This window comes from Lipophrys pholis (genome assembly GCF_963383615.2).
Source record: "Lipophrys pholis genome assembly, chromosome: 19".
NCBI classification, from domain to species: domain Eukaryota; kingdom Metazoa; phylum Chordata; class Actinopteri; order Blenniiformes; family Blenniidae; genus Lipophrys; species Lipophrys pholis.
In genome coordinates this window covers 26008035-26079795 of record NC_137647.1, presented here as the reverse complement: position 1 = coordinate 26079795, position 71761 = coordinate 26008035, and the positions used below count along the sequence as shown (strand labels likewise).

Here is a 71761-nt window from a genome sequence, read left to right as displayed (position 1 = left end):
CCTTCTGGCTCTGCACTCAGTGGCTTTAAATCCTCCTGGCAAGATGGCCGCCATTCTGTGTCAGCAGCTGATTGTGAACGTGAGCAAATCACTTGTGGGGTTCCTCAGGGCTCCATCCTGGGGCCCTTTAGTGAACATCTCCAGCTCCCACTGGCTCAGATCATGGAACATTACAACATCTCTTCTCAGAATGACCAGACCACACTCAGCTCTATATCTCAGTGTCAGTGAATGACCACGCCCCCTGATACCGGCGGAGGAAATGAAGGAGTGATGAGTCAGCACGTTTTACAACTCAACCCAGAGAAAACTCAGCTCATTGTTTTTGTCCCCAAAGAAGAAAGGTTAAAGGTCAGTGCTCATCTTGACTCCAGGTCACTCAGGACATCAGATCAGGCAGAAATCTGGGTGGAGTTCTGGACTCCACCCTGAAATTCTACAGCCACATTAAGACAAGAACCACATGAGCTTCCTACCGTCTGAACAATGTGGAAGAATCAAAGGATTTCTGAGAAACTTCTTCTGCTTTCATCTTCACTGGGTTGATTATTGTAACGGAGTGTTGACAGGCCTCAGGACACAATCTGTCAGACAACTACAGCTCATCAGAACGCTGAGGGTGGAGCTCATTACACCACCACACTGAGGGTGGAGCTCATTACACCAACACACTGAGGGTGGAGCTCATTACACCACCACACTGAAGGTGGAGCTCATCCAGAACGCTGAGGGCAGAGTCCTCACCAACACACTGAGGGTGGAGCTCATTACACCACCACACTGAGGGTGGAGCTCATTACACCAACACACTGAGGGTGGAGCTCATCCAGAACGCTGAGGGTGGAGCTCATTACACCACCACACTGAGGGTGGAGCTCATTACACCAACACACTGAGGGTGGAGCTCATTACACCACCACACTGAAGGTGGAGCTCATCCAGAACGCTGAGGGCAGAGTCCTCACCAACACACTGAGGGTGGAGCTCATTATACCACCACACTGAGGGTGGAGCTCATCCAGAACGCTGAGGGTAGAGCTCATTACACCACCACACTGAGGGTGGAGCACATTACACCACCACACTGAGGGTGGAGCACATTCCCCCAACACAAAGAGGGTGGAGCACATTACACCAACACACTGAGGGTGGAGCACATTACACCAACATAAAGAGGGTGGCGCTCATTACACCACCACACTGAGGGTGGAGCTCATTACACCACCACACTGAGGGTGGAGCACATTCCCCCAACACAAAGAGGGTGGAGCACATTACACCAACACACCGAGGGTGGAGCACATTACACCAACACAAAGAGGGTGGAGCTCATTACACCACCACACTGAGGGTGGAGCACATTCCCCCAATACACTGAGGGTGGAGCTCATTACACCACCACACTGAGGGTGGAGCACATTACACCAACACAAAGAGGGTGGAGCTCATTACACCACCACACTGAGGGTGGAGCACATTCCCCCAACACACTGAGGGTGGAGCTCATTACACCACCACACTGAGGGTGGAGCACATTCCCCCAACACACTGAGGGTGGAGCTCATTACACCACCACACTGAGGGGGGAACACATTACACCACCACACTGAGGGTGGAGCTCATTCCCCCAACACACTGAGGGTGGAGCACATTACACCAACACAAAGAGGGTGGAGCTCATTACACCACCACACTGAGGGTGGAGCACATTACACCAACACAAAGAGGGTGGAGCACATTACACCACCATACTGAGGGTGGAGCTCAACTCACTGTCCCTACAGTCAGAAGAAACAAGGTGGAGCAGCTTTTAGTTCCTACCTCCTCACCTGTGGAACAAAGTTCCTGAACACCTGAAGCCTGCTGACACACTCACTTCTTTTAAATCAGGACGTCAAACATTCCTAGATGTACAGGATGTAGAATCAACAATAGACTCTACTTACTTAGTAAACTAATCTGAATAATCTCTTACCTATTTATTATACTTTTCTTGATTATTTGTTTTAATGCATTTCTTTAATTTCTTCTGAAGCTTTAATATATTTCTTTATTCTGTATTTCTTTAATTTCTTTGTAAAGCTCTGTGAATTGCCTTGCCTTGCCTTGCCTTGCCTTGCCTTCACAGTCTGGCTGTATTTCCTTGCAGAGATCGTTGTGAGCCAAAACAACAATGTGGCCATCGTGTACGAGAAGAAGGGCAAAGAGTGGGAGAAGATCCACGAGCTGAGCGAGCACAGCGGGAGAATCACAGGTACCCAGAGAGCTGAAGCACTTTAATAACAGGAAGAGGCTGTGAGTCGTCAACATGCTGAGGGGGTGTTGGTGACCTTCTGAATAAAGATTTCATAAAACAGCCTCTCAGAGGTCTCCTTTGTTGTTTCTCTTTTGTTGAACATGAACTAGGAATTATTTTAAACATTTATTTAACCCTTCCAACAAAACAACTACTAAATAATGGTTTGTGCTAAACTGCAGATTTGATCATTTTCATGACCACAAATACACTTTATATGAGGACTTGAGATAAGTACTTATGGTATTAATGATGTGGCTCATGGTTTTTTTATGCTTTTATGGTGTTTTGAAGTTTTTTTTTATGCTTTTACATTAACTACTCAGTGTACTGCTTTTGTATTGCCCCGAGAGGATGAATAAAGTTATTTGACTTGACCTTCAGTGACTTTTGTCATTCCACTGGAAGCTCAATGAAATCAGGTCAAACACACCTGCAGGATCGAAGGAGAAGTTGAATTCAATTCAACCGGTGAAGGCCCACGCTCGGATTTCTATGGCTCTGATTCTCTTTGTCCTGGAATTCTGTATTTAGTTTGGACACACAACATTTTTTGAATCAATAACAACGTGCAGATCCCACCTTTATCTCAGCCTTTACTCTTTCCTCTTCAATTCCAAATGAAGACGTTTGTCCACATATTGCAGTCTGGAAACAGTTTTGTATGAATGTTTTACTCAGAAATATACAAACTATTATGTTTTAATGTTTGAAATAATGTGATCAGGGACTGTTGGACCTCATCTGAGCCTCATTAAAAGACACAAGAATTTCACCATCCAACAGGGGGAAGTGGTGATTAAGTATGTTGTCCATGGATAGATGGTGTCGGTGTTAAACACCAACCATGAAGAATGAGCTGCTCCACCTCCTGACTCACCTGCAGCCCAGGACAAATTGTCTGAAGGGGATTTATGGTCAGGTCCAAGTTCCTAACATGCATGATGTCTGCAGGCATTGACTGGGCTCCAGAGTCCAACCGCATTGTGACGTGTGCGTCAGACCGCAACGCCTACGTGTGGACCCTGAAGGACAACGTGTGGAAGCCCACCCTGGTCCTGGTGCGCATCAACCGTGCAGCGACCTGTGTGAAGTGGTCTCCACTGGAGAACAAGTTCGCACTGGGAAGTGGAGCTCGAATCATCTCGGTGTGCTACTTCGAGAAAGAGAACGACTGGTGAGACGCTCACGAAGCCATAACAAGTCATAAATCACCAATCAAAAGTCAGAAGTGACATGCTGGGCCTGCACGGTGTCAGATAAACCTGCAAGATGTGATAATGTGGTGATATAATGCACTTGTGATATGAACTGCAATGAGTGAAGGATTAGGATTCATAATAAGAGTACTCTTTCTCTTCTTGGACTCACTTTTGCAGAGTCTATGGAAACATAATTTATTGCAAGTATTTAACAATATGTATTTTAAAATTGTTAATATTTGAACTATGCCATACTGTCCTACCACATCGGCCCTGTTAGATTTGCTGCGGTCACTAAATATCCCAGTATATCAACTGTTTGTTTTTCAATCATCGTGAGTAATACTGCATCAAATCTGCGCTTGTATTTTGGACGAATGATTTTGTGATCCAAACAGACCAACATCTCCCAGTAAAGAGTGAGACTGTTCAGTAAAGCCCGGCAGAATGAAGCTTCATTGTTTATTTCTTTTAGGTGGCTCAGTAAGCACATCAAGAAGTCTGTTCGCTCCACAGTTCTGAGTCTGGACTGGCATCCCAACAACATCCTGCTGGCAGCCGGGTCTGCAGATCTGCACTGCAGGTGAGAATAGACCAGAACATCTATCAGAACATCTATTAGAACATCTATCAGAACATCTATCAGAACATCTATTAGAACATCTATCAGTACATCTATTAGAACATCTATCAGAACATCTATCAGAACATCTATTAGAACATCTATCAGTACATCTATCAGTACACCTATTAGAACATCTATCAGTACATCTATCAGTACATCTATTAGAACATCTATCAGTACATCTATCAGTACATCTATCAGTACATCTATCAGTACACCTATTAGAACATCTATCAGAACATCTATCAGTACACCTATTAGAACATCTATCAGAACATCTATCAGTACATCTATCAGTACATCTATCAGTACATCTATCAGTACACCTATTAGAACATCTATCAGTACATCTATCAGTACATCTATTAGAACATCTATCAGTACATCTATCAGTACATCTATCAGTACATCTATCAGTACACCTATTAGAACATCTATCAGAACATCTATCAGTACATCTATCAGTACACCCATCAATACATCTATCAGAACATCTATTAGAACATCTATCAGTACATCTATCGGTACATCTATCAGTACACCCATCAATACATCTATCAATACATCTATCAGTACATCTATCAGTACACCTATTAGAACATCTATCAGAACATCTATCAGAACATCTATTAGAACATCTATCAGAACATCTATTAGAACATCTATCAGTACATCTATCAGTACATCTATCAGTACACCCATCAATACATCTATCAGTACATCTATCAGTACATCTATCAGTACATCTATCAGAACATCTATCCGTACATCTATCAGTGCACCCATCAGTACACCCATCAGTACACCCATCAGTACACCCATCAGTACACCCATCAGATCATCTATCAGTACGTCTCGCAGTACATCTATCAGTACACCCATCAATACATCTATCAGTACACCCATCAGTACATCTATCAGTAAATCTATCAGTACATCTATCAGTACACCCATCAATACATCTATCAGTACACCCATCAGTACATCTATCAGTAAATCTATCAGTACATCTATCAGTACGTCTATGAATACATCTATCAGTACATCTATCAGTACGTCTATGAATACATCTATCAGTACACCCATTGGTACATCTATCAGTACATCTATCAGTACACCCATCAGTACATCTATCAGTACATCTACCAGTACACCCATCAATACATCTATCAGTACATCTATCAGTATACCCATCAGTACACCCATCAATACATCTATCAATACGTCTCTCAGTACATCTATCAGTACACCCATCAATACATCTATCAGTACGTCTCTCAGTATATCTATCAGTACACCCATCAATACATCTATCAGTACATCTATCAGTACATCTATCAGTACGTCTCTCAGTACATCTATCAGTACACCCATCAATACATCTATCAGTACATCTATCAGTACATCTATCAGTACATCTATCAGTACACCCATCAGTACATCTATCAGTGCATCTATCAGTACGTCTATCAGTACATCTATCAATGCATCTATCAGTACGTCTATCTGTACATCTATCAGTACGTCTATCAGTACATCTATCAGTACACCCATCAATCCATCTATCAGTATACCCATCAGTACACCCATCAATACATCTATAAGTACGTCTCTCAGTACATCTATCAGTACACCCATCAATACATCTATAAGTACGTCTCTCAGTACATCTATCAGTACACCCATCAATACATCTATCAATACGTCTCTCAGTACATCTATCAGTACACCAATCAATACACCTATCAGTACAATTATCAGTATGTCTCTCAGTACATCCATCAGTACACCCATCAATACATCTATCAGTACATCTGTCAGTACATCTGTCAGTACATCTTTACAGTACGTCTCTCAGTACACCTATCAGTACATCTGTCAGTACACCTATCAGTACATCTATCAGTACATCTATCTACAACTACTTTAACAAACTTTGGATCATGGGAACTTTGGGTTGAGACAAAAACATGTTACCAATTCCAGGAAGAAAAGAAAAAGCCGATCCGTCTCCTACACACACATTTTGTTAACTGATAGTAAAGAACCCCACTGAGAACCTTTTACCAGAACAAACTCCTGCAGGGCAGAAAGACCAAGGCAAACTGACTGGGTCCAGAGTGACAGAGTGAGAGTACAACGCCCTGCCCCACCCCACCCCGCCATGCCCCACCCCACCCGGCCACGCCACGCCCCGCCCCGCCGCGCCACGCCCCACCCCGCCTCGCCACGCCACGCCACGCCCCGCCCCGCCGCGCCACGCCCCACCCCGCCTCGCCACGCCACGCCACGCCCCACCCCGCCGCGCCACGCCCCACCCCGCCTCGCCACGCCACGCCACGCCACGCCACGCCACGCCACGCCACGCCACGCCACGCCACGCCACGCCACGCCACGCCACGCCACGCCCCACCCCACCCCGCCTCGCCGCGCCACGCCCCACCCCGCCACGCCGCTATTGTGCACCAATGGTGTAAATGTTGTTTTCAATGAGCTCAGAGAAGCTGTGGAGGTGAAAAACCTGATGCAAACCAGTACTTGACACAGGTACACACCTTTGTGTCTCTAAGGGTTTTCTCAGCCTACATTAAGGACATTGAAGAGAAGCCTGGATCCACCGCCTGGGGCGCCAAGATGCCTTTTGGTGAGCTGATGCTGGACCATAAGGAGTGTGGAGGGTGGGTGCACGATGTCTCCTTCTCCCCCAGCGGAGACCAGCTGGCCTGGGTAGCTCACAACAGCACCATCTCTGTGGTTGATGCTACACAAGGGAAAGAGTGAGTACTGCAACCTAGACACTCAAAACAGGAATCTGCAGCCACATATGACTCTACAGCCCCTCTGTAGTGGCTCTACAGCCCCTCTGTAGTGACTCTACAGCCGCTCTGTAGTGATCTACAGCCCCTCTGTAGTGACTCTAAAGCTCTGTAGTGGCTCTACAGCCCCTCTGTAGTGACTCTACAGCTCTGTAGTGACTCTACAGCCGCTCTGTAGTGAGTCGATGAAGCTTTCACTAAACTACATGGAAACAAACACATACAGTATCTTAGTTCATAACTCTAGTTTACGAATCAACTATGGAATCACAGGAGTGCCAAAATTAAAAGGAAATAAATGTGGAAATATAAAGAGAATCAATAAAACAAAAAATATACAAAGGTTCTTTCTTTTTCCATCTCGTCTTTGCTTATTCCATTTTGTCAATGCTTGTCCTGTTTTGTCTTTGTCTTTTCCATTTGCTTTTTGTCTTGTATTTACTGGACGAGTCAAACCGTCTGGAAAAGACAAAAGCAATACAAAGCAAATCAGTAAGAGCTGTGGGGGGTCTTTCTGTTCAGGGGGACTAGTCCATACCTGATCACACCTTTATTGATTCTCTTTATAGTTCCACATTTATTTCCTTTTAATCTTGGCACTCATCTGATTCCATAATAAACCACTTGAAAAAAAACAGCTAATAAAAGAAATGGCAAATTCTGTAAGAATGCTAAAAAAGTGATTTTAAAAAAGCTGAAAATTAAAACTGCGCTGTCTGTGATGATGAAGAGCTAAACTAATAAAAACTTTTAAACTACTAAAGTAGCTCACATAGCTGAAACTGTGAACATTTCTGAAATAGCTGAAACAACCGAGCTGATCATTAAGTTTACTGTAAAAACTAAACCAGTCCACAAAAGTTAAAGTTGTAATCCATTTCTAAAAGTCTCAATTGAATGCAACAGTTTGGTAAATATAGCTAAAAATCCATACAGAAGATTATAAGCTGTGTTATCTGTATTTTAAGGCTGACACAGATTAACACTGAGGGGCAGTGGTGAGCACTCTCGCCTCACGGTTAGAAGCTCGGGGTTCTAACCTGGCCTTGGACCTGGGTTTCCTCAGGTGCTCTGGTTTCCTGCCACAGTCCAAAAAACACTGTGACTCCCTGATCAAGACCCTCAGCCCCCGAGCTGCCTACCATTGGGTCAGTTGAGTCAAGAAAAGAAATCTCCCCTCTGCAGAGGACTAATAAATAAATAATTAAAACACTTGTGCTTTATTGAAAAGGTGAAGTGAGCGGCGCACACAACAGCCATAGAATTGAGTGAGTTGGGGTCCCGCCTTTGAACCATTGAATCTCAGCATAATCTTTCTTATCATTACAACGATAACGATGACACTCCTGTGTTTGTGTTGAAGGGGACCTGGCTGACCCCTGACCTCTCAGTTAGTAGGACACGTCGTTCTAATGGTTAAAACGATTGTCCTGTGTTTGTGTGTTGAGGGTAACCCAGCTCACCACGGACCACCTGCCTCTGCTCAGCGTCCTCTACGTCAGCCACACCGACATCGTGGCTGCGGTAACTGTCGCCTTCTTCATTCTCCTCGAGCGCCAGGTCAAAGATTCTGACCTGTTTCTGTCTCGTGTCCATGCCAGGGACATGACTGCTGCCCCTACCAGTACACCTACAAGGGTCGGGGCTGCTTGGAGTTTGTGAAGAAGCTGGACATCCCCAAGCAGACCGCCAAGGGCAGCATGTCGGCCATGCAACACTTCCGCAACCTGGACAAGAGGGCCACAGAGGAGGAGGACAACGAGCTGGACACTCGTCACCAGAACAGCATCACGTGAGGACTCACATCTTCTCTTTCTCATTTCTTCTCATTGAAGCTGTGCAGAGAGGTCCTTCTCTTCCTCCCACCTCCTCCTCCAGCATTTAGAAGCATTTTCTACATCCTTTCCCAGATAGAATCCTTGGCTGAGTGCTGGAGACAGAATCTCAGAGACTGAACCTGAGTACTACCAAGTGATGAACCAAGCTGGATGTTCTCTTATGGAGATAACTTCAGGATTAACTCTGGTTTTCTCTTATCTAGATAACTTCAGGATTAACTCTGGTTTTCTCTTCTCCAGATAACTTCAGGATTAACTCTGGTTTTCTGTACTACGACTCTCGCTCACTTCTCACCAGGATAAATCACCTGGTGACTGACACTGAAAGTCTAACCTGCCCCGGAGCAGGTTATGTTCTAGATAAGAGGTCAGAGCTCCGCCTCCTGACCAATCAGATCTCTTGGGAAATGCCCCGCCCATTCTTAAATGATGGTGATTGGTGGGCAGGTTCAGCTCTGAGCTGCAGCAGAGAGGAGAAGATAAATTAATCTAGAACAATCTTTCTGACATAATAAAATAAATCCTGGTCTCTGAGGCTCTGAAGGAGGTTCTTGTTCTGGACTTGTTCCAGGTCTGTTTATCTGGAATAATGAGGTTCATGATCACACCTGACAGAACTGCAGAACCATGAATTTATATAACGCAGAACTACTCGTGTCGTCACAGTGATGAATTAATATTCCAACACAAACACAAGAGAAACTCAGCGTCAAACCAACGGGATGGAAACTATAAACTGAAAGAAGATCAGTGAGGAAGTTCAGCCCGACACGTTTCTGCTGGAATAAAGTGAAACTGAGTGATCAGCAGACGTGCTGTCTGTTTATATGGCTGATAAATTAATCTGCTCTAATCTCACCAAGTCAGCATTAACAAGTCAGGAAGGTTCTGGTTCTGGCTGCAGCAGCAGTGTTGCTTTGAGCTGCTGGATGGGTTTGAATTCTTCATAATCTCAGAGATTAACTGCTCCTTCAGTAATCTGCAGGGTTTCTCTGTGTGTGATTGGTCAGATGCTGCTAACTCCGCCCCTTTCACGTGAACGTGCACACGTAGGTCTGGGTTGAACCAGAGAGTTGATAACCTGCTTGGTAGTAACGGTGATCAGGATCACTCACATCTGGATAAGTTAACCAGGAAACAGAGACCCTGGATATGTTGATCAGGTTCGTAGTCCAGGCCTCAGGTCTTCAGTCTGCAGATGGTCCGAGGACTGAACTGCTCCTAGTTGTTTATGGAGCAGAAGTTTACAGTTTGACCCATTCTGATCATTGAAATGTGACTTCTCAGTTCTGACAGTCTGTGGCTGTGCTCATGGTCATCAGAGGAACTCCACACAGAAAAGGCTGTGTGAACCCACCATCTGGTCACTATGAGGCAGGAGCACTGACCACTGCACCACTCAATTACCACACACTGAACACGGCTCTCTGTCAGCGGAGCTCCAATTCACTTGATACAGTCAATATTGCCACAAGTCTCCTTTTCTTGTTGAAGTAGTTGAGAAAGCTGTAAGTTGTTGTTGTGCTGTTTTCTACAGGCAGCTGTGTGTCGTGTCTGGGGACAAAGTTAAGGTGGCCAAGTACAGCAGTGTGGGTCTGGATGGAGCCATGGTCATTTGGGACTTAAAGGTACGAATGAAAATAAAAAAATATATAAATATCTTCTTCCTTTTTCCAAGAATGTCATGATGTGGTATAAAGGAAAATATATTGTAATGATCAGCTCCTGGTCCTGTTCTTCTGGAGCAACAGGATTCTTTCTAACATGGGTTTGCTTTGTTTTCCAGCACTGAATCTCCAGTTTGCTCCTTCTGGAGGTTTCAGGAGACCTCATGAATTCCTGTAACCGGAACGTGACGAGCACATGTACTCTGCACGCTACAGATCATTCAAATAAACAATGAACTGATGAACTGAGACATGTCGTTCTCATTTTTACATTTTGTGTTCAATCCAGTGACCTTTTCACACTCTTGGGTTTTTTTCCAAGACTTTATTTATAGATTTTTCATTTTACAGGTATACACATATACAACCATTCCCAATCACCCACCCTCCCTCCCATGTCACACAAACACAACAGCACAGAGAAAAGAAAAGTAAAATGCAAAACAGTGAATATACATTACAGATAATTAAAAATAACAAACAAATAAATAAAAGTAACTCCTTTAATCATGTAGACAATAACGTTAGCTTCAGTATAGACTCAGATTTTTAACGTAGTCAAAGACAGGAGACCAGATCACCCAAACTTCTCAGGACAGTGTCTCTGCTGTGTCTCAGCTTCTCCAGCTGCAGCACACAGAGCGTTTCCTTTCTCCACTTGTTAACTGATGGCGGTTTATCTGATTCCCACTGAAGAAGAACGGCTCTCCTGGATATTAAAGTTGCAGAAGTAAGAGCTTTCCCTTGTAATGTGGAAACTGTGGTGCACCTTGAGGGAGGTTCTCTCATTCAGAGTGGAAGGGATGTGTCGGTGACGTGGGGGGGGGGGGGGGTGGTGATGCGGTAGGATTAAAGGAGGAAGTGCGGTGATGTCACGGGGGGAAATGTTTGACAGGTCTACTGTCCTGCTGTGTGAAGCAATAAAGAAGAACGACTCGACACCTCTGTCCGCCTCCTCTTTCACGGCTTCCACATTGGTGACCCTGACATTTGGACATGTCTATCGAGGACGCACAAGCCGGCGGGGCCGCGATGTCTGCCGCTACCATCAAATTACCTGAATTTTGGCAACATGACCCGGAGCAGTGGTTTCAGCATGTCGAAGCCCAGTTCCAGCTCCGAGGCATCACGGCGGACGACACGAAATACTAACATGTCGTCACGGCATTAGATTCATCCACCACCGCCCGAGTGATGGGGCTGCTGCGGGAACCGCCGGCACAAAGCAGATTCACCGCTCTCAAGAATCAGCTCCTCTGTCGGTTCCAGCTGTCGGCCGCGGAACGAGTGGAGCGCCTGCTGTCACTCAGCGGTTTGGGGGACAGTAAACCCACGGAGCTGATGGACAATATGCTGGCGCTGCTGGGATCAGGTGACTCTTCGTTCCTCTCCACCAGCTGTTTCTGCATCAACCCCCGCCGAGGTGCGCACGGCTCTGGCCACTTCGCCTCTGGTGCAGGCTCAGGACTATCGTAGTTTGGCGGAGGAAGCCGATCGGATTCTGCTCGCAGCACGCCCGTACGGAGTACATGCCGGGTGGCCAGCGGAGCCTCAACACCAGCCACAGGAGGACACACCAGTGGCCATCGCAACGGCGAGAGACCGGCGCAAAGAGGACAGCCAGCGGTGTTTCTTCCACCGGCGTTTCGGGAGCATAGCCCAGCGCTGCACGCCGCCCTGCTCCTTCTCTGTGCAGGGAAACACCAGACCCGGCGCTCCATAGCAGCTGTGGGCGCTGGGGACACTCATGACACACATTTCCTGTGCACTCATGGACTATTAGTGGACATGGCAAACCACCGACTTGTGGACGCCGTCTCGTTCTCCTCTTACTCCTGCACGTTGGGGGGGGGGGGGGGGGGGGGGGGGGGGGATGTTATCCCACTCCAATATCTTGGCCACGGGAGATGTGTACCAGCGGCTGCTGGCTGAGACTCCTGAACTGACAGTCCCTACCTTCTCAGCCTCCATAGTTAAACACGGTGTGGAACATTAAATGTCCACGACTGGCCCGCCGGTTTTTGCACGTCCTCGCCTCCTGGATGCTGCTAAGCTGGCGATTGCTAAGGAGGAGTTTGCCACTATGGAACGGCTTGGGATTGTGCGGCGCTCTGACAGCCCGTGGGCCTCACCTTTGCATATGGTCCCTAAAGCGGATGGCAGTTGGAGGCCTTGTGGGGACTTTCGGCTCCTCAACTATATCACATGGTTCTCTGTCCACCTGGCAGGGAAAGTAATTTTTTCCAAGGTGGATTTGATGAGAGGCTACCACCAGGTACCTGTCCATCCTCAGCACGTGCCCAAGACTGCCGTCATCACACCATTTGGACTTTTGAGTTCCTCAGGATGCCATTCGGGCTTAAAGGTGCAGCACAAACGTTCCAGCGGTTGGTGGACTCTGTGTTAAGGGGGCTGCCCTTCCTGTTTGTCTATCTGGATGACATCCTGGTGACCAGCGCCTGAGGAGCACCTGCTACACCTGTGACAGCTCTTCGAGAGACTTCATGAGCACGGGTTGATCGTGAACCCGGGTAAATGTCAGTTTGGGCTGTCAGAGATTAACTTTCTAGGCCACCATGTCTCTTCAGGTGGAGTGGACCCCCTCACCAGTTAAGGTGGAAGCGATTGCTGCTTTTCTGCATCCTCAAACCGTCAAGGCGCTGTAGGAATTTCTCGGAATGATGAACTTTTACAACTGCTTCATCGCTCACACAGCCCACTTGATGCGCCCCGTGTATGAAGCACTGAGGGGCAGAAAATCGAAGCAGGATGTGGACGGATCCGCAGAAAGACTCCTGGCATTTGAGAAGGCCAAGGTTGCACTCTCCAACGGCTCCGGTGGCACTCACCACCGATGCCTCGGACTACACAGTGGGGGCAGTATGTGAACAGTGGGTGGAGCCTGGCAGCCTCTGGCGTTCTTCAGCAGGCAGCAGCGTGACAATGAGAGGAAGTACAGCACGTTTGACAGAGAACTCTTGGCTCTTTTCCTCACCATACGTCACTTTAGGTTTTTGCTGGAGGGCCGGGAGTTCACCGTTTTCGTGGACCACAAACCCCTCACCTTCGCTATGGCCAAGACCTGAGAGCCGTGGTCTGCAAGGCCACAGCGCCACCTCTCTGCCATTTCAGAGTTTACCACAGACATTCGGCATGTAGCTGGGAAAAACAACGCAGTGGCCGACTGCCTCTCCCGGGCAGGAGTAAACTCTGTGCAGCTGAGTGTGGACTCCCCTGCTATGGCCACTGACCAGCAGGCAGATGCTGAAATCCAGTCATTCAGGACAGCCGCGACGGGGCTACGGCTAGAGGATGTGGTCTTCCATGACAGTGGGACCACGCTCCTCTGTGACGTCGCCACTGGACAGCCTCGCCCCACGGTACCTGCCGGCTGGCGACGCCAGGTTTTTGAGGCAATACACACTCTTTCACATCCAGGGGTGAGGGCATCAGTCAAACTAGTGGGGGCAAGGTTCGTCTGGTCAGGGCTTAGAAAGGACGTCAGGAGCTGGGCAGCCTCCTGTGTGGCATGTCAGCGGGCCAAAGTACATCGCCACACCAAGTTGGAGCCATTTTGGATTCCTGAGAGAAGGTTCGACTTTGTGCATCTGGACTTGGTGGGTCCGCTCCCTTCCTCCCAAGGCTTTACTCACCTCCTCACCATGGTGGACAGGACAACTAGGTGGACAGAGGTCGTCCCTGTCTCATCAACCACGTCAGCTGAGGTGGCACGTGCCTTTATTTCCACATGGGTGGCCCGGTTCGGCACGCCATTGGACGTCACATCGGACAGAGGCTCCCAGTTCACCTCGGAGCTGTGGACAGAGGTGGCGAAGAGCCTGGGGGTGCAGCTACACCGGCGATGGCTTTCAAGCCGCAAGCGAATGGACTGTGTGAGCGTTTTCATCGCACGATGAAGGCCGCTCTACGAGCCACTCTCATGGACAGCGACTGGATCGATCGGCTGGCGTAGGTCATGTTGGGCGACCTGCAGTCGTCGTCTGCAGAGCTGGTGTCTGGTCAGCCTCTGAGGGTCCCCAGAGAGTTCCTGCCAGAACCATCAGAACCCTGGTTGGTTACAGCCAGGAAGAACGTTTCCATCATCATGGCCAAATCGAAAAGGAACGGCAACAGACAACAACCCTGTTTCGTTCCCCGGTAATATCCGTGCACGTGGACAGGCTGTCCTCCATTCCTTTCACCGCCACGCTCAGCGACGACCCTAACCCAACGCTGACGTAAGAGCCTCCTTGTATTCCCTCAGCTCGGTCCTGGCTGCATTAATATCGGCCATCTCGCTTTCCAAAACACTTCGGACCTCATTGTCTATCAAGTCCCTCTGCAGGGAGGACAGAAGCTCGAGTTTGATTGAGGAAGCAGTCGCGGCGAGTCCACCTCACCTGGGCAGTCTTGGCTGGTGGAGGCCGCAGGCTGACTCGGAGTCGTCGGCCTCCTTTGCAAAAGAGTTGTTTGCTCACCTCTGGATTGTTTTCCAGCCATGTCTGCTTTTTATATCGAGTTAGCAACTTCAAACAAGCCTGGACAGGAACTTTCTTAGTCAAACTATAAACCTATAATACACTTTTTATATATTAAGCCATTCTCATATGACTCAAATGCAACTTCTACATCACCCAAATGTTTACAACGTGCAAAAATCCCCATAAGCTCAGGTTTAAATGTTCCTTTTTCAAGTTGTAAATTGAGTTTACACCATGAACTTACATGAGAAAAGGTTCAATCAGTAGACTGTACAAGTGGGCCATAAATAAATGACCTGAGATTAATCCAGGACCAGGATTAGAGACCCCTACATGCAACACAGCCTCAGCCATAAAAGGTTTAGGGCTGCAACACTCCCAGATGAATAGCAGCATAACTTCAACTACATTAAAGACAACATGGATAAAAATCTGTTTTATTGAACATTCTCCTCTGCAGTCACTTCTCTGACCTTAGAACTGATGAATACCTGGTGGTCTCTGATCTTAAAGTATTTATTTATTTAAAAAGATAGATGTAAAGTGAAAGTTTGAACCCTCAGGTGTTGTTAAAAGATTTCTTTGCACTTAGAGACTTTAAAGTCAGTTTAAAAAACATCAATGCATAAAGATTATCCATTCAAATCTCTTGCAAACATGGTGTTGAAATTATTTCACCATTTTCAGTTGAAAAGATTTTCTGAACATGATTGTGACGAGACGTCACACTGCATGGATCTGGAGCTTCCCCGGGAAGGCGAGATCATGTTTTTCTCAACATCTAGAGACTGAGGATTAGAGTTATACATGGAATACTACAATAATAACAGCTATCATTTCCTATATCTGAGTATTTCCTTCAATTTATCGTTGCCCTACATTTGAGAGGGACGTGACTGAAGACAACAGGCGCCGCCATGCCTCCATCTCCTGCTGGATGTCACGTGATGTCGAATACAGGAAGTAAGTCTTCTTAGTTTTTTAGAAATATTTGAATTAATTAATCAATTGAGTAATTTGGAAAACATTCCAAACAGACAAAGGAGCAACACAAGCACACAGTCATTAATATAAAGTCGCCCCCCCCCCCCAGGGGGATGTCATCAGTCCTGTACAAACCGGACGGTATCATGATAAATGGAATTTTTAACAGAGCAGGGAAACAATCTGGTCCGTCTCCATCAGTGTTGCCAAAGTTACTGTACCTTAAAAAAGCAATATGATTACTGATTACTAGTTAGTCCTCCATAAAAAAAACTTAGTTACTTTACTGATTACATGTATTTAAAAATAACTAAGTTAGATTACAAGTTACTTTTTAGTTACTTTCAGCAGCTGGCGACAACCCTGGAGGAGGTTGTTCAAACAGGTAGAGGTGGTCCTGGTCTGCAGCACCAGGAGCCGTCGGCCACGCCCCCTGCCTCACAGTACCTGCTGAAAAACACAGAAAGACACTGGACCACAACATAAATACTGTATTTTCTGGACTATATGTTGTGGAATGATGGAGAGAAGGCTTTCTGCGGGTGAACTTCCCTTATTAACAACACGAACTGTCCAGCATCAGCCACGACATGCGCTCACATCATGTGTAGGTTCTCCCTGACGCCGGAAAGCAGCTGACACTGCCGGAAAGCGTCACTGTTGTGAACTGCGACAAAGGTAGATGTGTGTTTTCATATAAACCATAGACTGTATGACATAAGTCGCTCCTGAATATATGTCGCACCAGTCAAAAAATGCATCATGAAGAGGAAAAAACATAAACCACTTGACTAAAAGTCGCATTGTTTTGAAAATTTATTTCACAAAATCCTAGAGCAGGAAGAAACATTTAATGTGGAAAAACAGGTTATTCAGTCTGGTCTATTCACAATATATCATATAGAGAGAGGAACGCCGCGGGGGAGTGTGTCGCGCTACATTATTTACTATCATGGTAAATTATATATTTAAATATATTGATTCAAGTATAGGAAAATCATTATTTGCAGATGATGGAGCTTTATGGGTAAGAGGGCATAATATTAAATATTTACAGAAAAAGCTACAAGGGCAATTGAGAAAGTGGAGCAGTGGGCAGAGAGCTGGGGGGGGGGGGGGAGGCAGATTTACTGTGGGTAAAACTCAAGCAATGTGTTTTTATGGAAGACATAAGGACATAACATTGAAACTGTAAGGTCAAGAAGTTGACCAGGTTAGAGTGGGGAGGTTTCTGGGCATGTGGTTGGATGAGAAACTAACATGGAAACATCAGATCGATAAAATGACAGAAAAATATAAAAAAGAAATAATCTATTGAGATGATTTCAGGAAGAGACCGGGGAGCATCGAGAGCATCCATCCATCCATCTTCTCCGTTTCCGGGTGGTGTCAGTCTGAGCACCATCACCCAGATCACATTGCACCATTAAGAACCGTCCTGCAGGTGGAGAGCCCACAGGAAGGTGGAGAGCCTACAGGAAGGTGGAGAGCCCACAGGAAGGTGGAGAGCCCACAGGAAGGTGGCGCCCGGCGTGGGACACGAACCCTCTACCTAGAGATTGTAAGTCTCATGCTCTACCTACTGAGCTAGCCGGGTCGCATCGAGAGCAGCACTCTTTAATATCTACCAGGCTATGATGAGAGCAACAAATCCAAAATATATCAAGAGACTGTTGGGAGTATGAACACGTAGATGTAAACAGCTTTGGCTGTATTGGGAATGTGATCGCGGAGCAGGCGGGTTCAGGACAGATTAGCTTTAGTAATACAGTCACACTATCAAATATCCCTCTCTGGTTATTTAAAATGCCAGTGGAAGATTTTAAAATCAAAAATCAGATTAGGAGACTAGAGAAACAGGATCAAGTGGGGTATATAACTCCAAAATATTTAGATAAATACATAAATGAGACACTGGTTTTTACAGATGGGACAAAAGACCCTGAAATAGTTCGGTGTGGAGCAGCAGTATATATTCCTGGAAGGGAAATGAACATTAGGAAAAGATGTACAGACCATCTATCAGTGGAGTTAATAGCAACGGTAAGGGAATTGGAATATATAACAGAGTATGAAATAAGTAAGGCAGTGGTAGCACCAGAGGCAGCCAACATGCAAACAGGACTTGGTTTTTAAAATACACAGTTTAATATATGAAATGCAGAAAACAGATGGAATGTGAGGTTGTCTGGTTCCAGCTCATGTTGGAATTGAGGGAAATGAGAATGTAGACCTATTGACTGAACAATCTCTTAAATCACAAATAATAGAACTTCCAGTTCAGTTGAGCAAAGCTGAGGGGAGAACAGTGATTAAGAAACCTAATAAAAAGGTGGCAAGAGTACTGGGAATCTCAGGAATCAGGTAGAGATCTCTTTGGAATACAGGAATAGGTTGGGGAGGGTAGAAGGACAGGAAGACACCGGAAGGAAGAGACGGTAATGACACGATTAAGGATTGGGCATCCTGGATTAAACGGGACACTTAAGATAGAAAAACATAAAGATGGTAAATGTAAACAGTGTGGGATGTTTGAGTCGGTACAGCGTGTCATGATGGAATAGAAGAAGTATGAGGAGGAGAGAAGAGCATTAAAGGAAGCCGCTGAGAAAACAAAGGGTGTATTTAATTTAATTAATATACTTAGAGCAGAAGATAAGGAGATAGTGAGGAATATATTTAGGTTTCTGCAGAGAACAGAATTAATAGGAAGGATTTAGGATGAACTCGAGACTGTAACTGCCTGAGCTCGTTCAAACTCCAGCCCAGTAGGTGGCGGTAATGCTCCTTTGAAGAGGTAGCAAACTGCCATAAAACAGAGGAAGAAGAAGAAGAAAAACAAAAAGAAGAAAAAAACAAAAAGAAGAAGAAAAGGAAGAAGAAGAAGAAGAAGAAGAAGAAGAAGAAGAAGAAGAAGAAGAAGAAGAAGAAGAAGAAGAAGAAGAAGAAGAAGAAGAAGAAGAAGAAGAAGAAGAAGAAGAAGAAGAAGAAGAAGAAGAAGAAGAAGAAGAAGAAGAAGAAGAAGAAGAAGAAGAAGAAGAAGAAGAAGAAGAAGAAGAACCCAGCTTTCTCCAGCCTACCAATCAAAACCTTGATACAAACGTGGGTCGTCGATTAGCCAATCAGGAGAGGCGGAGGTGTGACGTAGCGCTGTCAGCTGTTCTTGTTTTGCTGCTTGCCTGCACCGCTTCCCCGAATCCAGATCACCGACCTCCCGCTCCGGTTCCCTGATCACCGACCGCCGGTTCCTGTTCCCGCATCACCGACCGCCGGCTCCGGGCTCTGCGCCTCCAGGGGCGGGGAAAGCCACGGTTCCTGTCTCGGTGTCTCGCCTCCTATATTTCTGCCACATTGGAGCCGTCTATCGCCGACATCGCGCGACGAGGTGCAGCCGATCCCAGGCCTCCAATCCAGGGCGGAGGGAGGAAAGGAGGTCGCCGGGACTCGGGATGGAGAGCGAGGAGGGAGCGGAGGGGCCGCCGGGGCTCCGGCTGGGCTGCGCCTCCTTCAACCAGGACTCCACGTAAGCAGGCGGGCGGATGAGTCCGGTAAAGAGGGACAAAGTAGTGCGGCTGTCCTGGAACTGATGCGTTTACACCTTAGTATTAAAAACAGCTGAGGACGGGCGTCCAACATGCGGGCCGCGGGCCACCCCGGCCCGCCAGAGGGCTCAGACAGGCCGGCACGTTACAGTCATTTGTGAAGTTTCTTTCAAATGTTCACAAGATGGTCAATCCTGACAACCGAGCACAAGTTTATGACCCAGTTAGTCCTGATCGTCTATTCAGGAGGACAAACACGTTAGTTTCTAAACTGTAACGCTGTGGAAGTGGAGCAGGGAATGAGGATTTTATATTCATTTGATGAAACGAGTCTGAAACTAATGAAGCTTCACCAGCACAATAATATGTTCTTCTTCCAAAAAGTTCAATCCAGATTTCTTTTAGTCTCATAATTAGTTTAATCTGTTCAGATTGTCATACAAAAGGCCTTTTTAAGGATATTTATGATTTTAATCCGTCCCCATTACAACTCCAGCAGAATAAGCCATGAAAGTGTGTTTTAATGAAAGTATTGAGAGTTTCCAATGTTCCCCCCCGGATCTTCCTGCTGCTCAGCCCTTACAGAGCCCACCAGTGTCCCACCAGTGTCCCACCAGTGTCCCACCAGTATCCCACCAGTGTCCCACCAGTATCCCACCAGTGTCCCACCAGTATCCCACCAGTATCCCACCAGTGTCCCACCAGTGTCCCACAGAGCGTCTCTGCCTGACACTTTGAGAAAAACCCCTTTGAACTGCTTGTAATAACTCCCCAGGTGATGTTGTGTTCATGTTGTCAGCGCTGTTGTAGCTTTGAATCCTTTCAGATGAAGTCACCAAAGTTAAAAACCATAATTATAACACAGTAACTTGAAGTAATGGGTGGAAACCCACTGCTGATGACACTGAGTGTGTCCATTGTTGTAGTTGAAGCACAGGAACACCACCACTTGCCTTTATATGTCTAATGAGGGTTTAACATGTAATCATCCACTAACTGAACATTCTGACTAAAAAGAAGAGTTGAGTGTTTTGTTCTGAGAGAAGAAGGAAGTCAGTGATGATGATGAGGAGGAGGGGAGGGAGGGGTCACTGGTGTTCATGAACAGGAACAATGGGAGGCGGGGTTGCATGTCTGTGAGGACCTTTAACACCTGACCAGTGGTTCTGAAACATTTGATTCAGATCTGTCAGCTTGGAGGAGACGAACAAATGTAATGAATATGGATGGAAGGCCTCATGCATAGCATATCAGTCATAATGAGCCTGAAGACGTTTAATTGAACTGTTGTCTTTGTCCTGGTATACATGCAGTGGATCAGTGTTGAAGTTCTGATTCCAGGTGGTTTGAACTTGTTCAGTGTCAGTTTGGGTCCCTCACCGACTCATTTACAGTGTGACAGACTGCAAACATAGTCCGATGTAAGCCAGAGGTGGTTCCAGGATCAGTCTGATGGTTTTAGTTTGAGCTCCTGTTGGACCGCTCTCGCTCCAGGACCTCTTGACCCGGTGTAGATCACCTGGTCTGGTTCCTCCGGCTGCTCTGTAGATATGAAGTGATCAGTGCAGAGGTGTAGCTGCTGATCCACCGTGCAAAAATATCAAATCATTCTTTTGGTGTCGGGCCACATGAGAAGAAAAAGAAAGCTACTGAAGTCTTCTGGCTCTCATGTTTCCTGTCACGTATTAAAGGGATAGTGTTCTAATTCAGGGGAATCCTCCGTAATGTTTGCTGGAGGCCAAGTAAAGACGGTGGATGGTGCAGGTGCCTGTGGGCCACAGCTTACTCTCTGATCCAGGAGGTTCAGATATCACTTCTCATGAAACTGTTCAAAACCTCAGAGCTCAAAAACTAAAGATTACTTTAACAGACCAATCCTTCCCAGGTAGTAACAGTTGTACTGTCTGTGTGAGTTTTGTGATCATCACACAACTGAAATAGTGTCAATGAGCACACAGTGAATGATTCAGCAAGTTTTAATGGAAAAGAGTAAACTTCCTATTTCATGATCAGGTTGCTCACTGATATCTGATTATGTTTCATATCAAAAGTCAAACATTTTAAGAAAGTTCTTGTATTCCAGCAAAGCATGTTAAACACTCGGGAAACACTGCACTGTCACCTCCAAGTATTCATGAGCCTTATTAATGAATTCATCATGGAACACAGTTCAGACGACACGTCTGTGGAGTTTCTGTTTTTCAGCGAGTCTCTCAGTCATGAGAGAAGCTCAATTCTTTCTACATGCTTGATTTCATAATATTAATCTGCTGCTAACGTGCTCCAGCCACGGTGGGACCGCCACGCTTCATTTGGTAAAACATTTTGTTTGTTACTTGCCAGAAACAGCTGAAGAATGGGACTCCAGCATGGGATTGGTTGTTCTCTCTTAGGGCTTTTCCACCAAAAAGAACCAGGTTCTAGTTCAGGGCCGGTGCCAGAGCCGGTTCTTAAATGAGCACCACCAAAGAACCGGTTCTTTTTCCACCGTTAGCGGAGCCAGTAGAGCTACGTCACTGCGTCACTCCAAAACGTGAAACGTCACTGATTTCACCAATGTGGCGCTGACAGCCTCGTCCAGGAACCAGGAGACGGACTGTACCAGTGGTTTAGTCCGGGTCGCTTCATCTAGTCTGACCAGAACCTCTGATGAACCAAAGAGCCAGAAGACATTACGTCTCTTCGTCTCTCTATTGGTGTTTTTTCACGTCCGTCTTGCTTTAGTCCAGAGCTCCAGAGTGGACATAGAGGGGAAATAAATAACGCATGTATGAGTTTGGGGCTTATTTTTCAACATGTGGGCTTTACATAGTGAATTTCTGCTCCTTTCACTCTATTTCTGGGAGTGTCTGAATCAAAAGCTTCAACATGAAGAATGGAGGTTTACAATGATAGAACGAAGCTCTAAAAACTGTTTCCATGGTAACCTCCGTAAACACACTGATTAAACTTCTTTCACATGAAGCCGTTAAAAGGCTCATTTTATACCTATAACATCCAGCTTTCATTTACAGTAGTTTGTAGTTTGTTTTTTAGTTGCTGATGAACCAAAAGTATTTATTATAAAGTAGTTCTGTGGGTTAGAAAATAATATTGGAGCGTCTCGGAGCGGAGCGGCCTCATACGGCCTTGCTCAGCGGCTGCAGCGCCTCAGCCGGCGGTCAGAAGGTGAAATAAGACCTGGACGTGACGTTAGTTCTAATAATGTCACCACGAAAAGTGTGAAAAATAAACCACAATGGAAAACTGCTTCCAAATTATATCCGACGTAGCTGACTGACAGCGGAGGAGCGCGGCAGCGTCTCGAGAGCCGCGGTTCCGCGAACGCGAATTAAATAATCCCGTTCCCTCATATTATTAACTTCAGGAAGCGACTTATTATATCATTCCCACGCGTATTTAAAATGTTTTTCTCTATAACCACTCTGGGGCTCCGTGTTCGCTGGAGTTTTCAGAAAGCCGGTTCAGCCTCGCTTCTGCCTTTTAGGTAGCGATACCTCCAGAGATACCTCCAGAGATACCTCCAGAGATAACTCCAGAGATAGCTCCAGAGATACCTCCAGAGATAGCTCCAGAGATACCTCCAGAGATACCTCCAGAGATAGCTCCAGAGATAGCTCCAGAGATACCTCCAGAGATAGCTCCAGAGATACCTCCAGAGATAGCTCCAGAGATACCTCCAGAGATACCTCCAGAGATACCTCCAGAGATAGCTCCAGAGATACCTCCAGAGATACCTCCAGAGATAACTCCAGAGATAACTCCAGAGATACCTCCAGAGATACCCCCAGAGATAGCTCCAGAGATACCTCCAGAGATACCTCCAGAGATAACTCCAGAGATACCTCCAGAGATACCTCCAGAGATACCTCCAGAGATACCCCCAGAGATACCTCCAGAGATAACTCCAGAGATAACTCCAGAGATAACTCCAGAGATAACTCCAGAGATAACTCCAGAGATACCTCCAGAGATACCTCCAGAGATAACTCCAGAGATAACTCCGCCCCCAGCTGATGACGCGTCGGGTCCCAGTCTAGCTCCTCTCTGGCTCAGCAACGAAGTGGGGCCAGCGTAGCAGCAGTTTAGCCCCTGGTAGGCCGGGGCTTTGAAAGAACTGGTGCTGAGTCTGGCCCTGGCTCCGAACTAGCACCTGGTTCTTTCCGGTGGAAAAGCCCCTTGTATGAACTCTCAGTCCTCAGTCAGCTTGTGGAGTCGCAGCACAGCAGCACTGGTGTAGTTCTGACTGTTTAGAGAGTACTCAGGTTTAGAGAGTACTCAGGTTTAGAGAGTACTCAGGTTGTTGTACTCAGTGTGATGCTTTGTGCAATGTTCTGCTGAGAAGTCTTTGGTCCTGCTCTTCATGTGGATTTTAGTTTGACACGTAGCTCTTACCTGAGCATTACTCCAGCACCTGCTCATGGAACCTGAACCGTCTGAGTTCACTGAGTTCACCAAAACACACAAAGTCAGAGTGGAAAAATGTTTCAAGGAGAGTTTGAGGTGATGACTTTGCCTCCAAATTTCCCAGATTTAAATGAAATCATACATCTGTAGAATGTGTGGGAGAAACATCTACAATCCATAGATTCTCCTCCGCAGAACCTCCAGAACTTGGCTTTAGAGACATGAAGCAGGCGGTCAGAACCTTCTTAGTTGTCCACCAACATTAGTTACTTACTAGGGCCTCTCTCCACTAGAGGGCGCTACATGGACAGGAGAGGGAGAGCCTTGGTCCCAGGTGCTCCAGCTTGAAGATATGGACAGCCACTGTGACACACACACACACACACACACACACACACACACACACACACACACACACACACACACACACACACACACACACACACACACACACAATAAATAGAAAGCATCCTGAAAGCTTTGAGTGTTTCAACTGTGTGTGTGTGTGTGTGTGTGTGTGTGTGTGTGTGTGTGTGTGTGTGTGTGTGTGTGTGTGTGTGTGTGTGTGTGTGTGTGTGTGTGTGTGTGTGTGTGTGTGTGTGTGTGTGTGTGTGTGTGTGTGTGTGTGTGTGTGTGTGTGTGTGTTTTGCAGGTCTCTGGCTTTGGGAACCAGGAGTGGCTACAAGCTGTTCTCTCTGACGTTGGTGGATAAACTGGACTGCATCCATGACAGTGGTCAGTCTTGCACCGTCAACATCTTCCCTCAATTATTCAGTTACTCACAGGATGAGAGTAAAACACACTCTCTAAATCAGTACACTACACTGTGAGACATGAGACACTGGCAGCTTCTGGTCAGTTGTAGTTTCTAGTTCAGGGGCCACACACACACACACACACACACACACACACACACACACACACACACACACACACACACACACACACACACACACACACACACACACACACACACACACACACACACACACACACTAGTTTAGTCTCATGATAAATAATGCTGGCTCGTTATCAAAGTTATTAATTGCAATTAATTCTATTTTCAGGTTCATCACACAAAATTTAATAATCACTAATTATTAAATTTTTTTTTTAACAAAACAAACAATACAATTATTACCAACAACTATTTTTATACTATTCCTTTATGGCTCAACAGATTGGAAATCCCATTGAAAAACTAAAAGAATCCAAATATGAAAGTGCTGTAATAGGAGAACAAGTTACCTGAGAGTCCTTCAGAAGGTCTTATTGGGTTAGTTCCTGGTCTAATGACTCTTTCTTTTTTCTTTTTTTTTTTAAACTTAATTTTTATTGAAATTTTTTCAGTTTTCACAGTTCCAGTGTCGGGGCAAAACAAATATACAAAATCTATCCATCTTTCATCAACCAAAGTCTCTATTGTCCAGTGGTGGCGGTGTCCTCCTCTGTCCTCCTGAAGTCAGTCCATTTGTCCCACTTTTCTTCATAATGAGACTCCTGTAATCTGAGTTTGTGAGTGAGTCTCTCCATTACTAATAATCCCTCAACACGTAACCACCGCTCCCGGGTCGGCGGCTCCACCTTGTACCACAATCTGGTCATCACTTTCTTGCTTGCTGTTAGTACTACCTTAAACAGATATACGTCTTCTCTTTGTATCACATTATGAGTTATGTTTCCCAAATACGGTCTCATGCCTCTTTCACAGTTAATCTGACCCTCTTGTCCAAAGTTCTAAACTGATCTGAGTGTGTAAAGCAAAGTCTGAGCTGGTAACATGCAGTTAACATCAGTATTGATCAGTAGCTGTGTAATCCTCCTTCACACCGCTTATCCTGTTCAGGGTTGCTGGAGCCAATCCCAGCTGGCTATGGGCGAGGGCCGGACACACCCGTCCCCACACTCTGTGGTCCGCAAGCCGACTTCCAAACATTAATGACCTGAAGTTTTAAGAACCAGTTATCAATTAAAAAGCTTTTGTTACTGAGTTACTTCAGGGTGAAAAATATCAAATATGCACATGTTTGAAGTTCGAGTCTGTGATGGAGCGGCTCCATCACGCGCGCTGACGTGGCGCATTTCATCGCGGCGCACCCGCCGCGTAATGCGCGCACACACACCCACACCCGGACACACACACCCGGACACCCACTCACTTACCTACTCTGCAATAACCTGCACTCACATACAAGCCAGTTTCCCTCTTTTGTCAGTATCGTGACCAAGGGTGCACACTTGTAGCGGTACGATTTCTCTCGCATACATTCTCACACACACATACACCTTCACTCACCTCCCAGTGTAGCGGAGGGCAGCTGGCAGTGGCGCGCCTGCAGGGTGACTGGCGAACCCGGGTCATACCACCAGCCAGCTTAAAAGGTGTGGGCCCGGAAGGTTTCGCAGTCACGTGAACACTATTATTATTTATTTCCTTTAAAACGTTATTGCCGGGGTTACTGAGGGGTTATTGTAAGCATGCATAAATCCTGTCAGTAAGGGGTAATTTATAGTTAATTATTGCTTAGATAAATTATAGAAAATATATTTACTTATGTAGTAGGATTTGGGTTTCAGAAAAAATAAGAACTTTTGTCCGCAAAAGGTTACGCCCAGTGGGAGGGGCTAATCGGATAAAACGGGCCGCGCTGGGCCTGATGGGGAGTTGGACTCTTGTTAGAGAGGTGGTGACAAGTACTGACCTGAGGAGCATTATTCTTATATCCTGGAGTTGAGGATTAACTCTTATGTATATAGACCTGTACTGATTTGTATATAGAGTTTTCTTTGCTTTGTTTATTTTCCTAGTTGGGTATTTTTCCATTTGTTTTGCACTTTGTAAATAATATGATCACTGTTTTGGCGAGGCCTGAACAATAAATTAGAAAAACAACACAGCTGACGACTACGCCATCGTTTTTCCCATTTTTGGGAAGGTTGTTGGGTGGACCCCGCGACATATGGTGTCAGAAGTGGGATGGCTAGTCGTAAGAAGCTCACTCGCCTTCCAAAACAGCGTACAGGACTGCGCTCCCAGCGAACACAGGCTGAGGCGGCAGCCGAGGAGGAAGAGCAGGCATGGGAAACAGAACCGACATCTTCCGCAGAGGAGGAAAAGGTGCAACCCTGTTTTGCTGCCGGCTCGTCAGGGACATCATCAGGAGGAGAGCTTAGCGCCATGATGAGGGACTTCCTGATGGCACAGGAGCGGAGAGAGGTGGTCCTGCTGGAGGAGCTTCGAGGTTTGAGGCTTTCTCTGCAGCCTGAAGCACATCCTCATCTACCAGCTCTGGGTCCGGGAGCTGCAGCCATAACACCCAGCACCATGACTGCCAGCAGCCCTAGACTGGTTTTACCAACCCCCGCACCACGCACACGAGATAGGCAGGGGTCAGTGTCACCGATGTCGCAGGTGATGGACCCCAACCTCAGACCAGACCCACCAAGACACTATTCACAACCAAAAATCCCTCCATATCAAACAGGGGAGGACATCGAGAACTATTTATTACGCTTTGAGCGCATTGCAAAGACCTGGAAGTGGCCGGAGGATGAGTGGGCTTGCAGACTCGTTCCACTGCTGTCTGGTAAGGCGTTGGAGGCCTACACCGCGATGGATGAGGAAAGAGCCCACCATTACCCCGACCTGAGGGAGGCACTGTTGTCAAAGTTTGACATCTCCCCTGAGACATACCGGCAGAGGTTCAGGTCGACCATCATACCACCTGGGGAGACTCCGACGGAAACCTACCACCGCATGAGGGGACTCTACCGACGCTGGATTCGACCTGAGCAGCACAGCAAAGAGGAGATCGGTGAGGCCATCATCCTGGAGCAGCTGCTTCGCGTCCTGCCTGGAGAGATGAGAACCTGGGTGAAAGAACATGAACCACAGGAGGGGCAGACGGCGGCTAAACTGGCTCTGCAGTACCTCAACGCTCGGAGTGGAGGACCGACTGCACGCTCGACCAGCGCACCCCACCGACCAGCCCTACGACCAGACCTGTTCCAACCGGCAAGGAGAGAGAGTCGCCCGTATGCATCAGGTACCACCAGCACCACCACCAACCAACAACCAGCCGGTAAGGACTTCGTTTGTTATTACTGTCAGCAGACTGGACACAAAGCTTCCGTGTGCCCCATCCGGAAAGCTAAGGTCTCTGGCGCGTGCTATGCACCACGGCCTGAGTTGGCCCCGGAGGAGGACAAAACTGTTGTACAGCGCTATAAGACTGTTATTATTAATGGACAGCAAGTCACTGCTCTGTTGGACACGGGTAGCTACCTGTCTTTGATAAAAAAGAGTATGGTACCCCTGAGCAGTGTGGACTATGGCAGACAGGAGGAAATACTGTGTGTTCATGGGGATAAGCATCCCTACCCTAAGGCAGATGTCACTGTTATTATCAATGATCAACCGTATATGGTGACTGTTGGGGTGGTGGAGCACTTGCCTGTGGATGCTATTTTGGGGTGGGACTTTCCAGTACTCCTAGAGCTACTGAATGAACATGAACTGCTTGAAGAAAAAGACTGTGGGGATGAGAGTGAATGTAATGTGACTATGTCTTGTCCTGTGATCACCCGAGCTCAAGCCAAAGCTGGTGTCCAACCACTCCCAGACTTTGACTATAGTCTGTGTGAGGGTGGCACCAAGGGGCCAAAAAAATCACGTCGCCAACGCCGCTTTGAAAAGCAGCAGAAGACGACCGAGCCAGAAAAAACCAATGTTTTGTGGGCTGTACCTGAGAATGTTTCTGTGCTTCAAAGAGGGGATGACACTTTGAAACCATTGTTTGCTAAAGTAGAGGAGGGGACTAGTGAAACTTTGGTGGGCCGCCAGAAGTTCGTTGTTGAGCAGGAGGTGTTGTATGCAATAGAGGGGGATCAGAAACGCCTGGTAGTGCCAGCCAGTTGCAGACCACTGATAATGCACCTTGCACACACACTCCCTTGGTCTGGACACCTTGGCCGTCACAAAACCTTTCTCCGCATTAGTTCACGGTTTTATTGGCCATCCATGTATACTGATGTACAGAAATATTGCACAACATGCCCAACATGCCAGATGACATGTGCTACCCGAAAATCAGCCCGAGCATTCCTGCAACCACTACCTATCATATCCACTCCCTTTCGCAGAATTGCCATGGACATTGTAGGCCCGTTGGTGAAGAGCAGCAGTGGTCACCAGTACATCCTGGTGGTATGTGACTATGCCACCCGGTTTCCGGAAGCTTTCCCACTGCGTACCATCACTACTGCCAATGTTCTGCGTGCATTGGTACAACTCTTTTCCAGGGTGGGGATACCAGAGGAGATCCTGACTGACCAGGGAACGAACTTTACCTCAAGGCTAATGCAACAATTCAACAAACAACTGGGCATCTCTGCAATCAAGACTACCCCATACCACCCACAGACGGATGGGCTAGTGGAGCGGTTCAACCAGACGCTCAAAAGGATGCTCCAGAAATTTGTGGATGACACCGGCAAGGACTGGGACCGCTGGCTGCCGTTCCTGCTCTTCGCCTACAGAGAAGTTCCCCAGGCGTCGACAGGTTTCTCACCTTTTGAGTTGTTGTATGGCTGGGATGTCCAGGGGCCGTTGGATCTGATCCGGAAGAGCTGGGAGGGACCACCCACCGAGCCAAGTGACCGAGGCGTGGTACAGTTTGTTCTGGAGATGAGAGAACGGCTGTCTCAATACCAGGAAGAGGCAGAGATGAACCTGCGGGAGGCCCAGAAGACCCAGAAGACCTGGTATGACCAGCAGGCACGACACCGGGAGTTCCAACCGGGCCAAAAGGTCCTGTTGCTCCTCCCATCTTCCAGCAACAAGCTCCTGGCGAAATGGCAAGGGCCATACGTGGTCAGCCGTAGAATGGGCCCAGTCACCTATGAGCTTCATTGCCCAGAGAAGAAAAAAACCAAACAGACGTACCATATCAACCTGCTGAAGGAGTGGAAGGAGCGTCTGTATCAGCCTCCGGTCCAATCGCTGTTGGTGAGGAAGGTGGAGCCAGAGGAGGAAATGGAGGAGGACCTGGAGGGCGTGGAGGACCTAACCAGGACTACCAGTCCAGTGCTAGCACATCTTGAGCCAGAACAGGCAGCCCAGCTTCGACAGATTTTTCAGGGGGTTTCCTCCCTCTTTGCATCCAGCCCAGGACAGACCACCTTGGTTGAGCATGCCGTTCACCTGAAGGAGGGACAGCCCATTCGCCAACGCTGTTACCGGGTTCCACAACATCTGGTTGGAAGGCTGCAGCAGGAGGTGAAAGAGATGCTGAAGCTGGGAGTGATTGAGCCTTCAAACTCAGAGTGGTGCAGTCCGGTGGTTATAGTATTTAAGAAGGATGGTTCGCTCCGGATCTGCATTGACTTCCGAAAACTCAACTCCATCTCAGCGTTTGACGCTTACCCGATGCCAAGGATTGATGACCTGCTGGAGAGGATTGGAGCTGCCAGATACATCACCACCTTGGATCTGTGTAAAGGATACTGGCAGGTGCCGCTGGAGAAGACGTGCAGGCCATATACAGCCTTCCGGACACCAGCGGGTCTGTTCCAGTTTACAGTCATGCCATTTGGTCTTCATGGAGCACCCGCCACGTTCCAGCGGCTGATGGATAAAGTCCTTCAAGGTTTGGACCACTGCAGTGCAGCATACCTGGATGACGTTGTCATTTTCAGCCACTCGTGGGAAGAGCATGTCCAACATCTGTCCTTGGTGCTGCGAGAGATCCAGAAGGCTGGGTTGACACTCAACCCTTCCAAGTGTGAGTGGGCCCAGCAGGAGACACGCTACCTGGGTTACCAGCTGGGACGAGGAGAGGTGAGACCGCAAGTGGATAAGGTGGAAGCTATCCGCAACTGCCCTCGACCTCACACCAAGAAGGAGGTACGGTCCTTTTTGGGTTTGGTTGGCTGGTACCGACGCTTTGGGCCCCAGTTTGCCACGGTTGCAGCTCCACTGACTGCCCTGACCTGCAAGGACCAGAAGAACCCTGTGACATGGACTGCAGAATGCGAGGCAGCCTTCTGCACTCTAAAGGACAGGTTATGTTCTTCACCTGTACTTAAGAGCCCCGATTTCACCCAACGGTTTTTGGTTCAAGTGGATGCCTCAGCAGTCGGCCTTGGAGCGGTTTTGGCCCAAGGGGACCCAGGGGAGGAGCATCCAATCTTGTATCTTAGTCGCAAACTCCAGCCACGGGAGACCAGGTATTCCACAGTGGAGAAGGAGGGCCTGGCCATTAAGTGGGCGCTGGAGAGCTTGCGCTACTACCTACTGGGACGGGAGTTTGATCTAGAAACCGATCACCGAGCACTCACCTGGATTGACTCCATGAAGGACAACAATGCCCGCCTGACCCGATGGTACCTCTCACTACAGCCATTCCGGTTCACAATCCGGCACCGGGCAGGCCAGGCAAATGTGGTGGCAGATTACCTATCTAGGTTGCCGCACATCGTCAACCTCCGGGAGGAGGGGGATGATGTGATGGAGCGGCTCCATCACGCGCGCTGACGTGGCGCATTTCATCGCGGCGCACCCGCCGCGTAATGCGCGCACACACACCCACACCCGGACACCCACTCACTTACCTACTCTGCAATAACCTGCACTCACATACAAGCCAGTTTCCCTCTTTTGTCAGTATCGTGACCAAGGGTGCACACTTGTAGCGGTACGATTTCTCTCGCATACATTCTCACACACACATACACCTTCACTCACCTCCCAGTGTAGCGGAGGGCAGCTGGCAGTGGCGCGCCTGCAGGGTGACTGGCGAACCCGGGTCATACCACCAGCCAGCTTAAAAGGTGTGGGCCCGGAAGGTTTCGCAGTCACGTGAACACTATTATTATTTATTTCCTTTAAAACGTTATTGCCGGGGTTACTGAGGGGTTATTGTAAGCATGCATAAATCCTGTCAGTAAGGGGTAATTTATAGTTAATTATTGCTTAGATAAATTATAGAAAATATATTTACTTATGTAGTAGGATTTGGGTTTCAGAAAAAATAAGAACTTTTGTCCGCAAAAGGTTACGCCCAGTGGGAGGGGCTAATCGGATAAAACGGGCCGCGCTGGGCCTGATGGGGAGTTGGACTCTTGTTAGAGAGGTGGTGACAAGTACTGACCTGAGGAGCATTATTCTTATATCCTGGAGTTGAGGATTAACTCTTATGTATATAGACCTGTACTGATTTGTATATAGAGTTTTCTTTGCTTTGTTTATTTTCCTAGTTGGGTATTTTTCCATTTGTTTTGCACTTTGTAAATAATATGATCACTGTTTTGGCGAGGCCTGAACAATAAATTAGAAAAACAACACAGCTGACGACTACGCCATCGTTTTTCCCATTTTTGGGAAGGTTGTTGGGTGGACCCCGCGACAGAGTCATATACTAAATGATCTTTATTAAATAAAGCAGTAAAGGAGCCCCCCTGGTAGTGAGAATGAATTTCTTTCGACCCTAAACAACAATCAGACCTTTCAGTGATCCAGTTTGTGAGCATGATTTAGATTTAAAATGGAATCGGGAGGAACGTGGAGCAGGTTGGTGCTGAATCAGAGTATTACCTCCTCCTAAAGACTGAACTAACGACGGAATAAACCCAAAACATGTTCGACATTAAAAAGTAAAGATTCAACAAAGCTTTGGATTTTATATATATATATATATATTTTATAATGTTATACTTGACAAAAGCTGTAGTTTCTGTGGAGCAGGCAGGAAAAGGAGGGTTTTGGTGTCACCGGTGTCTGCGTCTCCTCAGCAGATACTCCGGATGTCTTCATCGTGGAGCGTCTCTTCTCCAGCAGTCTGGTGGTGGTGGTGAGCACCGCCAGGCCACAGCGCATGAACATCTATCACTTCAAGAAGGGGACGGAGATCTGCAACTACAGCTACCCCAACAACATCCTCTCTGTGAAGCTCAGCAGACAGGTGAGGGCAGCAGACGGGGGAGGGCAGCAGACGGGGGAGGGAATCAGACGGGGGAGGGCAGCAGACGGGTGAGGGCAGCAGACGGGGGAGGGCAGCAGACGGGTGAGGGCAGCAGACGGGTGAGGGCAGCAGACGGGTGAGGGCTGCAGACGGGTGAGGGCTGCAGACGGGTGAGGGCAGCAGACGGGGGAGGGCAGCAGACGGGGGAGGGCAGCAGACGGGTGAGGGCAGCAGACGGGTGAGGGCAGCAGACGGGGGAGGGAATCAGACGGGGGAGGGCAGCAGACGGGTGAGGGCAGCAGACGGGGGAGGGCAGCAGACGGGGGAGGGAATCAGACGGGGGAGGGCAGCAGACGGGGGAGGGCAGCAGACGGGTGAGGGCTGCAGACGGGTGAGGGCTGCAGACGGGGGAGGGCAGCAGACGGGTGAGGGCTGCAGACGGGGGAGGGCAGCAGACGGGTGAGGGCAGCAGACGGGGGAGGGCAGCAGACGGGTGAGGGCAGCAGACGGGGGAGGGCAGCAGACGGGGGAGGGAATCAGACGGGGGAGGGCAGCAGACGGGGGAGGGCAGCAGACGGGTGAGGGCTGCAGACGGGGGAGGGCAGCAGACGGGGGAGGGCAGCAGACGGGGGAGGGCAGCAGACGGGGGAGGGCAGCAGACGGGTGAGGGCAGCAGACGGGGGAGGGCTGCAGACGGGTGAGGGCAGCAGACGGGTGAGGGCTGCAGACGGGTGAGGGCTGCAGACGGGGGAGGGCAGCAGACGGGGGAGGGCAGCAGACGGGTGAGGGCAGCAGACGGGGGAGGGAATCAGACGGGGGAGGGCAGCAGACGGGTGAGAGCAGCAGACGGGTGAGGGCAGCAGACGGGGGAGGGCAGCTGACGGGTGAGGGCAGCAGACGGGTGAGGGCAGCAGACGGGTGAGGGCTGCAGACGGGTGAGGGCAGCAGACGGGGGAGGGCAGCAGACGGGGGAGGGCAGCAGACGGGTGAGGGCAGCAGACGGGTGAGGGCAGCAGACGGGGGAGGGAATCAGACGGGTGAGAGCAGCAGACGGGTGAGGGCAGCAGACGGGGGAGGGCAGCAGACGGGTGAGGGCAGCAGACGGGTGAAGTGGCCTTTACAAAGTGTGAAACTCAGAAGGAGACTGCCTGTGGACCACCTCATGGAGAGTTCTGCTGAACACCATTAAAGTTGTTATTATTACCAGAACCCACACGAGGAAATGGAACCATTCAGAGCCGCTTTTACATGATTTAGCTTTTGTAATGAAACACAGCTGGAGGGACAAAGTGGACGAGACTCAGGATATTCTGCTCATGTCTCGGTACCAGGTACCTCAGAGCTTCTGCTCATGTCTCGGTACCAGGTACCTTAGAGCTTCTGCTCATGTCTCGGTACCAGGTACCTTGTGTTAATAATGTTCTAACAGACTGTAGACCTCCTGCTCTGACTCCACAGGCTGCTGATAGAAATATGACCGCTTAGTGTGTTCCTTCATAGTGTGTTCCTTCATAGTGTGTTCCTTCATAGCGGGTTCCTTCATACTGTGTTCCTTCATAGCGTGTTCCTTCATAGCGGGTTCCTTCATATCGTGTTCCTTCATAGCGTGTTCCTTCATAGTGTGTTCCTTCATAGCGTGTTCCTTCATAGCGTGTTCCTTCATACTGTGTTCCTTCATACTGTGTTCCTTCATAGCGTGTTCCTTCATAGCGGGTTCCTTCATATCGTGTTCCTTCATAGCGTGTTCCTTCATAGTGTGTTCCTTCATAGCGTGTTCCTTCATAGTGTGTTCCTTCATACTGTGTTCCTTCATACTGTGTTCCTTCATAGCGTGTTCCTTCATAGCGGGTTCCTTCATATCGTGTTCCTTCATAGCGTGTTCCTTCATAGTGTGTTCCTTCATAGCGTGTTCCTTCATAGCGTGTTCCTTCATACTGTGTTCCTTCATACTGTGTTCCTTCATAGCGTGTTCCTTCATAGCGGGTTCCTTCATATCGTGTTCCTTCATAGCGTGTTCCTTCATAGCGTGTTCCTTCATAGCGTGTTCCTTCATAGTGTGTTCCTTCATACTGTGTTCCTTCATACTGTGTTCCTTCATAGCGTGTTCCTTCATAGCGTGTTCCTTCATAGCGTGTTCCTTCATAGCGTGTTCCTTCATACTGTGTTCCTTCATAGCGTGTTCCTTCATAGCGTGTTCCTTCATAGTGTGTTCCTTCATAGCGTGTTCCTTCATAGCGTGTTCCTTCATACTGTGTTCCTTCATAGCGTGTTCCTTCATAGCGTGTTCCTTCATACTGTGTTCCTTCATAGCGTGTTCCTTCATAGCGTGTTCCTTCATACTGTGTTCCTTCATAGCGTGTTCCTTCATAGCGTGTTCCTTCATAGCGTGTTCCTTCATAGCGTGTTCCTTCATACTGTGTTCCTTCATAGCGTGTTCCTTCATAGCGTGTTCCTTCATAGCGTGTTCCTTCATAGCGTGTTCCTTCATAGTGTGTTCCTTCATAGTGTGTTCCTTCATAGCGTGTTCCTTCATAGCGTGTTCCTTCATAGTGTGTTCCTTCATAGCGTGTTCCTTCATAGCGTGTTCCTTCATAGTGTGTTCCTTCATAGCGTGTTCCTTCATAGTGTGTTCCTTCATAGCGTGTTCCTTCATACTGTGTTCCTTCATACTGTGTTCCTTCATAGCGTGTTCCTTCATAGCGTGTTCCTTCATACTGTGTTCCTTCATAGTGTGTTCCTTCATAGCGTGTTCCTTCATACTGTGTTCCTTCATAGCGTGTTCCTTCATAGCGTGTTCCTTCATAGCGTGTTCCTTCATACTGTGTTCCTTCATAGCGTGTTCCTTCATAGCGTGTTCCTTCATACTGTGTTCCTTCATAGCGTGTTCCTTCATAGCGTGTTCCTTCATACTGTGTTCCTTCATAGCGTGTTCCTTCATACTGTGTTAATTCATAGCGTGTTCCTTCATAGTGTGTTCCTTCATAGTGTGTTCCTTCATAGTGTGTTCCTTCATAGTGTGTTCCTTCATAGCGTGTTCCTTCATAGCGTGTTCCTTCATACTGTGTTCCTTCATAGCGTGTTCCTTCATAGCGTGTTCCTTCATACTGTGTTCCTTCATACTGTGTTCCTTCATACTGTGTTCCTTCATAGCGTGTTCCTTCATACTGTGTTCCTTCATACTGTGTTCCTTCATAGCGTGTTCCTTCATACTGTGTTCCTTCATAGCGTGTTCCTTCATAGCGTGTTCCTTCATAGCGGGTTCCTTCATACTGTGTTCCTTCATAGCGTGTTCCTTCATAGCGTGTTCCTTCATACTGTGTTCCTTCATAGCGTGTTCCTTCATAGCGTGTTCCTTCATAGCGTGTTCCTTCATACTGTGTTCCTTCATAGTGTGTTCCTTCATAGCGGGTTCCTTCATAGTGTGTTCCTTCATAGTGTGTTCCTTCATAGTGTGTTCCTTCATAGCGTGTTCCTTCATACTGTGTTCCTTCATAGCGTGTTCCTTCATAGCGTGTTCCTTCATAGCGTGTTCCTTCATAGCGTGTTCCTTCATACTGTGTTCCTTCATAGTGTGTTCCTTCATAGCGGGTTCCTTCATACTGTGTTCCTTCATAGCGTGTTCCTTCATAGCGTGTTCCTTCATACTGTGTTCCTTCATAGCGTGTTCCTTCATAGCGTGTTCCTTCATAGCGTGTTCCTTCATACTGTGTTCCTTCATAGTGTGTTCCTTCATAGCGGGTTCCTTCATAGTGTGTTCCTTCATAGTGTGTTCCTTCATAGCGTGTTCCTTCATAGCGTGTTCCTTCATAGTGTGTTCCTTCATAGCGTGTTCCTTCATAGCGTGTTCCTTCATAGTGTGTTCCTTCATAGTGTGTTCCTTCATAGCGTGTTCCTTCATACTGTGTTCCTTCATACTGTGTTCCTTCATAGCGTGTTCCTTCATACTGTGTTCCTTCATAGCGTGTTCCTTCATAGCGTGTTCCTTCATACTGTGTTCCTTCATAGCGTGTTCCTTCATACTGTGTTCCTTCATACTGTGTTCCTTCATAGTGTGTTCCTTCATAGCGTGTTCCTTCATAGCGTGTTCCTTCATAGTGTGTTCCTTCATAGTGTGTTCCTTCATAGTGTGTTCCTTCATACTGTGTTCCTTCATAGCGTGTTCCTTCATAGCGTGTTCCTTCATAGCGTGTTCCTTCATAGCGTGTTCCTTCATACTGTGTTCCTTCATAGCGTGTTCCTTCATACTGTGTTCCTTCATAGTGTGTTCCTTCATAGCGTGTTCCTTCATAGTGTGTTCCTTCATAGCGTGTTCCTTCATAGCGTGTTCCTTCATACTGTGTTCCTTCATAGCGTGTTCCTTCATACTGTGTTCCTTCATACTGTGTTCCTTCATACTGTGTTCCTTCATAGTGTGTTCCTTCATAGTGTGTTCCTTCATACTGTGTTCCTTCATAGCGTGTTCCTTCATACTGTGTTCCTTCATAGCGTGTTCCTTCATACTGTGTTCCTTCATACTGTGTTCCTTCATAGTGTGTTCCTTCATACTGTGTTCCTTCATAGCGTGTTCCTTCATAGCGGGTTCCTTCATAGCGTGTTCCTTCATAGCGTGTTCCTTCATAGCGTGTTCCTTCATAGCGTGTTCCTTCATACTGTGTTCCTTCATACTGTGTTCCTTCATAGTGTGTTCCTTCATACTGTGTTCCTTCATAGCGTGTTCCTTCATAGTGGGTTCCTTCATAGCGTGTTCCTTCATACTGTGTTCCTTCATAGCGTGTTCCTTCATACTGTGTTCCTTCATAGCGTGTTCCTTCATAGCGGGTTCCTTCATAGCGTGTTCCTTCATAGCGTGTTCCTTCATACTGTGTTCCTTCATAGTGTGTTCCTTCATAGCGGGTTCCTTCATACTGTGTTCCTTCATAGCGTGTTCCTTCATAGCGTGTTCCTTCATACTGTGTTCCTTCATAGCGTGTTCCTTCATAGCGTGTTCCTTCATAGCGTGTTCCTTCATAGCGTGTTCCTTCATAGCGGGTTCCTTCATACTGTGTTCCTTCATAGCGTGTTCCTTCATAGCGTGTTCCTTCATACTGTGTTCCTTCATAGCGTGTTCCTTCATAGTGTGTTCCTTCATACTGTGTTCCTTCATAGTGTGTTCCTTCATAGCGTGTTCCTTCATAGCGTGTTCCTTCATACTGTGTTCCTTCATAGCGTGTTCCTTCATAGCGTGTTCCTTCATAGCGTGTTCCTTCATAGCGGGTTCCTTCATAGCGTGTTCCTTCATAGCGTGTTCCTTCATAGCGTGTTCCTTCATAGTGTGTTCCTTCATAGCGTGTTCCTTCATAGCGTGTTCCTTCATAGCGGGTTCCTTCATAGTGTGTTCCTTCTAGCAGTATGTTCCCACAGGTTCCACAGCCCTGTTTCACAGAGCAGTTTAAAGAGACTGTGAGTTCAGAACATCTTCAGGGAGTTTGAGTGAAGCTCCTCCAGCTCACCATGATGCAGAGGAAGACTTGTTTATGTTCAGCTCACCAAACATCACCATCATTATCTAGTCACACTTACACCCTCATGAGGGACTCCATCAGGTCGGAACCCACTGATTAGAGGAAATATTTGTTTGCAGCTTGTTGTAACTTGAACCTATATCAGGGGCTGTTACATTACTACATAAATCTGTACGTGTACATCAGTGTTAGTTATCAGTTAATAAGATCTCCTAGCAGTATAAACCTAAAGCAGCTTAACTAAACTGGCCTTACAGTTAGTAAAGTTTATTAAATAGAAAAGTCTTAAACTTAACCTTATAAGTAGAGAATGTGTTTGTATTATTATTATTATTATTATTATTATTATTATTATTATCATTATTATTATTTGGACATTTGAGCTGTTTTAACTGTCACTTTAATAGTTTTTTCCCTGTTTAGCTCAACTTTGAGCTGGTTTACACATATTATTCGTTCTTTCATCACTTTGTGTGTTTCTCACTAATTTGTCTTCATTCGTTCAGTCCACACACACACCAGCACCACTGGCTCTAAAGGGAAAGTGGTTCTTTCACATCAGATGAAACTTGTTCACTAGTTTTCTTTGAGCCATTCCTTCCCTTGGATTTGTTCAGGCTCGGCTTCCTGCCGTCAGAATATCACCGTTGACTCTGTGCAGTAAAATCTCATTCAAAGAAAAATGTTTACTTGACCGTTATGTAGTGAAAGCTTCATGAAGGGCTGAAGAGCCATGTGGCTCCAGAGCGGCAGGTTAGACCTCTGAGCCGGGCGACCCTGAGTGAGTTACCATAATAAAAGACTGACTTTCTTTTCCAGTGAACTCCCGTTTCCCTCACTGCTTTTTGAAACCGACTCCACATGTTGTTTGTGTTTGTGCTGCTTGCAGAGACTGGTGGTGTGTCTTGAAGAGGCCATTTATATTCACAACATCAAAGATATGAAGCTGCTGAAAACTTTGCTCAACACTCCGTCAAACCCAGCAGGTAAGCTGCTCTGGCTCCACACCGCTTTCCTGGACTTTTATTATCTCTCATGTTGTTTATTTATTTGGAAGCGACGGTGCATATTAATGGACATATTGTTGTCTGATAGGTGGGCAGCGTCCACAGTAAACACAGTTAAAAGAGATATTACCAAACATTTTAAAGATTGAAGTTGATCATTACTTTTACTTGTAGGTCTGTGTGCTCTCTCCATCAATCATTCCAACTCCTACCTGGCGTACCCTGGCAGTGCCACCATTGGGGAGATCATTGTGTACGATGCCAATGGTTTGGTAAGAAACATGCAGTCACTATAAACACCTGAAAAGTCCAATTCTCATTTACTTGCTAAACTCACTGTATATTTCCAAAACCACATTCCAAACAGGTTAGTTTAAGCACTTCTAAAATCCATGCAGGACTTTCTTTGTGGCAGTCCTGGCAGTGGTTTGGAAACTGCAGTGGGCGGTCCTTCACTTGTGTGATTGATGGTGATTTCCATCATAGATCGTTTGCAACTGACCTCAGATTTCCCATGATCCTCTCCGATTCGCTTGGGTCCGCCATCTTCTATGTCTACAGCTGTATAAGAACATATCTTCAATATCGGATTCATGAGATTTTTCCTTTATCAAGGATTGAACCTTCCAGATGAAGCTAAGATAGAGGGGTGCGGTGGAGTGGACCCCTGCAGCAATTTGTTAAAATTTGAGGACGATGTCGGCACGATGTCCGTGTGAATTAGTCCACAGCCTCTCGCCTCACAGCCACAAGGTCCCAGTAAAAAAAAAAAAGGGTCCTAGTGCAAATCCCATCAGGAGCCTTCCTGTGTGGAGTTCTCATGTTCTCTCTCTGTATGCTGGTTCTCCTCCGGTACTCCGGTTTACTACGATAGTCAATACAACCTGTACCCTGACTCCCAGAACTACACCCCAGGCCTCCATCACCTTCCAGAGCACTGCACTGTGTGGCTGCTGAAGACGGTCCATTTGGTGAAGAAATGTCCTGTTGGAGGACTAATGAGGGACTAAATGAACTCTGCCGTCAATCTGTCCCGTGTGTGAATGTCTGCTCCAACGAGCCGACAGCATAGACATATGCTAGTAGATCTTCACTATATGTGTAGAGCCTCCAATCTACACCTTATAGTGAATGATCTACTAGAGTATGTCTACTATGTAGACATACACAATCTAGTATAGGTCTACTACTGTATGTCTATGTATTAGATCATTCTGTGTTGAAAGTCCTCTCAAAAAAGCACCAACACAATATGAAACGTAACATTGTTGTGAGCAGAATCGTTAGAAGAGCCGACAACTACGCACATAACTCCCACTTTGCACCTTCCTCAACAGTTACCGGCGTGTTGTCATAAAAGATGGCGGACACTAGCGAATCACAGAGGATCATGGGAAATTTGTGATGAGGAACCGGATGATATCAGGGAGAGTCTCAACTATTAAACTACTGATCTGGAGGAGAAAACTAGAATATGGATACGGGAGTGGTACGCGGGTCGTACCACTACGGGCCGTACCACTACGGGCCGTACCACCACGGGCCGTACCACCACGGGCCGTACCACCACGGGCCGTACCACCACGGGTCGTACCACCACGGGTCGTACCACCACGGGTCGTACCACTATGGGTCGTACCACTACGGGTCGTACCACTACGCGGCCGCCATGTTTGTTTACAACTGGATGAGCAGGGGGGGGGGGGGGAGATGAGCAGTAACAGGCTCTGTAGCCTCCATCAGTCTCTGCAGGAGGGATTTGCACCGTGAAAGAATCTTTCCACTTTGGGAGCCGGATTAAAAACTTTGTGGATACAGTGGATCAGAACACTGGTGTCGTGGAAACGGACCCCCCAGAAGTGAAGAAAGTTTTGCGGATACACTTTAATTCGTTGTCGTGGAAACGGGGCCTATATGTGTGGCAAAGTGCCCTTCAACAAAAATACTTATGATCTGAGTAAATTCCTTTTATGTTCACAGTGATAAAGATGTTTGTGAGGGTTTACAGTCTGGTTGTTTCATAACACTTGGTTAAGTTTAGGGTGAGATCCTGGTTTCATTTAAAACAGCTCCAGGAGAAGGAGACTCCTGGGTTAGGAAGAAGTTTGGAGTTGGTAGGGTGGTGGCAATGAAGCAGGAGAGAGTCTGGATGAGATGGAGCAAACAGTGGGGTGCCAAGCCTCCACCACTTTGGAATCCAGGCTGTCTGCCAAGACAATACCACTTCTGGTGGGGGAGGGGGGATCACCAGAAGGTTTCCTCCAGCTTAGAGCTTCTGCTGCTGCTGAAAATCCTGGAGTGAGGGACTGCTCACGTCATGATGGAGGCTTGACGACACCATCAGCAGTGGGACTGACCACTGCAGATCATCGCCCTCATCAGGACTGTGGAGAAGCTCCCAGCTGCTACCAGGACGGCTTCATCTGGCTTCTGGCAACAGAACATCTCTGGGAAGTAAAAGCCATCTGGGGACAATGTTTCCACAGCAACACTTTTCATCTCAGCAAACTCCACAGGTTGTTCTGTTCTCTGAGAGGACCACATCGACCACAAGACAGACAAATATGTGGAGCTTCTGGAGGAGTACTGGCACATCAGATGTTGAGTACAACCTCAGTGGGATGCAGAGACTCCGCAGGGCCTGAATCCTGACAGGCATCACAGGATCCACAAGGCATGGTCACCTGGATAAGAGACTCAGACCATTTGAAACTCTGGAGGTCTCCAGGTTGCGTCTCCAGTTTATGGGCAGAGAGGTCGTCGTTCATCCTGCATTGATCAGTCCTCCATTCCGACAGAGCAGCTTCAAGCTCTTCAATCATCTATAGAGGAACAGAAGCTTCCAGAACCTGGAGGATCCGGTGGACAGCAGTGACCATGATGTTCTTTATCTCTTAGTCTTCCACTCTTATTAGTTGGACCTTGAAGCCTTTTGGACAGTGTCCAAGACGGAACGCTAACTCAGGTCTTCGCATATGTTGAAATCCACACATCCACACATTTGTATTAGTTTTTTCTTTTCAGCCATTCCTACAGTTTACATTTTAGCATTTGAAACTATTTTTTACAACATTTAGTTATTCAAGCCATTTTAGCAAGATTTTTTTACCATTTCAGGAGTTTTATTTATTCATTTATATTTTTATTTTAAGCAGTTTTGACCAGTTATGCCATTTTAACCATTTCTGTTATTTGAACTTCTATTTTATTTTATTTATTTATTTGTCAGTTTAAGCCTTTTCAGCTGTTTCATCCTTTAAGCCTATTATAAGAAATTTAATCTGTTGTTTTAAAGAGATGGAAAAGACTCTTAAAATGAAGTATGGTGTGCAAATGATTAAAACTAACATAAAAGAAGTGAATTTAATTCAAGCTTCCTGGAGGCTTCCAGAAGGATAGATCCCATGTGGCTCCACAGCTGGAGGCTGCAGATGTTTAGTACCAGGATGATGAGCAGGTATGCTGGATTAGGGCCATCTGGTCCCACCCAGGGACGTGAAGTTGAACCCACTCAGTAACTTTCTGTGTTTGGTTTCAGAACACAGTGACCATGATCCCGGCTCACGACAGTCCTCTGGCAGCTCTCGCCTTCAACACATCAGCCACCAAACTGGCCAGCGCCTCAGAGAGGGTGAGGAAGACCACCACACTGACACTCATGCACTTCATCATCTGTTTTCAGAAACACTGAAAGAGTTGATGAACACAGATTAAAGAAGAATCATGTGTTAGACTCTCAAACAGACATGCTGATTTAAGTCTCTGGATGGCAGTGTGCTAATCCGTGACTGAAGTCATGATTGTTTTGCTGAAGGATCTTTAAACTTTTCACCTCCACAAATTTGGACTTGCCAGCGCTGTCTCATCACACATGTCTGTAGCACTCAGTTTATACTCGTATGATCAGAAAGGATTTTGATGATGCTATCCAATATACTGAAGTGTGGCTCATGCCCCTATAAACAAGCTCACTCTTGGTCCCTGCAGGGCACCGTCATCCGAGTCTTCTCCGTTCTCGAGGGCCAACGTCTGTTTGAATTCCGCAGAGGCATGAAGAGGTCTCACTCTGTTCTACCTTTCACACTTTGTACACATTCTGGCACATTTCACACTTTTTCTGTAGTTTTGATTCTGTCTAAAGAAAGTTTTACCTCTCACCTCATGAACCTTTCATACATACTGTGTGTGTGTGTGTGTGTGTGTGTGTGTGTGTGTGTGTGTGTGTGTGTGTGTGTGTGTGTGTGTGTGTGTGTGTGTGTGTGTGTGTGTGTGTGTGTGTGTGTGTGTGTGTGTGTGTGTGTGTGTGTGTGTGTGTGTGTGTGTGTGTGTGTGTGTGTGTGTGTGTGTGTGTGTGTGTGTGTGTGTGTGTGTGTGTGTTGCAGGTATGTCAGTATAAGCTCGTTATCCTTCAGCCCTGATGGTCAGTTCCTCTGTGCATCCAGCAACACAGAGACTGTTCATATCTTCAAGCTGGAGCAACTGGGACCAAGGTACACACACACACACACACACACACACACACACACACACACACACACACACACACACACACACACACACACACACTTCTCCTTTGATTTAGTGGAAACAGGGAAGAGTTGAAGAGATCAAAACATCAGCATATTTATTATTTTTACAAAAGCCTGAAAACATTTAAATATTTATCAAAAGAATCAATGCAATTTCAACATTCTGTTAATTTTAAGGATAATTTCAGATGTAAAATTCACTAAAATGTCAAAACAACCCATATCCTTTTTAAAATAAATTCTGTTGCATTTGAAAAGGCAGCACATGATTTCCAGTGTTTCTTGTCTTCAGGTTAATGCTGGTAAATGTTTGTATGACCTGCAGACCTCAGCATGCATGTGTTGACAGATTCAGCCTCACAGTGCGACTCTTGCTTAGCAGTAAGGGAGCTAAAGAGCTCAGGTCAGTGTTGTCCTATGTCTCTGACTCTCAGTGAACCTGTAAATAAACACAGCACCACCTTCTAATGGAAATGACGGTAATGTGTTTGAACCCCGACACCCATGAGTTGCCTCCTCGTTGACTCACTGGTGGATGTTCCATGAAAGTCTGACTCTTTGGCCTGAACTGTGCAGTGGAGAGGACGAGGCTGCGACCTGGACGGCCTACGTGGGGAAGATGTTCACAGCAGCCAGCAGCTACCTCCCTGCTCAGGTGTCCGGCATGATGAGCCAGGACCGGGCCTTCGCCACCGTCCACCTGTTCTCGTCGGGCCAGAAGAACGTCTGCACGCTGGCCATGTGAGGCTTCAGACTGTTGTGTCCACCGCATGGCTGCGTCACACTGTCTTTACTCTTTAAAGCAGTCCTCATGTCCCAAGTTCTCCACCTCTAGCTTCTTTCTTCTTTGGTTGTTTTCCATTATCAAAGACTGATGCTGTGATCAGACTGGAAACATGAAATGTTGGTATTTGCTGCCACAGCTGGAAGCCTTAACAGCTGCTGCGCCCGGATGAGTTCATTAATCTAAACTCCACTGTGTGGGCACCTTGGTGGCTGAGCAACAAGGAAGGAATACAGTGACGTTGTACCGGAGCAACAAAGACAAAACTGGGTTTTTAACTCTTTATGTGAATTGATTTTAGAGTCACTTTCCTTTTTGATGAGAGCAGATTAACTTACAGATGTTTTCACTTTATAACTCTTCTTTGTAATTAGTGTTGTTTTTGCCATCAAGCCCCTCTATGTTTGTATTTCATTTTAAGAACATGTACATGCTAATATTTACTTATTATTTTACTTTTTCTACATATTAGATGATACTCTGTGTAAAGTAACACTGTAAGGAATTTCCCCTGGAATTAATTAAGTATTTTCTGTTATATTTCTTTTTGCTTCAGTGCAAAGAAGTATTATAATAGACATTTCAATTTGAAGAAAAATGTTTTTAATTGGACAGAAGTTTAATCATGGAGCTGTTTTCTTGATAAATGTCCTAAATTCACGTTGTCCCTTTGTGGCACATCTTCTAAACTGAGTGTTTTTTCTCTCTGCCGACACTGAAAGTGAATTTGTTGTTCAGAATCCAGAAGCTGTTGCGGCTGCTGGTGGCCACAGCTGACGGACAGTTCTTCATCTATAATGTGGATCCACAGGAGGGAGGCGAGTGCACGCTGGCTCACAAACACAGGTGAGTCTTCAGGAAGTCCCTCGTACAGCTGGATCAGAACCATACGAAATTCATTTTCAGCAGCATCAACACACAACAGTGTGAGTCCCTAGTGGACGTTGACCACAGCCCCCCCACGAGCCCAGTTCTTAGCTGGAGGTCATTGGCCTCAGCTTTTACTTTGAACTCCCCTGGAGGAGTTAAACAGCCTCATGGTAATGAAGGAGGGAAGGTTTCCTCAGCCTGTCAGTGGAACGGAACAGCCACAGGATGCAGTGGGTTGTCCTAGACATGGTGCTGGACAGTGGATGCAGTGGGTTGTCCTAGACATGGTGCTGGACAGTGGATGCAGTGGGTTGTCCTAGACATGGTGCTGGACAGTGGATGCAGTGGGCTGTCCTAGACATGGTGCTGGACAGTGGATGCAGTGGGTTGTCCTGGACATGGTGCTGGACAGTGGATGCAGTGGGTTGTCCTGGACATGGTGCTGGACAGTGGATGCAGTGGGTTGTCCTGGACATGGTGCTGGACAGTGGATGCAGTGGGTTGTCCTGGACATGGTGCTGGACAGTGGATGCAGTGGGTTGTCCATGATTGACAGGTGCCTGTCCAGACTGTCCAGTTCTGTGCCACCACAGAGCCTTCCTCACTATTCTGTCCAGACGTGTGGCGTCCTTCATGAAGCTGCCCTCCCAGCACATGCGGTGTAGAAGAGGAGCTCGCCACCACAGAGTGATTGAACATCTGCAGCAGCTTTTTACAGATGTTGAAGGATGCCAGTCTTCTGAGGAAGGACAACCAGCTGTGTTCTCCTGCACAGGGCATCTGTGTTTGCAGTCCAGTCCAGTCTGTCATCCAACTGTCCTCCCAGGTATTTGTAAGTCTTAACAATGTCCACTCTGTCCCCTTTAATGGTGACAGACACTGGTTGTTGCCTCGATCTCCTGAAGTCCACCATCATTTCTTTGGTCTTGGTGGTGTTGAGGCATAGGTGGTTGGACTCACTCCATATAACGAAGTCCTCCATCAGTTTCCTTCTCAGTTTGTGTCCCAGTAGCGGGTGCTGGATGGTGTTGAAGGCGCTGAAGAAGTCCAAGAATGTGATTCTCACGGCACCACTGCCCGTCGAGGTGGGAGAGGGATCAATGCAACATGTAGACGATGGCGTCCTCCGCTCCCACCGTCTCCTGGTATGCAAACTGCAGAGGGTCAGCGGCATGACGGACCTGTGGTCTCAGATGGTGGAGCAGCAGTCGCTCCATTGTCTTCATCACGTGTGACGTCAGGGCCACCGGTCTGTAGTGGTTCAGCTCTTCAGGTGGTGGTTTCTTTGGAACTGGGACGATGCAGGAGGTTTTCCACAGCTGGGGGTCCTCCCCTGCTCCAGGCTCCGGTTGAAGATGTGCTGTAGAGGGTCTCCCAGCTCCGTCTCACAGGCCTTCAGCAGTCGTGGGGACGCCTTGCTGGGCGGAGCCTCCTCAGCTCTCCACACACCCGGGCTGCTGTGATCTTGGGTGGAGGAGCGCTTCTTTCTGTGCAGGCGTCGGTAGAGGTGGGGTGGGGTTGTAGTCATCTGGTGTGTTTTTCAGGAGGTTTCTCTCCACCCCTCCTTCAATGATGACTCGTCTCCTTGACCTGCATCCGCTGACACTTTTCATCCCGTCCACACCTTTTTCATGCGGTTGTTTTTCAACTTCTGCTCCACCTTCTTACTGCACTGCTCCTTTGCCTCCCTGAGCCGGACCCTGAGCTCCTCCTGCAGCCCACCTTGAGCTCCTGTGGATCATCATCACTAAAGGCCTTCATCTGGCTCAGAAGACCCTGGATGTCAGTTGTGATCCAGGTCTTGTTGGCAAAGCAGCATGCAGTTCTTACTGGAACCACAGTGTCCATGCAGAAGGTGGTGCAGTGGTGCAGTGTGATTCATCCACTTAAAAAGAGGATTCATTGTCTGATCTTCAGGGCCTCGTGGACTGAACTGATGTGGATCTGACAGTGGCAGGCGGAGCCAGCTGCTGTGTAACTAACTCCCCATTTTAAGACCAAACCAGGTGAAGAAATGAGCACATGTGCCTTTTGCTTTTCATTTCATGCAGATTGAGTTCCAGGCAGGAAACGGAGAACAGTGTAAAACTACAAATGGTTGAACGAAGGACATGAGGTCACAGCAGCTTCACAGAGGTCAAAAAGTCACCAGACACCAATCATCAACCCTGCAGTTCAAAAACAGGAAACAGCGCTTTTACTCAATAAATACTCTGTTTGAATACACACTTTGCCTACAAATCTACTAGTGTTTATTAAAATGGACAAAAACTCAATATTGCACACACCCAAAGTCTACTCATGTCTCATGTCTCTTCAATTGTGTTTGACAGATGTGCAACCCAACATAAACAATCCATGAAGTGTTTGTTTCATGTGGAGAAGTTTTGATTGTTTCTAATTGTTGGTGTGTGACAATAAGCTGTAAGTCGGCTCCTCCAGCAGGGATCAGCTGTGTTGGTGCTGAGAGACATTTCCTCCGCTGGCTCCACTGGACTTTCATTTGACTTTATGATGACTTTTTCTCAGGTCGCTTAATATTCTTGCTCTTGTTTGTCCCTACAGTTTTGATTTTGTGACACATGTTTTCTCCAGATTTGTTTGCTGTGACACTCTTATGTGTTTGATAACTTCATCACCATGTCCACCTCCGGCGTGGCATCCCTTTCATTTTGTGCTTCATCCGTTCAGCTCCATACAATCAGTCCAGCAAATGAATACAGAAATTAGAATGTTTCTCAACCCTTCTTTAAATAGTGTTCTTTGTCTATGTGAACCAGTTTCTATTTTAGTGATCTTAGCTAATCCTAATCTAGTCAACAGAAGACTGTGTTGGTTTAGTTCCGGCCTCCTCCTGTCTGCAGACTCTTTGGTGCTGATGATACCCAGGATGAAGAGGCAGAGCCGGAGGGCTCGGCGCTCTCGCCGCCTGCACACGCCTGTCCGTCGTACGCTCAGACCGCAGCCTTACCAGCCTCCGCACCCGTCAGTGCAACGCTCACTGGTGAGTCCTCGCACGCTCACCCAGCACACATCCACCAACACACACTCACAGCTGAGACCGGAGCCACCAATAACTTCTAAATCAATCATAGTTTGTCTCCTCAATGAATGTACATGACTGTGCAATCAAATAAACCTCCTTTTGGTGACTAAAGGGAATTAATGTCAGAATCAAGGTTTTCATGAAATGCAGTTTGTTATGCATGTGTTATTACATTGCTGTCTGCAGTTATTACAATTCTCCAAGCATTTCTTTACAGCACTTTAATAATGTCATAACCTTTTTAAATGATCAGCTGAATGTTATTATGATATTGGCTCAAATGTTATTTTACACTTTTGACTAGTTGTTATGAAACTGGTTTTAGAACCGTTAAGACCAGAATGTAATGTAATATTTGGGTTAATATTGTTTAGCAGTTGCGTCGGGTTCACCCACAGAGGCATGGAGTCAGATTCAGAGTTCACAATTATTTTATTAAATTGAAGTGAAAACAAACTCAAAACCTGCACACAGCCTCAGTCGTCTATGTCTCCCGCCCGTCTCTGTCTCTGTCTCTGTCTCTGTCTCCTCCATTAAGGGCAGAGAGGTGATTAAGCACCTGATGTGAATCAGGTGTGCTGCCCAATAATTTGTCATTATTGTCATGGATTATAGGCTGTTTATTGTCATACTGATGGAACATTAAAGAAAACTTGACTAATGTAATTACTGTACTACTAATGTAATAATACATGCATAAAACTGCATTTCCTGAAGATAAAAAGTTTTATTTTCAGGTTTTGTGCGGTTTGTCAAAAGTGTTATTTATTTGTAGTTTCTTAGCTTTATTACATTTGGATTAGTATTTTACCAGTATTCAAATAGTCTTTGAACATTAAAAATAAATTCAGTAAATTGTGAGGACATCATCAGAATGTGTTCTGTTTCTGTCAAGGTTACTCTGAAGACGGCGGAGCGAAGCGAGGCGAAGTCATTCCAGAGCATGAGTTCGCCACGGGTCCTGTGTGTCTGGACGACGAGAACGAGTTTCCTCCCGTGAGCATCCAGAAGTGTTAACTGTGGGCTGTAGTTAGATAACCGAAGCAGAACCATGAGCCAGTTCTGGAAACTCAAGAGTAGAACTGAGTCTAAAGGTCCGGGTGGGCAGGGCCGATGATGAAGAGCACAAAGTTTGTTGGATGGTTGAAATATGTTTATGATGCTTTCTGAAATAATCCATACTCGGGTTTTGGGACGTTACACACATCAGATTTCCATTTCTCCTACCTCTCCCTTGTAACATGAGCCTGGCTGTGAGGAAGATACATCAAGCAGTAGGGAAAGTGACAGCGGAGTACTGAGGACAGGCTTTATTCAAGGCCTACACACACACACACACAACGATTACAATTCAAACCAATCAAAACCTTCGATGAGAGGAAGCATTGATCCAACAGAGCGCCATGTTTTTTAATCAAACTAAACTTTTTATAGGGGCAGTGTTGTCTCATTTTCCAGAAAATCCACAGAAGAAGTCACCGTCCGTTTGGTTCCTTCTCCAGTGTCCATAAGTGAAATGGGCCGACAGTACATGTTCAGTGCAGACGGCGTCAAGCTTTTCTGAGCTTTTCAACTTGGTTGATAGTTTGAGAATTTGAGGATTATTGGGCATCTCTGATTTACCAAAGGGTTTGGACGTGTCATGTAGTTAAAGACAGACCTACGGTGGCCCAGAAGAGCCAATGCCACAATGCAACCGCAAAACCACGACAAAACAGAAAAGGCCAAGATGGGAGTGTGCAGTGGTTGGAAGAACGGGCTTTGGGTTAGGGTTAGGGTAAATGGCTGGTCTGTTGAAACCCCCCACAGAGTCCACTCTCACCCACTGGAGCACATTACTCACAGAGAGAACATTGACTGGACTTTTTTGATTCAAAGTGACTGCTTTTGTTCATTAATTCACTTGGAATTGCAGCATTTTAGTCACAGCCGTAGATAGAAAACACCGAGCGCTCTGACCTCTCCGAGATGCTGATTGTGAATCAGCAGCAGCATAAATCCACACTGATGGTGAGGATGTATAAACCTGCACGCTCAAAGCTGCAAGATGCCACAGATACAGAACTTGTTTTGAAGTTCTCTGTATTAGTCTCCTCAAAGCATTTTCTTTTAAAACACTCAACTTCTTCAGGTTTTTTGAAATGATTTTAAACTAGATGTAAATGTTTTGGACAATGTTTTCATATCTTTTGTACTAAACACAATTAAACATTCAGAGTTGTAAAAAGAGAATTTTTAAAGGTTATCATGCTATTACTTTTCAAGATCAACTGATGACTGAAGTGAGTTTGACCCTCCTGACAGCAGTTTTCACTTTAAAATTCAAACCTTTTTCTAAATAGGTCCCACAACCTGAGCGGAGTCAAAACTGATGGTCCTGTTATCATTTTAATGTGTCTGCGTTCCATTCATGACATGAATTGTTTTCTAAAAACATTTATCTTTTATTTATATATACGTACATATATATATATATATATATGTGTACGTACGTATGTGATAATGAAAATTTAATTTTCAGCTTTTTCATTCATGTGATTTTCTTTTGAGATTTTCCCTCTTTTTCTTTCACGATGACACAAACCCTGTGGCTCATGATGAATCATGTATGTTGGAGTTTTAGAGCAGAGCGTCCTCACCTTTTGTCCCACACAAGGAGCTTTCTCTGGAGTATACTCCCAGCTGGAAAAGAAGACGTTAAAGGTCTGCTGTATGTTGTGATGACTTTTAAACCTCCTGCACAGGTTCTGAGCATAAAAACATCACAGATTACTGTGGACATGGTGGATTTACATGTGTGCCTTCTATTCAAAGAAAATTCCGGTATTCTGTCAGAACAATTTTCTGTGAATTATCCGTCCTCATCATGCTGATTTTACATTCAATTGGCTCCAAATGTGGCATATTTAACTCTGCATAATGTCACTTATTAAAAAGAAATGGTAGAAGTTCATCAATATTTTTATGATTAAGGTCAGCTTGAAGTACTTAGATTATATTAAAGGTTTAATCAAAGTTGCCTCATAATTGTATAATATTCACAGCATGCCTCTTCTATATCGATAGAAAATACAATTATATTGCAAAATAATAACTATAACCAAAGACTCGCTCAATATGCTTTTGTTCACTAAAATAATCTCAAGTCTTCACAACTCTGAAATAATTTGGATTTCCGGAATTTTCTTTTAGCCTGAGCTGCACATGACAGCCTCAGAGGAAACTAACGGCTCTTTTGGTGTGTTTTGGTAGATTAAATGGTGCCGCGATGGGACTGGAGGAGGCCAGGCGAGCCGCTCGTGAGAGGGTAAAAGCACAGGAGGACAGACAAACAGCAGATCAAATGAACAAAAAAAGGATTGTTCAGGGTGCCAAGTTGTTTTTCATATACCATAACCCTCACCAACATAAAAGTCAACCTGGGAAAACAAGGACTCCTAATGACTGACTGTGTTACAGGTACACTTTGATTTTAAAAAAGCACTTCCTCTGGAACATTTCAGAGCTCAGAGCTGCTGACGGATCTCAGACCAAGTTTGTCCTGAAGTTCTCTGACACATGAGCTACGTCCATACTGCAGGCGAAGCAGCCTCAAATCTGAATGTTTTCACCTACATGTGACCCATATTTGACTTTATTAGACCCAGGCCATTTGCTTATGTTTCCCTCACTGGGATGCCTAGCCCATATTTGCAATGTGGCCTCAGTCTAAACAAACTTATCCGGCATTTTCGTCGTTGAAGTACAATAAACAACCTGCCCAAGTGGACGTAAAAATATAAGAAGGCGTTTAAGTAGACGCCTCCTTGGCTGCTGCTGATTATAGGACCTGATGATGGTGTGGTGGTCATCTTGGATGAAGATATTCACTTCCATAAAAGAATCAGAATTCACAACATGGCTTTACCTGGTTTGATTTGTTACGAGCAGCAGACACGAAGTTAGGATCCAGGGTTGCCTCCATAAACACAGCGTGCTGTGTCTCCTCCTTTCTCGTCTGTAGACTTTTCACACCACATTCTGATGAGTTACATGTTAAATAATTAGGAACAAATGCACCAAAAGAAATTGCATCTCAGCAAAAAATGGTGAATGAAAGTGAAGACCTGCAGGGTGAATGAAGCCATGAAGATTCACGCAGCGGCTGAAATATAACCAGTTTTCATAGCTTCGTTACTTGACCAATATTCTGTTAAGTTGCATCATTGAAGCAACGTTTTTATTGTTCTCGTTAATGTAGTATTGGTTTCTAAAACAAGCTGTTACTGTTCATATTCAGTACTGTATTTTTCTGCGTTGACATGTCTCCAGTGTTTGTGTGCGCAGCCTATTGGAGCTGGATATGTACTGTATGTTTGTGCCTGATTTCATTTGTGAAAAAATGCAAAGTACTTTGCAAAATGCACAAGACCATGACAAGTGAGAAAAATAAACTTGTAGAACGGAGCATCAATGAAACTATACAAAGCAAAACTTCTGCCGTTTGATTTTGTGTATTTCAGAATTAACACAAGGGAACTTCCACAACCAGGCTGACATGCAATATCTTAACCCCGTTTGTAGAATCAATACATCATCACAGCCAAGTGAAGGAAGGAGAGTAACAATGACCTTATCAATCATCAATGGATTTATTTTTTTTACATCCTTTCACAAATTAAGTTTAATGTGGTGGGGTTGTTTTTATTAACCCGGTTGCAGACAACGCCACCTGGAGAATTTCACCCCAGGAGATAGTTAAAATAATGAAAAGGGATTAAAAGGACACACAGATTCGCTCACAAGTCAGGGCTGGAGACGTGATGTCCCTCACTAAAAACTTTATTTTGAATCAATCAATGAAAGGGGGAACTGTAATCATAAAACCAGGACAAGCATTAAAAAGACACAGAAGAGGTTGATTTGCTATTACTGGGGGGGGGGGGGGGACGACACTGTACAGCAAGCAGGGGGGTTGGTCATACCAGACAGCCAGCAGAGAAGGGGGCTCAACCTAAAACACTACATGACACACCAAACCAAGGACACCAAATGGGAGCCGTGATAGCAGCAGCTCACAGCTGTAAGAGAGCTGGAGGAAAACAAAGACAATGATGGCGCTTAAACCTAATTAAAAAAAAAAGGAAACAGCTGGAGAGAATAAGCGAGCCTACCTCGGAGACAAGGACAAGCTGGTGCCGAGCCGGAATGGAGGGGAGAGAGACTCCCAGCAGGTGACGGAGAAACTCGCACAGCACAATTCACAGCAGCGCCACACAACAAGCCACGCCGCTGCATCCACCCAGTCAGAGTGTGGCGCAGGTGTGGGAGGAGCCTAAATACACTGAACTATCAGGGGCACCACCCACTAATCAGTGTACCAGCCATGAAGGAGAGAGAGAGAGGGAGGACGGAGCAACATCCATCCTGCTACATTAAGAATATACTAATGGATGGATCCTCAGACTTCGAGAGGCTGCCAGTGGGGAATCCAAAATGGCCGACAATATGGCTGCTTACTTATGATCGCCGCCACATTGTTCCACCATTTTGTTCCAAAGCACAATCACAGCGCCACCGTCGGTGGGAGGCAAGAGTACATGATCCGCAGTGCGACCTTGCTTCTCCAGAATTGAAACCCCGCCAGTGCGGTATCAAGATGGTGGCTTACGGCCGCTGACATACTTGTTTGCGGGCGCTGACATAGTTGTTAGCGGTCGCCGCCATAATTGCTCACGGTCAGCGCCATACTATTCTCAAAATTGAAACCCCGCCAGTGCGGTATCAAATAATGGCGTATGGGCGCCGTCATACTTGTTTGTGGTTGCCGACATGCTTGTTTACGGTCCCCGCCATACTTGTATGTGGTCGCCGCCATATTTAAAAGGCAGAATGACGTCAGTGGCTAAAGTTGCTTCATGGCTCATGTCCAGTTCTGGATCACATCGCACCAATTAAGAACCTTTCTGCAGGTGGTGAGCCCACGGGACGGTGGTGCCTGGCGTGGGACACGAACCCTCTACCTAGAGCTTGTTAGTCTCACGCTCTACCAACTGAGCTCGCCGGGCAACCATCATATTCCACATTCAGCCTAGAAAGAAAAGATTCACTCTCATGATGAACGGGGAAGAATACTTAGAACCAAAAAGTATAGTGAAGGAGATCCTGAATTTCTTTAGATACTGTATGATTCTTCTTATTCTAAACAAAATGCTGAATTACTTTAAATCATTTATTACTGTAAATGATGAAACCTTTATGTGAGGAGGATTTAAATTGAAGAATCATGATGAAAACAGCCTCTGACTGATCTCCAGGCTCAGATAGAATCACTACAAACTTTCTGAAAAGAAATGAAAACATTGCTATTTGAGGTAATAATGTATGACTAGAAATGAATTATTGATAAAGAAACAAGGTAGAATTATTTCAGGATGTCTATTTGTCATGTTTCCTTACCTTCAGGTCAAAATAAGAAAAGTGTCTCATCTAACTCCACTCTGCTCTATTCTAAATTCTGCTTTACATTTACATTTCACTTCACTGACCCTGCGTCATTTTATATCCAGATTGTCGGTGAGCCACTAACAGAAGTTTATTCTGTATAAACCTGCTGCGTACATGATGGACTAAGTTGTCTAACTCTCTCTGAGCCTATTTCAGCAACACACTGCAGCTGTAACCACAGTGAAGCTCAGGGTCAGAGGTCAGAGGTCAGCTGTAACCACAGTGAAGCTCAGGGTCAGAGGTCAGAGGTCAGCTGTAACCACAGTGAAGCTCAGGGTCAGAAGTCAGAGGTCAGCTGTAACCACAGTGAAGCTCAGGGTCAGAAGTCAGAGGTCAGCTGTAACCACAGTGAAGCTCAGGGTCAGAGGTCAGAGGTCAGCTGTAACCACAGTGAAGCTCAGGGTCAGAAGTCAGAGGTCAGCTGTAACCACAGTGAAGCTCAGGGTCAGGGTCAGGGTCAGAGGTCAGCTGTAACCACAGTGAAGCTCAGGGTCAGAGGTCAGCTGTAACCACAGTGAAGCTCAGGGTCAGGGTCAGAGGTCAGAGGTCAGCTACTAAACTGATCTGCCTCCTTTATTCATCCAGTGACAATGTGGCTGCATGAAGCAAAACAAACGACAAGAATGGAGAATAACTGTAGTTTCTTCGGCAGGAAGGAGGAAATGTCCATGACAAACCTTCAACAAACACCTATGACAACTTTAAAAGAATAAAACCATCATAAAGCATGTAATTGTTCTTTATTATATAAACAATCACAGGGTACTTTAATAGAGAAAACCCAACTAATCCACATGAGCAAGCGTGGAAAGGAAGAAGTCCCTCTAACAGGAAGAGACCTGCAGAAAGCAGACTCAGAGGTGGAGGCTTCCTGCTGGCCGGGTGGGGGGAGAGGACAGAGGACAGAGGAGAGGACAGAGGAGAGGACAGACAGATAGATAAGAGAGAGATCCACCCAGAAGACTGATCAGGACAGGAGGCTTCAATCCACCTTCAGCTCCACTGTCAGACATCCAGCAGGGAGGTTGAGAGACAGACTACAGGAGAGAAAGGTAAATGTTAGTGACATGTAATAGTGACATGTAATAGTGACATGTAACAGTGACATGTAATAGTGACGTGTAATAGTGACATGTAATAGTGACATGTAATAGTGACATGTAATAGTGACGTGTAATAGTGACGTGTAATAGTGACGTGTAATAGTGACATGTAATAGTGACGTGTAATAGTGACGTGTAATAGTGACGTGTAATAGTGACATGTAATAGTGACGTGTAATAGTGACGTGTAATAGTGACATGTAATAGTGACGTGTAATAGTGACATGTAATAGTGACGTGTAATAGTGAAGTGTAATAGTGACGTGTAATAGTGACGTGTAATAGTGACGTGTAATAGTGACGTGTAATAGTGACGTGTAATAGTGACGTGTAATAGTGAAGTGTAATAGTGACGTGTAATAGTGACGTGTAATAGTGACATGTAATAGTGACGTGTAATAGTGACGTGTAATAGTGACGTGTAATAGTGACGTGTAATAGTGACATGTAATAGAGGTGAATAAAAAGGAAAGAAGCTCAGTTCCGGTCCTCCAGCAGTCTGAACCTCTGGCAGCTTCACTAGAAAATGGTCTCAGGTGTCCTGAAGCAGCTCTCACTGGAAACTTTAATAGAAAAGTCTTCATCCTAACCTGAACATGAGAGGCTGTGTCAGACTCTTTAACTGAAACTGGATCTGGTTCCACATCAGAGGAACCTGAAAGCTGAAAGCTCTGCCTCCATTCTACTTTTAGAAAAGCTAGGAACCTCCAGTAAGCCAGCACTCTGAGAACCAAGAGTTCTTCTGGGGAGATCTGGGACCAGCAGTTCTTTAAGATCTTTAGATTTAGTTGAAGACTTTTTAAGCAGTGACTTGGACCCCCTGATAATAGGGAGGTACAATAGTTACTCTGGAAGTAAATACATGGATTAACTTCTCAGTGTCACTCTATCAATATATTCTGGATTTTAGAGAAATTATGTAAATATAATGTACAGATTCCAGTAGATTAGATGGTGATGAGCAACAGCAGAGCAGCTTCACTCTACTATCAGATGAACACAGGAAGATATAGGATTACTACTACATCACTGGATGTAGTAGGAAGATATAGGATTACTACTACATCACCAGAGGTAGTAGGAAGATATAGGATTACTACTACCTCCCCTGAGGCCTTCAGACTCTCTTCATCATGTCCGGTCGGTTCCCCTGTGAGAACATGTTAGAACGTTCTCCCTCTGGCTATGATGACCTCTGCCTCAGGCCTTGTAGGACCTTCATCAGGATGATGATGAGGATCTGAAAGACCTTGACAAGGTGCAGGTAGAGAGGTTTACAAAGACTCACAGTATTGAGTACTCTACTTCTATGATGTCCTCCATTCCATTGATCATCTTACTTCTGGGAGCAAAACATCAAAAGGTAACGGACGAGTCTCTGGTCCTCCTTCTGGATTCCTGGGACTTCCTCCATCTCCTTCAGCATCTCCAACATCTGCTGCAACACAGAGGAAGACAAGTAGACAAATCAAGCTTATGTTAGGTAGAAACTGAAAGGAAACCTCCTCAGTTTGAGCTGCTGCTTCAGGGAAAGTGATGCTGACGACATCTTCCAGAGGTTTATTCTGTGGAAGATGTGGATTTTCCAGCACAATGGACATGAAGCCAGCCTCTGCAAACTGTGACCTCCACCCATTCTCCACCCATTCTCCACCCATTCTCCACCCATTCTCCACCCATTCCAGAATGTCAACATGTAGATATAAAATCCTGCAAAACAAACAAAAAATCATTTCCTTTATGTCTTATAAATAAAGAATCAGAGAAAAAAACCGTAATATGAATTATCTGAATCCTACACACACACACACACACACACACACACACACACACACACACACACACACACACACACACACACACACACACACACACACACACACACACACACACACACACACACACACACACACACACACACACACACACACACTATGAACCAATGGCTGGAGACAAAGTAATACTCTAACATCATTTCAGGAGGCCGAGGCCGAGGAATCAGATGGATTAGGTGTGATCTTTTTATCAGTAGATATGTAGGTGGAGGAGTGATGGTTCATGGGAGATATGTAGGTGGAGGAGTGATGGTTCATGGGAGATATGTAGGTGGAGGAGTGATGGTTCATGGGAGATATGTAGGTGGAGGAGTGATGGTTCATGGGAGATATGTAGGTGGAGGAGTGATGGTTCATGGGAGATATGTAGGTGGAGGAGTGATGGTTCATGTGTGTTACATGTTGTTATTTCAAACTAAAAGCCAACCAGGCTGAGCAGAGTCTGGCTCCATGCTGGAGGACTGAGTGATGCTGTTGAAGGAGTGAGAAGGTCCTTTGGTCATTTCTTTTCATTTCAACAAACAGCTTTTCAACCCACATTTACTTTAGCAAGTTTTCTTGTGGTAATAAAAGAGGTTTTTAATAAACCAACACATGGAACAAAGATAGAAAGAGCAACATAAACATTCCAGCTGATCTTACATTGCTCCTAACAAAACTATCAAAGTATTCCTCCTCTCATTAATACTGATAGAACCTCAGCTCCCATTTCATTCTTATTAGTGCAGGCTGATATGTTCTACAGAGACAAGAAAGATATTGTTTACCTGAACAGAAGACAATCCTTTACTCTGTTGAGCTTCCAGTACACGTGTGAAGATTCCAAAGACGAAAAAACAAATGTGCGCCAATTTAATTTAGGTCGAGTGGGTCTCGCCACGTCACTTCCGGCATTTGCGTGTCGTCTACGTAACTTCCTGCATGTTTGGTCCGGCACGTCACTTCCTGTGGGTCGGCTTTCGTGTACGTATCTTCCTTCACGTTCAGTCCATTTCGTCACTTCCTGTGGGTCGGCTTCTACATACGTCACTTCCTGTGGGGCGGCTTCTACATACGTCACTTCCTGTGGGGCGGCTTCTACATACGTCACTTCCTGTGGGTCGGCTTCTACATACGTCACTTCCTGTGGGGCGGCTTCTACATACGTCACTTCCTGTGGGGCGGCTTCTACATACGTCACTTCCGGCGCGTCATTTTGCGTCATTTCCGTCCATGCTTCCGCATAGCACCATTTCAAGATGGCGGCGACCAAGAAATAAATATGGCGGCGCCCGCAACACCGCCATCTTGGTTTTCCCCACTGGCATCTCTTGCAGACTTTACCTACACAACACAAGGCATGGCAACTTTATTTATTGAGCACCATTCAGACACAAGCGATTTCATCCCTCACAAAGAAATGAAAGAAATATATTCAATCTTAATCTAAAACGAGTAACCCCGAACTCAGTGGTGGGAACCGGTAGTAAGGGATGCCGTCAAGCTGAAGAAGGAGTCCTATCGGGCGCTGTTCGCTCATAGGACTCCTGAGGCAGCTGACCGGTACCGGCAGGCCAGGCGGGCCGCAGCCTGGGCCGGAAATTCTGGCAAACCGTCCGGCGCCTCAGGAGGGGGAAGCAGTTTTTCACCAACACTGTTTACAGTGGAGGTGGGAAGCTGCTGACCTCAACTGGAGATGTCGTCGGGCGGTATACTGTATACGGTATACTGTATACGGTATACTGCGGAATACTTCGAGGACCTCCTCAATCGCACCATCACGTCTTCCGCTGAGGAAGCAGAGGCTGAGTTCTCGTCCATTACCCAAGCGCAAGGCACCGGGAGTGGATGAGATCCGCCCTGAGTTCCTTAAGTCTCTGGATGTGCAGGGACTGTTCTGGTGGTCCCTCTTTTTTAAGAAGGGGGATCGGAGGGTGTGTTTCCTCTACATTGGGATCACACTCCTCAGCCTCCCCGGGAAAGTCTATTCCAGGGTACCGGAGAGGAGGATCCGGCCGTTAGTCGAACCTCGGATCCAAGAGGAACAATGTGGTTCCTGGTCGTGGAACACTGGACCAGCTCTAAACTCTCCACCGGGTGCTCAAGGGTCCATGGGAGTTCGCCCAACCAGTCCACAAGTGGATCTGGAGAAGGTGTTCAACCGTGTCCCTGGTGACATCCTGTGGGGGGTGCTTCAGGAGAATGGAGTCCAGGACCCTTTGCTAAGGGCTGTCTGGTACCCGGACGCCCGGAGCAGGAGTTTGGTTCACATTGCCGGCAGTAAGTCGGACCTGTTCCCAGTGCACGTTGGCCTCCGGCAGGGCTGTCCTTTGTCACCGGTTCTGTTCATAACTTTTATGGACAGAATTTCTAGGCACAGCCAGGGACCGGAGGGGGTCCGGTTTGCAGATGATGTGGTCCTGGTGGCTTCATCAAACCTGGACCTTCAGCGTGCACTGGCGCGGTTCGCAGCCGAGTGTGACGCAACTGGGATGAGGATCAGCACCTCTAAATCCGAGGCCATGGTTCTCCACCGGAAAAAGGTGGCTTGCCCCCTTCAGGTGGGTGGAGAGCCCTTGTCCCAGGTGGAGGAGTTGCAGTATCTCGGGGTCTTGTTCAGGAGTGGGGGGAAGATGGAGCGTGAGATCGACAGGCGGATCGGTGCAGCGTCTGCAGTTATGCGGTCGCTGTATCGGTCCTTCGTGGTGAAGAAGGAGCTGAGCCAAAAGGCGAGGCTCTGGATTTACCAGTCGATCTTCCTTCCTCCCCTCACCTATGGTCATGAGCCAGTTGATCTTCCTTCCTACCCTCACCTATGGTCATGAGCCAGTTGATCTTCCTTCCTACCCTCACCTATGGTCATGAGCCAGTTGATCTTCCTTCCTACCCTCACCTATGGTCATGAGCCAGTTGATCTTCCTTCCTACCCTCACCTATGGTTATGAGCTTTGGGTCATGACTGAAAGAAGGAGATCCCGGATACAAGCGGCTGAAATGAGTTTCCTCCGTAGGGTGGCTGGGCGCACTCTAAAGGTCCATTCATCCTCCCTTTTTGAACCCATAAGAACAAGAAGAAAATTCAGCAGTGACGTCAGCCAGCTGTTGAAAAAAAAAGCTTTTTCTGCAGGACTGTTCATACTCCGATAAGAAGCTACCGAACTCACAGGCCACGCCCCCTCATGACAGGCCACGCCCCCACAGCAGGCCACGCCCCTCACAGCAGATACACGTCTGTCATGCAGCGTTTAAACTTTTCAACTGCACAGTTCATTATGTCATGCCCTCCACTTCTTAAACCTAATTTGGTCCGTTGGCACCATCTGGTGGCCTCCCTGCCTCATTGGCCTGACCTCACCTCCAATCACCTCAACTGCTTCCAGCTGTGACGGGGAGTGGCCTCCCCACCTGCACCTCTACATAAACACCGGCTGACCACTAACCGCTGCCAAACCATAAACCTACCTCATTCTGACCCTCCTCGTCGCTGGATTCCCCTCTACCTCCTGCCCGTCTGGAACAACGATCCCCTCTACTCTTCCCACTCATCAGCCGATCCTCCCCACTCCTGTGCCAGACTCCTCCGTCCGTCCTCTTTGGCTGTGATTCGTTTTGCGTTGGTACTATATGTTTTATGCTGTTAGTTTAGCCCCCCAGAGTCTGCTTAGTTGTATTTACTTTTCCTGTAACTTTTCCGTCAGTAGCTTCCTGATCGTTTTCTGTTTAAATCTTAGTATTAGTTTTTGCCTTAGTAGCTTATTTTACCTATAGTCGCCCCACCATCCCGCTAGGGGCTCTGGTAGTTTTTGTTGACTCCGCTACTTCTTTTTGTTCAAATAAATCAGTGGACTGAATTTCTGTGTCTCCTGTTTTGCTGTCTGAGCCTGAGTCTCATGACACATTTCTGTCCTCCAGTACTTTCAGAAACACATTTCTCTGAACTGTTCCAGTAATAAAAGAGAGTTTTCTTCCGACCACCATGTTGGTCTGGTTCTAACTCCAGGAGCTGACAGCTGTTCATGATGCGTTCAGGTGCATCACGTAAGTCTGCACTCCAACATTTTGAAGAGCTGCGGCGCTCATACAGTAGTGATGTTACAAGTTAAATATGATTAAAATATGACTGACAGTCATTAGAGAGCTGGAACACGTATGAGCAGCACACGGCAGAGCAGAAGTTTTGGCAGAGCGGCTCCTACATAGTTCGGCCAGGACGGATGGAACAGCCCAAACTAATTTCTTCGGCCAGAGGGAGCTGACTGAAGAAAGGACGTCATTTTGTTCGTCAGGACCTGCACTGCTGAACTTTCTTCTTGTTCTTATGGAGGATGAAGGGGCCTTTAGAGATAGGGTGAGGAGCTCCGTCACCAGGGAGGAGCTCAGAGTAGAGCCACTGCTCCTCCACATCCAGAGGAGCCAGCTGAGGCTCGGGCATCTGTTTTTGCGTCCTAAATCATGCACAAATATGACATCCTCTCATCAGTCCTGACACGTCATGCCTTTGCGTACCTTCGGAGACAACAGAATCTTTCTACACATCCATCCATCCATTTTGTGTCAGTCTGAGCACCGTCACCCAGATCACATTGCACCATTAAGAACCTTCCTGCAGGTGGAGAGCCCACAGGAAGGTGGAGAGCCCACAGGAAGGTGGAGAGCCCACAGGAAGGTGGAGAGCCCACAGGAAGGTGGCGCCCGGCGTGGGACATGAACCTTTCTACACATCAACGTAGAAATAATACATTTCTTCATGAGCAGACAAAGCGCTTTGCTGCATCACTTTAAAAATGAATCTGTGATCAAAGCAACATTAATCCACGTTACTGTTTCTCTCTGTGGATTCCATAACGGTCAATATTTGGTTTGTGTGTCTGGCCTGCATCCATAATTCCGGGCAAATGTTCACCACAGTTTGATAGTATTAAGGTATTCTTGTGTCTACATTATCCAGACGTTGCTGCTGTCTGGACTCGTCCCAGAGCTGTGCAGCTTCTCTTATCTTTCCATCAAAGCGTGAACCTTTCAAAGTCCACCAGCTCAACAATCTTATCATCGACATTTTTTCTGCATCTGCAAACTCTTGCATCATCAGACATGTTAACCTTTAACAGAATGTACATCAGATAAATATTTATGGTTTATTGTCCTGCAGTAAGTCTTTTCCCACAGCATTGTGTAACTGATGGTTTGTGACGTAATGAAAACCATCAGCTTTGGGTCTCTGCTCAGACCAGCTGCTGTGAAACAAACCTTTCAGTGGAAAGAGAAGAAACGGGCAAAGAACAGGAAGTAAAATGTGTCTGTTAAACAGAAGAATGGAGCCCAGGAATCTGGGAAACCTGAGAGCTTTTGATGTGTATTAATTTCTTTTTAGTGAGTTTCCTTCACTAAAATTTGAATTTGATCTCTAAGATAATTCTACAGAACACATCTCCGGAAAGAAACCCTGCCACCATTTATCAGTCAGATACAATGGATAACTTCTACGAGAGTTATAAGCTTTGTGATCTCACACCTTGCTGTTGGACTTCAGACTCATGGTATGTGGTTATATTGGTGAGTGAAAAGCATCTTTGGACGTTTCATAGAAAAACCACAATATAATAAATGTGCAACTGCTAGTCAACGAGCATGAATAATTCAGAAAGCCTCGTTTCAGGCTTCAAATCCAAGCTGAACACTTTGTCCACAAGAGGTTCTATGCATGGTTTACCTAACAGGTAGCACAAAGGTTAAACTGTAAATGGACTGCTTATGTAACAAGTTTACCTTTGGACATTCACACAATAACACACACAACATCCGTCCAGAGCCTACAACCATTTTTCTTGAATTGACTGAAGTAAGACACCTTGACCCATGGGCAGGGAGAGAGAGGGGACAGTCTGTGGCCACGCCCTGTAATTCAACTAAAGTCACTTTCATTGGTGTTTTTTCCTGTTCATTTTTTCAACCAGTGGAAGTTAACAAACTGAGGATTACAATCCAGTACAGGATACTAATGGACTTTATCGTGCAGGGGTCTTCAATTCCAGGCCTCAAGGGCCAAAGTCCTGCAAGTTTTAGGTCTCTCCAAGATGTAACACATCTGTATGCCATTAGGGCCTTGTTATTGGGCTTTTTTTTACAAGCTTGATGATGACATGAGATTGAGGTGTGCCGAAGCCGGGAGACATCCAGAAGGTGCAGGACATCGGCCCTCGAGATCCTGATTTGGGTACCCCTGCCCAGCCTCAGATTGTTGGTGGTCCCATCAGGACGCATCTACACATCAGCTTGAAGAAGTGCAAAGCTGAGCACCATCACATATTCCATCACATAAACTTCTAGAAGTGTACGAGTTTTACGAGTTCTGCATCCTCCACGAGCCCTTGGCTCTGAGGATGCAGGACTGTTGGTAATCCCTAAAGTCCTTCAAAGTAAAAGAGGAGGCAGGAGTTTCAGCCATATGGCTCCTTTACTCTGGAATCAACTAGCAGCCTCGGTCCGAAGGGCCCACACCATTAGTTTATTTAAGAGGAGACTAAAAAGCTTCCTCTTTGATAGAGCTTCTCATTAGGAATAAAATAGGAGCACTAAGTTGAGCTGCTCTAGGCCTAGACTGCTGAGGGGATTTCCTCTCTCCCGTTAAAGGGAGGAACTCTACATTTGGAGCTTCTGTTTCTTGTCTTTCTTTCTTTCTCTCTGTGTAACAACATTACTGGAGCCACCAGATCCTCTCTCTCTCTCTCTCTTCTATTCCTCTCTCTCTCTCTCTTCTATTCCTCTCTCTCTCTCTCTCTTCTATTCCTCTCTCTCCCTCTTCTATTCCTCTCTCTCTCTTCTATTCCTCTCTCTCTCCCTCTTCTATTCGTCTCTCTCTCCCTCTTCTATTCCTCTCTCTCTCTCTCTCTTCTATTCCTCTCTCTCTCTCTCTTCTATTCCTCTCTCTCTCTCTTCTATTCCTCTCTCTCTCTCTTCTATTCCTCTCTCTCTCTCTCTTCTATTCCTCTCTCTCTCTCTTCTATTCCTCTCTCTCTCTCTTCTATTCCTCTCTCTCTCTCTTCTATTCCTCTCTCTCTCCCTCTTCTATTCCTCTCTCTCTCTCTTCTATTCCTCTCTCTCTCCCTCTTCTATTCCTCTCTCTCTCTTCTATTCCTCTCTCTCTCCCTCTTCTATTCCTCTCTCTCTCCCTCTTCTATTCCTCTCTCTCTCTCCCTCTTCTATTCCTCTCTCTCTCTCTCTTCTATTCCTCTCTCTCTCCCTCTTCTATTCCTCTCTCTCTCCCTCTTCTATTCCTCTCTCTCTCTCCCTCTTCTATTCCTCTCTCTCTCCCTATTCTATTCCTCTCTCTCCCTCTTCTATTCCTCTCTCTCTCCCTCTCCCTCTTCTATTCCTCTCTCTCTCCCTATTCTATTCCTCTCTCTCCCTCTTCTATTCCTCTCTCTCTCCCTCTCCCTCTTCTATTCCTCTCTCGCTCCCTATTCTATTCCTCTCTCTCCCTCTTCTATTCCTCTCTCTCTCCCTCTTCTATTCCTCTCTCTCTCCCTCTCCCTCTTCTATTCCTCTCTCTCTCTCCCTCTTCTATTCCTCTCTCTCTCCCTCTCCCTCTTCTATTCCTCTCTCTCTCCCTCTTCTATTCCTCTCTCTCTCCCTCTCCCTCTTCTATTCCTCTCTCTCTCTCCCTCTTCTATTCCTCTCTCTCTCCCTATTCTATTCCTCTCTCTCTCCCTCTTCTATTCCTCTCTCTCCCTCTTCTATTCCTCTCTCTCTCTCTCTCTTCTATTCCTCTCTCTCCCTCTTCTATTCCTCTCTCTCTCCCTCTTCTATTCCTCTCTCTCTCCCTCTTCTATTCCTCTCTCTCCCTCTTCTATTCCTCTCTCTCTCTCTCTCTTCTATTCCTCTCTCTCTCTCTTCTATTCCTCTCTCTCCCTCTTCTATTCCTCTCTCTCTCTCTCTCTTCTATTCCTCTCTCTCTCCCTCTTCTATTCCTCTCTCTCTCTCTCTCTCTCTTCTATTCCTCTCTCTCTCCCTCTTCTATTCCTCTCTCTCTCCCTCTTCTATTCCTCTCTCTCTCCCTCTTCTATTCCTCTCTCTCTCCCTCTTCTATTCCTCTCTCTCCCTGTCCTATCCCATGTACTTCTCCCCCCAACCGGTCAAGGCGGATGCCCCCCCCCCTTCCAGAGTCTAGGCTCCGCCCTTCCAGAGTCTAGGCTCCGCCCCCTTTCTTCCTGAAGAGGGACTTCTTATGATCTGTTCTTCCTGAGAGGGAGTTCTTCCTGGTTTCCACTGTTGCTTGTTCCATCTGCTGCTCTGGAAGGTTTAGTTGGGTTCTGTTGTTCTCTATCATTGTAAGAGGTTCTGGAAGGTTTAGTTGGGTTCTGTTGTTCTCTATCATTGTAAGAGGTTCTGGAAGGTTTAGTTGGGTTCTGTTGTTCTCTATCATTGTAAGAGGTTCTGGAAGGTTTAGTTGGGTTCTGTTGTTCTCTATCATTGTAAGAGGCTCTGGAAGGTTTAGTTGGGTTCTGTTGTTCTCTATCATTGTAAGAGGCTCTGGAAGGTTTAGTTGGGTTCTGTTGTTCTCTATCATTGTAAGAGGCTCTGGAAGGTTTAGTTGGGTTCTGTTGTTCTCTATCATTGTAAGAGGCTCTGGAAGGTTTAGTTGGGTTCTGTTGTTCTCTATCATTGTAAGAGGTTCTGGAAGGTTTAGTTGGGTTCTGTTGTTCTCTATCATTGTAAGAGGTTCTGGAAGGTTTAGTTGGGTTCTGTTGTTCTCTATCATTGTAAGAGGCTCTGGAAGGTTTAGTTGGGTTCTGTTGTTCTCTATCATTGTAAGAGGTTCTGGAAGGTTTAGTTGGGTTCTGTTGTTCTCTATCATTGTAAGAGGTTCTGGAAGGTTTAGTTGGGTTCTGTTGTTCTCTATCATTGTAAGAGGTTCTGGAAGGTTTAGTTGGGTTCTGTTGTTCTCTATCATTGTAAGAGGTTCTGGAAGGTTTAGTAGGGTTCTGTTGTTCTCTATCATTGTAAGAGGTTCTGGAAGGTTTAGTAGGGTTCTGTTGTTCTCTATCATTGTAAGAGGTTCTGGAAGGTTTAGTTGGGTTCTGTTGTTCTCTATCATTGTAAGAGGTTCTGGAAGGTTTAGTAGGGTTCTGTTGTTCTCTATCATTGTAAGAGGTTCTGGAAGGTTTAGTTGGGTTCTGTTGTTCTCTATCATTGTAAGAGGTTCTGGAAGGTTTAGTTGGGTTCTGTTGTTCTCTATCATTGTAAGAGGTTCTGGAAGGTTTAGTTGGGTTCTGTTGTTCTCTATCATTGTAAGAGGTTCTGGAAGGTTTAGTTGGGTTCTGTTGTTCTCTATCATTGTAAGAGGTTCTGGAAGGTTTAGTTGGGTCCTGTTGTTCTCTATCATTGTAAGAGGTTCTGGAAGCTTTAGTTGGGTTCTGTTGTTCTCTATCATTGTAAGAGGTTCTGGAAGGTTTAGTTGGGTTCTGTTGTTCTCTATCATTGTAAGAGGCTCTGAGATGTTTGTTGATGTGATTTAGAGCTTTACAAAGAAAACTGAATTGAATTGAATCACATATCAGCCAATGAGGACTGTGTAGAAACAATCTATCGATCTTCAAAAATAATTTTTAAAGATCATACCCTGATCAGGATGATAAAAGAGGATCATGAAAACTGTGGGGGGAAAATCACTGCTACCTCTGCAAGGCAATCACATCCCTCACCTCATTGCCACCCAGTGGCGGCCGTGCATTTCAGACCCAGGCTTTTACTAGTGCTGGTCTGAGTCAGTCCACCCCTCAATAACTTATATATGGCTACAAAAACTATGTTACCATGCAGAAGTGCCATATAAAAGCCTTTGCATCACAGGTAGATACTCGTGTAGCCAGAAGAAATACCTTTACAAATGAAAAAAAATCCAAGTTCACGTCTCACCTTCTGCTGCAGCTGCATAAAATAGCATCTGCTTTTCTCAAAACTTCTGGGGGTCGAGGACGGTGACAAACGTCAGCTTTTCATGGTCTTGAAAATAATATAATGGTAATTAATATAATCCTGAATCCTGCTAAGGAGTTTGTAGTGACCGCAGGTAAATTACACCGGACCCCTGCGCTCGACTGCTGCGGTGCGTTCAATGACCTCCTGGAAAAGTTTGTCTTGAAAATTGTTTTGACGAAATTTCTGCAACCAAATGTCTTCATCTTCTCCTTCAGCCATTGTAGTTTGACTAAACCTCTATTAAATCAACCAATATATTTTGTTCATGCAGCTGCTCCAGATGCAGTCAGCTAGCTGGAGAGTGAACTATGACCATCCAATCAGAGGGCTGGAATACACTGACGTCACCCTAGGCCTTCTAGAAGGTCCTGAGTCGTCAATATCTAAATCTGATTGGTTGAAGCTGCAGCGGCTGACTCTTATTTTACACTGCAGACGCCTGCAGAACTGAACCTGAAGGCCTCAGGCAGATTTCTTTACCCGGCAACAGCTGATGTCTGAACTGTGATTGGTTAAAAGCTTTAATATGGAAGTTCAGTCTGGAAGCAGCAGACGGGGAGGAGCTATGAGAGGAAGCGGACAGACAGTTTGGAATTATTTAACAAGTATTCATGGACAAAATATAATCAACATATATAATCAGATCTTTTTCTTCGGCCTTCAGAGAAGCCTTCAGGCCCTGACAGCCCACTACTGTTGCCACCATCTCCCTGTATTGAAGGTGACAGGCTGATGAAAATGTGTTGATTCCTCAACAGCTTACTTGATGCACTTTGCACTGTTATTATCTTTTTACTCCATCTCTTACTAAGATGGACATCTCATACATACTCCCCACCTAAGCTTATATAATGGGGGTATTATTGGAGCAACACCATTGGTCAAAGCGTATGGAGAGGGTGTGTCTGTCTTTCACTCCGTCTGTCCAAAGTCAGAGTTGTCAATGTGTTAAACAATTAGTCCAGATGAACCTGAATCTGCAGAAGTCGTCTTGTAGTTTGTCTGTAATTAGGTATTTAAGTGTGTAAAACAATCTGCTCATCTGTGTTTGTACATGTAATAAGATTTTCTACAGTTCTGCCGTCTGAAGGAGTTGAAGCTGTAAATCATTGGCTTTAGTGCCCTGAGCTTAGGCTTATCCAGACACACACTCTCCATACGCATTGACCAATAGATTTGCTACAATAATGCCCCCATATTGTGTAGTTTATAGTGTATTACTCATCGTGACAAGGTACATTTTCTCATTTGTCTATTGTTTGTTAACATCTGTAAATGTTATTGTATAATCCCAACGAGTCCCAACAGAAGCTTCTGATCTTATATGATCTAGATCTAATGCCGATTTCATTATCGTCGTCTTATGGTGCTTTTATGGAGAAATACCCAACAATATACCTCCTTTTTAACAGGAAGAAGCCTGCAGAACCAGGCTCAGAGAGGGAGGAACCTGCAGAACCAGGCTCAGAGAGGGAGGAACCTGCAGAACCAGGCCAAGAGAGGGAGAAACCTACAGAACCAGTCTCAGAGAGGAAGAAGCCTGCAGAACCAGGCTCAGAGAGGGAGGAACCTGCAGAACCAGGCTCAGAGAGGGAGGAACCTGCAGAACCAGGCCAAGAGAGGGAGAAACCTACAGAACCAGTCTCAGAGAGGAAGAAGCCTGCAGAACCAGGCTCAGAGAGGGAGGAACCTGCAGAACCAGGCTTAGAGAGATAGAAACCTGCAGAACCAGGCTCAGAGAGGGAGGAACCTGCAGAACCAGGCCAAGAGAGGGAGGAACCTGCAGAACCAGGCTCAGAGAGATAGAAACCTGCAGAACCAGGCCAAGAGAGGGAGAAACCTGCAGAACCAGTCTCAGAGAGGAAGAAGCCTGCAGAACCAGGCTCAGGGAGGGAGGAACCTGCAGAACCAGGCTCAGGGAGGGAGGAACCTGCAGAACCAGGCTCAGAGAGATAGAAACCTGCAGAACCAGGCTAAGAGAGGCGGAAACCTGCAGAACCAGGCCAAGAGAGGGAGAAACCTGCAGAACCAGTCTCAGAGAGGGAGAAACCTGCAGAACCAGGCCAAGAGAGGGAGAAACCTGCAGAACCAGGCCAGAGAGGGAGGAACCTGCAGAACCAGTCTCAGAGAGGAAGAAGCCTGCAGAACCAGGCTCAGAGAGGGAGGAACCTGCAGAACCAGGCTCAGAGAGTGAGAAACCTGCAGAACCAGGCTCAGAGAGGGAGAAACCTGCAGAATCAGGCGAAGAGAAGGAGAAACCTGCTGAATCAGGCGAAGAGAGGGAGAAACCTGCTGAACCAGGCCAAGAGAGGGAGAAACCTGCAGAACCAGGCTCAGAGAGGGAGAAACCTGCAGAACCAGTCTCAGAGGTTACTCTACCAAGTAACTTGGTTTTAGTATTTTGTTGAAGCTGTATAAGTAGAACAGTACTCAGTAGAATGGACTCTTCTGTGTGATCTTCTTCTGCCTGAAGCTTTTCCTCAAACACTTTAACTTTCCCATCCAAACACATTTGAAACCTGCAGACTTCCACTGTTTTCCCATGAGCTGAGCTCAATGAGGAACAAACAGGCTGTATGAATGTTGCCACGCCTTCCGCCCCTGACCTTCATGACATAAACGTCTTTCCAGAGCTCCTGTTATCGTGATGTGTCACAGACGAGAACCAAGCCGGACTCAAACAACCTCTGTTACTCAGACTGTCAGGGTGGGGATCTGTGAGTCAAAACAGGTGAGTTCGCACATTACAGGGCTTCAGGTAACAGATCCTGATAATTACACTGAAGTTATCCAGCAATCGGAATATCTAAATATCTGCACACAGAAATTGATCGAGCAATGCTTTTTCATGATTCACTCACTGATTGAGATCAGTTTGTATGAGATTGAAACTCGGAGGGGCCCCCGAGGGGGAGAGGGGCCCCGAGGGGGAGAGGGGCCCAGAGGGGGAGAGGGCCCCCGAGGGGGAGAGGGGCCCAGAGGGGGAGAGGGGCCCAGAGGGGGAGAGGGCCCCCGAGGGAGAGAGGGGCCCCGAGGGGGAGAGGGGCCCAGAGGGGGAGAGGAGCCCAGAGGGGGAGAGGGCCCCCGAGGGAGAGAGGGGCCCCGAGGGGGAGAGGGGCCCAGAGGGGGAGAGGAGCCCCCGAGGGAGAGAGGGGCCCCGAGGGGGAGAGGGGCCCAGAGGGGGAGAGGAGCCCCCGAGGGAGAGAGGAGCCCCCGAGGGAGAGAGGGGCCCCGAGGGAGAGAGGGGCCCAGAGGGGGAGAGGAGCCCCCGAGGGAGAGAGGAGCCCCCGAGGGAGAGAGGGGCCCCGAGGGGGAGAGGGGCCCAGAGGGGGAGAGGAGCCCCCGAGGGAGAGAGGGGCCCCGAGGGGGAGAGGAGCCCCGAGGGGGAGAGGAGCCCCGAGGGGGAGAGGGCCCCCGAGGGGGAGAGGGGCCCCGAGGGGGAGAGGGGCCCAGAGAGAGCCACTCCTGTCAGTATCAGTGAAGCTCCTGCTTCATGGCGCTGTGTCGAGGTCGGAAGGGTGAAGGCAGGAAGTGAAGATAAAGTCTGTGTCGATGTTTTTTGTTGGTTTTGATGTCGCCATGGAATTGATGTTTGTACTTTAAGAAGAACATGGTTGAAAGTAGAAGGTGCCTATTGGACCCTGATCATTATGAAAGGTCACGGTTTGGTTGCGGTGCCTCTAACCTGAAGCCCCCAGACGGACTGCTGATCAGGATCCCTTCATGTTGACGTCTTCTTATGGAGTTATGTTTCAGGTTCTGTTCAGTAACCAGCACCAAGTTTAGTCTGTGAGAAGTGCACCGTTATATATTTTACTGATATAC

The 71761-nt window shown here is 46.6% G+C and overlaps 2 protein-coding genes across 3 annotated transcripts in view; both read left to right on the top strand.

Moving 5' to 3' along the window:
* Positions 1–11382, top strand: part of LOC308124678 (actin-related protein 2/3 complex subunit 1A) — a 23702-nt gene extending 12320 nt beyond the window's left edge. Inside the window, exons 3-10 of the mRNA XM_080487869.1 lie at positions 2150–2254; positions 3251–3473; positions 3974–4081; positions 6694–6900; positions 8388–8463; positions 8541–8731; positions 10315–10405; positions 10564–11382. Coding sequence (XP_080343995.1) covers positions 2150–2254; positions 3251–3473; positions 3974–4081; positions 6694–6900; positions 8388–8463; positions 8541–8731; positions 10315–10405; positions 10564–10569 — 1007 coding nt within the window. The 3' untranslated portion in view covers positions 10570–11382. The remainder of the gene's footprint in view (positions 1–2149; positions 2255–3250; positions 3474–3973; positions 4082–6693; positions 6901–8387; positions 8464–8540; positions 8732–10314; positions 10406–10563) is intronic.
* A 7395-nt stretch (positions 11383–18777) lies between these two features.
* On the top strand, positions 18778–53024 carry wipi1 (WD repeat domain, phosphoinositide interacting 1). Of its 2 annotated transcripts, none has more exons than XM_080488098.1 (13): positions 18778–19432; positions 24511–24593; positions 32652–32818; positions 39209–39305; positions 39501–39598; positions 42865–42957; positions 43314–43384; positions 43709–43816; positions 44432–44596; positions 45378–45485; positions 48374–48513; positions 49451–49551; positions 51808–53024. In XM_080488098.1, the coding sequence occupies exons 1-13, from the start codon at positions 19359–19361 to the stop codon at positions 51856–51858; spliced, it is 1356 nt and encodes a 451-aa protein (XP_080344224.1). In that variant the 5' UTR covers positions 18778–19358; the 3' UTR covers positions 51859–53024. The 2 variants fall into 2 exon arrangements, with proteins under 2 accessions (XP_080344224.1, XP_080344223.1); XM_080488097.1 differs by having other exon boundaries at positions 18796–19432; positions 32649–32818.
* The last annotated feature ends 18737 nt before the right edge of the window (positions 53025–71761 follow it).

Excerpts from the sequence above, each read along its gene's own strand:
- wipi1 (XM_080488097.1), top strand. The coding sequence starts at position 19,359 with ATGGAGAGCGAGGAGGGAGCGGAGGGGCCGCCGGGGCTCCGGCTGGGC. Across the intron at positions 24,594-32,648 it reads GGACTGCATCCATGACAGTG|CAGATACTCCGGATGTCTTC; the intron begins GTCAGTCTTGCA and ends GCGTCTCCTCAG. Across the intron at positions 44,597-45,377 it reads AACGTCTGCACGCTGGCCAT|AATCCAGAAGCTGTTGCGGC; the intron begins GTGAGGCTTCAG and ends TTTGTTGTTCAG.